The 72,089-nt window shown below is 32.4% G+C and overlaps 1 protein-coding gene across 1 annotated transcript; it reads right to left on the bottom strand.

Moving 5' to 3' along the window:
* Positions 1-39,467: 39,467 nt before the first annotated feature.
* Positions 39,468-43,350, bottom strand: LOC137931550 (glycosylphosphatidylinositol-anchored high density lipoprotein-binding protein 1-like). The gene is made up of 4 exons (XM_068774981.1): positions 43,234-43,350; positions 41,551-41,781; positions 40,933-41,068; positions 39,468-39,791 (listed from the first exon to the last, which is right to left on the bottom strand). Exons 1-4 carry the CDS (start codon positions 43,323-43,325, stop codon positions 39,639-39,641), a joined length of 612 nt encoding a protein of 203 aa, XP_068631082.1. The 5' UTR covers positions 43,326-43,350; the 3' UTR covers positions 39,468-39,638.
* Positions 43,351-72,089: the final 28,739 nt, after the last annotated feature.

Here is a 72,089-nt window from a genome sequence, read left to right as displayed (position 1 = left end):
TATTACTACGTAACACTATAAATTATTAATTAACTTGTTAAACAATAATTATCTAATGCTATCCGCTTTAAACAAGGGCAAGTCTCACACAAGACAACAATCAATTATCTAACGTAGAAAGACCTGCCTCTTCCTGAATAGAATAAAAACACACGGAGATCACAGAGCTAGTTGTCTGAGGAATGCAATTAATACACTTTTTGTTAGTAAATCAGGAAGCAATGGGTAACTGTAAAAGGCGAAATGTGGGAAAATTGATGGGAACAATAAGAGAGATGGTTGGGTTTTTTCGGTTGAAAGAGCGCACGTCGAACGCAATTACGCGCTCAACTCATATGCTATGAACTAAATGGTCCGGTTCTACCACGTATGGTTAAACTGTGTTTAATTACATAATAGTAAAGAATATTTTTAAAAATTATAACGAGCAGAAAAAGTGCTTATTATTGTAGGCATTTTATTTATTTTCAATATATTATAAACATATTATTTCTTACTACAAAACAGGCTATCTTAGTTAAGATGGACGATTACTGAGCCACTATCGAAGTCTATGGCCAACTATAACATATGTTATTATGTTTAGTATAACAAAACCTTTTTCATGCTCATGTTAAAGAATCTTCCAGTGTATTTCAATTGTTTAAAAATTAAAAGCCAAAACGTAGCCATTTTATTAAAATTTTCCTCCAAAAAAGTTTATTATGCAAAAGAGCTTAATTTTAAAAAAAAATATTATAACTAATCATATATTAATCGGCTTAAATGAAAACCGAGGTTTAAACTACAGTTAAAAAGTTGGTGTGACTGGGCGTCCTCATAAGTTTTTCACGAGGAAAAGCGCACACAATGCACCGTCGCAAACAAGATGAGAAAGCAACCACTCATTATCGTCGACTGGACAGTTATTGTAGGGTATAACGTTACATGCACTATTTCTACATTTATACTATCATCTTAAGCTAATTACTAAAACTGTTACCCATATAATAATAGTAGACAAACAGTTAAATGGTAAGAAATATGATTTTGGTGATATTAAAGAACTTTAAACAAATCTTAACTACATATACAGGGTGATTGGTTATTAGTAAAAGCTTTAAAAGGGTGAACATAACTCATTAGTCAGTAAAAAGTTTTAAATTTTTTTGAATATGTTTTCAATCACCCTATATAAAGTAATCGGTCTTAAATATATTTAATTAATTATTTTTTTTCTATTGTAATACTACAGGCCAACAATTTCAGTCGGAACAAAGTCTTCAGAGACAGATAATAAACAATAATTAATTTTATCATGTTGTAATTTGAATTTTGTACAGGCTTTCCTTACTATATTATTATTACGTAACATATCATTTCTAAAGCAATTGATTTTTTGTTTTGTTAGAAAGTGGCTGTACATTTACCATTTAACACCTATAAACTATCACCCTAAATAATAGATAACAGAGAAAGACAAAAAGGTACGTTTTATTTCGATCTTATTATTAATGTTATTTTAAGACATATAGTTTATAAATGAATAAAAAAAGAAGCGGAAAGGTATGAAGTAACAAATATATTGAATAAATAACAATTATAGCACGCCTTAGTTATTAAACCACATGTTCAATGTTTAACAGATATAAGCTGTTAAAATTAAAACATTATCGTGAAATATCTATGGATGCCATTAAAGGCTGAATTACTCTGCTAAACAAGACATAAATTTATTGAACAATATTATAAATTAAGCGATTACTTCGCCCGTAGCGTGTTAGCTTCTCACCTGCAACAAATCAATTGCGGGCAATAGATGTCCATTAAAAACAATTTGCCCAGCGATTCACTTCCCTGTTATATCCGTGAACGAAAGCTATAAATTTTTACACTAGTTTTCGTCGAGAATATAAATTTTATTTCATAAAGTTTTCTAAATTTCTTGTACGACAACTCTAAAATATATTTTGAAAGAAGAATCACCAATGAATCTAAACATACTAAAAATAACATTTAGATATGCGTATTTCGATTTAAAACGCTATTTGAGGCGCTGACAAATAGATTTACGCTGCAATTATAGTCGTGTTAGTTATTATTGCAAATACTCTCTCTCTCTCTCTCTCTCTCTCTCTTTCCCAAGCTTTTATTTTCTTTATTTTTAATATGATAATAACTGAAAACAACAACATAACTTTTGGGAATATTATTTAGATTAAATTGGCGATTTTTACATTTCTTACAAATTTGTACGCATACTCGTATATTTATCTAACCATACCCATTCTCTTTTCGTACGAAATTATTTAAGGAAAGTCAAAATTTAACAATTATAATATTAACTAAGAAAAAAATTATATTTATAAAATCAACAAATCTGAATGGGCTCGACAAATGCGATTTTAAAGTAACATTTAAAGTAAAATTTAAAATTACTAAAAGGAAAAAATATCATCTAAAGGATACACCTACGTCTCCAATATTATTTCAGTCACAGAACGTCCGCTACTGGAAATGAGGCCTCGCATTAATTTCTAATTGGCCTTCGGCCTTCGAAACGGCCTTGATGCAGCGTATTCCGAATACACGTATATAACAAGAATAATTTATAAAATATTTAAAAACAGGACCAGAAATTTAATTCTATATTTGTGTGGCAGTGCCCATTTGTAGAAGTCATTAGGTTATGCGATGTTCCATCTGATATTTCGTCTTCTTCTGTTGCACCATTCGCGGTTGACACGATCACTGCCTCGTGGCAAACTAAACCATGTTCAGTTAACAGATGATTATTAATACTAAAAAATAACCATTAAGTAAATTTTCAATCATCTTTTTTTGGTACCTTTAAATCTGTTAATGTTTCTCTTGATATTTTTACACAATATACCTTACCTTTGTAAATCAAGAAAATTTCTTGAACAAGTAATTTTATTTATTTAATCAGATTAGTTGATGGTTAATCATCCGTTTAATTCTGTTTAGCATAATATGGGAAAGCCTATTGAGATTATCGAGTATAACTTCTGATATACGACAAAAGTTATTACTGAAAAAAAACTAACTTTTTTTAACATGCTGATTTAATATTCGATTTAGAAAAATTGATGGTGGAACTGACTCGCAAGCCCTTCGCGGGCGGTTCGTGTGATCGTGCTCATAGCTAGATTAGACTATTGCACCTTAACGTTTCAGTCACCATGGTAACCGAAACCACAGGGTTACTACAACACAATTTCGCCATAGCCTTATCACTTTGTAAATAAGACACGTTATTGAATGACTTCCGATTCGGAAAATCATTCGTGAGTTTGTGTAACGAGCCGTTAAGCAAGCTGTACATTTAGAAGGACCTGTCGAATGTTCGCACGAATTTCTTCTGGCAAATGGTCACGCTAAATAAAGCGAGGACGATGAGATAGACACGTTTATTGATACGAGTGCATTTTGAAATAGATGTCAATTAAGGTAAAAGCACCTATAACCGCAGTGGGTAAAATAGACATTAATCGACGATGTGTCACATATTTAACGGCGTTCTAATGATTTTCAAAATAATTTCCATTACTATCTTCACTTCGTATTGTTTTTTTCATTTAATGTCATGGACCATGAAAATATATTTTTATACCTGAAACTACGTTTAAATCTGTTTTAGTTTAGTCCGGTATTTTTGGACGGAAAAATTATCAAAATAGTAACATAATTGATTATCACTATTTCATATAAGCTTCCATATCTGACTACCGAAACCTACATGCGTCTAATGAAAAATCAAACGTCGTTAAAACTAATCACCTACTACGCGGTAACTGAAATATAATGAACACTAATGGGTGTAGGGAAGTGTATAAAAATGTAAAAAAATAGTTGTAATCTTATTGTCAACAATTTTAATTTTTCTTATTCAATTTCTAATTTTATACAAATTTTTTCAATTTTTTTCTGGTTATATCAATTTACTCTGTAACTCAAAATTTCGTTTTTAACTTTAGCATAAAATGTAGCTATCAATATTCTATAACAATTATTTGAATTATATTCGTGCATATAAAAAATTTCATTATTATTTTATTACGCTATATTTGATAGGAAATGTATGTGCAGTAATTTTTATTTTATTATATACTAACGATGTTATTTTCATTAATTAAATTATATATGCGGTCTAATGAAATAATACAAACAAGGGATGTTTATAAATGAAGACGTTTAGATAATAATATGATATTTCAAATAGCATCATGGTTGCACAACTGTGAATAATCCCAAGCGCTCGTGACTGCAAATATGTGCAGCCGGCGCGGATCGAACTCCCTGCAGATAGCGATGGCTCTTGATTCATTGCCTCGGACCGCGTACACGTACGTCCTGTTGGTATCGACTCCTGCGTGCGGCGGAGAATCGAAACACCCTGTACCCGGTCCCATTCACACGGTCCCGCCTTTGTCTGGCCTTAATTAAAGCATTACGATTATGTCTTTACGGTTATTTATTTGACGCGAATGAAAACGATGAAAGATTTCCTAGCTAGCTCCATGCGATGATTGCCTATGTTTGAGTTTTACATAACATTCCTAGTTAAATTCATGATTTTATATCCTATTTCTTACGAAGAAATCATTAAATAATGTAAAATGTCTCTTGTTCAAAGATGTTAGTCGTTTATACGAAATGCTTATTGAAAAAATTAATTTAATCTAGTAATTTCCCATGACACAAGCGTTTAAATTTAAGCTTTTAAGATACAGCCAACCGATTAACAATACTTTACCTTATCTTATAGTAACCCAAAGTAAAACAGAATTAGAAGTGCCTACATTATCTCTTTCTATATCCAGGACGAAGGTATTTAAAAAAATCATAAGAACATTCTGTTTCCTTCTTTTGATTGCCTTTGTGAAAATATAAATATATATTATTTTAGACATATTCGGACAATTGGAGTACAAAAAAAAATTCTTGGTTTAAAAATATCAATTTACTGACCTTTTCTGTTAGGGATTTTGGTGGAACGTATTGTGGAACGGTTTGCAATTCATTAAAATAATTACCTTTTAAAAATCATTACTTCATGTTATATTAATTATAATAAAAATATTTGCATCACAATTTGATAAATTATACAAAATCTTTCCCAAAGTGTACGAAATTTACTTTATTTTAAATCCAGGAAACATAAATTAAAAGTACAGATTGGCTACGATGAAAGTAAAAGATTAGAATTTACAGGTAATCCTACATGATTACCTGTACATTGTAAAAGTGTGAGCGGTTTTTTAATTGTTGGTCGGTCTTCCTTTGTTTAGTTTTAAATCTAAAATTATATGTACATTATTAAATAAATGATATTAGAGCGCTCAAGAGTTTTTAATTGATCGAAATGTATAGAACTTGGTTTGTTGACTCTGTTGATTTACATTGTTGACATAGTTAGTTCACATTAAATATCGTTAGATTTTAGTTTTTGACCGGCTCTTCTTAGTAGATGAGCATTACGAGCCGATGATAATTTACTATTTATTATGTTAAAATAATTAAGGACTTAAAAGTGCACGTAAATGCCTATTAGAATAAAGGTATTTTGAATATGAATTTGAACGAAACCAAATGCCAATGTCACAAACACAATTACATGAAAGTCCACATGTTAGAGTGGATTAATATTTTGCATTAGCCTTGTAATCTGGACGATGTGAATACGAGAGTCGTGATCCGACGGCGCTGTGTAGAGTGGGATCACTCGGCCGCGAGATAGATTAGCTCGATACCGCCTGGACTTTGTCACGCAGATTGTCCTTAGTCGGTCTAATCGTAGAAAACCTTTGCGCTACTTGTGAATACATACTTCGATTTCTATACAAAGTATACATAGTTATTTTCTTAGTATTTTAAATTTTATAGATATTTTAGATATAATTAGACAACTTGTGACTTTGAATTAATAAAGATAACATTTATTAGTCATTTATTCTCATCATTATTAGTCATTTAAAGAGAACACTTGTGTACGTATTGAGAATAATTCCAGTAGAGCTCAATTTAAAAGAATCATATTGAACTGCTCTGTAAGGCATCCTTCAACTTAAAGCTACGAGGCTTCCACACATATTCTAATCTGAGATACCACACAATATCCCCAGATTATATTTTTTTGTTCACTTTTATAACATCCTAATACAGTAGTAGCAATGCATTCACAAGCTGTTTCACCTAAGAAATCTTTTACACTTCTTTAGGATTTTTTTAAGTTTTTGTTATTTGAACTTCTTAAGTTTACTGCAAGAAAAAATATAAACATTACTAGAAAGTGAAATGCAATATTGTGAACATTTGCCCACAGAATAATTTTAGGATACTTGTTTACCGTTTGTTTTTCTATCTAGTGTATATGCACGTTTAACTTTTTATCAATAGACAATTACAGAATAAAACACATTTTTCAATCAGATTGATAAAATACGGTTAAAATATTATTACGTTAAAAGCCAGATGTGCCATGCAATAATTGTACTCAACGTTATTAAAATAAACTGTACAATTTACACATACAACGTTAGCCCATCACGAAGTGTTATAAAGACTAAATTGGCATGATATTTTGATACATCCTCGTAAGAACAGGCGTGCGTCCACTCACGCGCCGCACAAGGCTCACGCGTGACCCCACAACCCGCGCGTCTCTCCGCCAATTTGTTAGTCGGGCACATCTAGAACTTTCTAAAGATTTTAGCCTCATTACTAGCTGCGCTGCAGTCGCACGCTCGTTGAGACATCTTTAAAAGCAATAATGCAATAATGTATGATCCTAATTTGTCATAAGTCGAGATAAGCAGTCATTAAAAGATTAAACTTTATGGGAATGAAAAGCATTAGTGTAAATTCTACTCCATAAATCGGACTATAAAATAAGCTTTTTTTTAAGACAATGGACTCGAACTTTAAATACATCTTGAATCTCGAAGATAACATTAAATACTTATTCATCTTCTACATTTTAAGTACGTATAATACAAATATGACATGAGCAAAACGTGAGTGATACATATAAATATTATGGAGAGCAGAGATGAAGTGAGTGTTGCCTATACCTGCTATTATCACCATTATCTTTTCTGCTGTAAGAAATCCACTGCTGAACATAGGATTGCCATAGTAGATGTAATAACAATAAATAAAAATTGGGACCCAAATGTAGTAAAATCAATAACATTTGGATTACATATTATAAATATACTGTATTCGAAATATGTCTCGTTATCCGAAACATATGGTAAAGAAATAACGAATATATTACAATAATACTGTATTTGAAAAAGAAGTAATTTTTTTACTTAAAAAAAATTATAAGTCATTTACATGCTCTTTTGAATCCAAACAATCAGTTAGAACATGCACTAATTTATTAAACAGTCATGTTTGATAAAAAAAAAAAACTTTACTATAGACCATTTCTGTTCCAATAATATGATTAACAAAAAGTAGAAACCATATCCGGTAACATTTATAAACAGTTTATTTTGCAACATACAACAGTCAACGGCGTTTACTCATGAACATTGAACAATATTCACTAAACTTAAAAATTTTCCTGTTGCATTCGCTGATAGCATCAGTTCCAGGGATAGTGACAATTTAACACGTGACTTGACTGAATCGCGAATTACGAAAGTTTCCAAAATAAATAAATAAAATGATGTCATAAAAATATGTTATAAAAAATTTAACGTTTATGAAAGAACTTTTGGAAATCAATGAAAAAAATGTTCATAATGGATATTTTAATTGTACATTTTTAAGGATTTTTTAAGAATTTAATTTCGCTTCATGAGTATTGTATTTCAAATCTTACACTTTTTTAGAAAATGCAATGTATTGGAATGTAATAGGATTTTACAAATTTTGGTTTCATAAGGTTTTAGCATTTTATTGTCGTCGTATCAGGCCATAGACACCCACTGCAAAGCATAGGCCTTCTCTAACTATAACTGGGGGGGAGGGGAATTTACCATATATACGGTATTATGGTACGTACGTTACGTACATTATATGCTGCTCATCCTCTAGAAACTTGTTTGTAAGCAGTGGCAATCCTTTATAATGAATGCACAAAGTGTGTATAATAATTGATGGTATCCCGGGAATCTAACCCTCGACCTGTTATCGCAAGTCTCAATACCACTACCGCTGGGCCACCACTGATCGTTTATTGCATGATAATACAAAGACAAAAGATTACACAGTTACAAACAATGAAATTATTAATTTTATAGACTAGAAAGAGGTAACAAGCTTGTTATAATTATAATGTTTTTAATGATAATCGTTTAATTCACATAAAATAAAACTCTTCGTTTAAAGTTTCCTAGGCAACGTTTCACTTACACTGTTGAATCAAACTAGCTAACAAATAAACATGCAATACTGGATATAAAAGTGAAAAAGTGTTTCATTCTGCCAAAATAGTACGTTAGGATAAACATCTTTTATTTCATGATATACATTAAGAACCACCAACCAACCGCAAACCGCACCAACAGATGAATTCTTTTTTTTTGTCTCCACTGCCACGAAAGGCTTATGTCGGAGTACAATTTCACAATCTTCTCCGACCCCTTTCGTTAAAAACATAGAAAGGCATTAGTACACTACCATAGTTTAAACAGCGTTGGCCTACAGCTTCAACCTCTAAAGATAAAAGCTTACTCCACATAATATATTACCATACAGACACGAGCAGTTACTTTTTGTGTTAGTAGTTTAGTTATTCAATGGATCAAAATTAACAAGTTAAATCTTAAAAAGAAATCCCCTTTTACCACTTAAAACAACAAAAGACAGGAAGGCTTGGAATTTGCGATGCCTTCATGGCGTTTCAAAACAGTCACTACCCTCAGTAAAGAATCTGCTGTGTCACGGTTTAAGAAAGTTCGGCAAGATGGAGGCCAGTGATAGAAGAGCATAAGCGCTTCCGCTACTAGCGAAGGTTGACTGATGGAACAGCATGGCCAATATTCTCCCCGTGTCGCAATGGTTTTGATAAAAAAAAAATTAACAAAATATATCCCGTAGGTAAACAGCAATAATTTCTGTAATATTTCTGTAAACGTGTGACTACTTATTTTTATTCTGATTCGAACATTGAAACTCATGAAATTTTATGTTAAATAGTCTTGGTTAGGTTTCTTATCGGGACTCTCAGTCATTCACTTCAAAGAACATATAAATACGTAGTGTATATTTACAATGACAAGCCTAGCATACTAATGCGCAAAAATAAAAAATGTACCGGCCTGAAGGTCTTACGGGAGGCCTTATAGCCTATTTACAGTAATGAGGTCTAGGTTATGCAACTTCAGCGCTTTGCCACCTCTGCAAATCAGAATTTTAAAATGAAAAGGATAGTTAATGAAAAGAGAGAAAATGTGATTAAAAGATGTAGCCAAATATGCAATACTACCACAATAGTCCAGAGCACAACTCATTCGCATCCACCCGCCCACATGCCCGAATCCATTAGCCGGTGATTAACTTGTAAGCGTGGGCCGAACTGGTACCCGTCAATAATCGCCATTGTTCCACGGACGTGTTAGTTTAATTTTCATGTAGCGGAAGTCCATTCATAAATAGTCCATTTTGATTGTAAGCACTTATCAATGCACGTGAGTATTGATCAAGAGGAACATTCAAACATGAGAAATACAAAATTTTAAATGATCCAGTCTTTAAAGATATTTGAAAGGAAAATTTTGGAAAATTAAGTACATTTTTCCATTTTAACAAAGTCTATTCAATGGTTGTCTGCAAGAAATCGAGTTTTGCAATAACACCACCCTTTGTTCTTCACTTTTTTTGGCTTATTAAACGAGTTTCTATATATTTATTGATTGATATATGTAAGATTAAATAAATAAACAAAATAAATAAATAAAATTAGGTTCGCTTTTGATTTCACTATATTGAATAAGACTAATATTACAAAATAATAGGTGTTTTTCGCCTATTCCGCGAACTTAATGACCGCCCTCTTAATCCCTTTTATGGGCAAAATAAATTAAATCTGTTGTTACCTGAACTCTACTTAGCGTAAAGAATATCCCTGCCAAACGTCAGATCTCTAAGCTTTAATGTTCCAGAGGTACCGTGACGTGTTAACACATTAGTGAAAATCTTTTGTATATATAAGAGATTATATTTAAAGAAAATGTACAAGAAGCCTTTAAGATTAACATTTTCTTTTAATAAAGGCGACGCACTGCTCTTTTCTTAGAAAATAGGATTAGTTTTGGAACTGAAACTTTTCACTTATAAAGTATATTTCTGGATTATTTTCCCTGTTATTTTCTAACATTTTGTGACAGGCGCAAAAATAGTCACTTGAGCTTCACTGGCAACGGTTGACGACCTCTGTCTTGGCACAATAGGTACGTTCTGCAAAATATCAATTTTGATCATCGATTTAAACGAGGTCTGGTTCATAAGATTGAAATATCGTTTGGTTTTACTTCGATAGTAATTCCTTTACTTTTTATCATTTAGGTGTTTTACTTTTATAATTTACTATTTTAGGTCTTTGAAAAAATTTTGCACATTTTTAGAAAAAATTATACAGATATTTCATTAACTTAAATAAAATAACTTTAAAAATAGTAAATTAATTAAAAATGATCATTTTTTGGATTTATATATTATATCAACGATAGTAAACGATTGACTTCCTACGCACTGTCGATAACATTTGCAACAAAAGCCAGTTATGAATTAATAATAACATATCAAAGAAGCAGCAACTATTCGTTATAATTGACATTTTGTGTTCATTCGACGAATATTTCATCATTTGCTTAACATGACTACAATAATATTTCTATTGAGAAATAAAATTTATTGTTTTGATGGAATAAGTAAAGGTTATACATATTTGTAAAGATGACTTTCATGCTGAAGCTTTTTCTTACATTAAAATACATGTCTATTAACAGTTAAAAACATAAACTTTCCTATAATCTCAATAGACCTTTACTTGTCACCAACAAAGGACATATCCACTTCATTTTCGTACCGTCGTATCAAGATATAAATGCCCTCTTGAAGGCATAGGCCTCCCCCAAAAATGTGTATGGGGGGATATACTATAATCGCCACACTTGGCAGGCGGGTTGAGGATCAAAGTGTGATATTACGGTACGCAGAGGACGATGCTGCCCTTCCTCTGGAAACTTGTTTGTGAATAGTGACACTCCTATACAATTAATGCATAAAGTGTGAATTATGTGTGATTTTTTTACCGGGAGTCTAACACGCGACCTCGTCTCAGATATCTACCGCTGAGCTACTACTACTCTATTTTCTGTACAGCCTAGAATTTATTAAAATTCAGAAAATTCTTTTTTTTACAAATATAAAAGTAAAAATTTTAAAAAACTCGATGAAAATCGAATGAGCCATTAATTATTTGAATAGTGTACAAAATAGAAAGATTTTTTTACATTCAAAGTTTGTTACATTTTATTATTATTGTATGTAAGTACTCGTTTTAAAAAAGTACAAAAATATAAAATTTTGTTGTAATTTTAAATCAATCTTTACCAAGGTTGTTTTGACATAAATTATTATGTCATAAAATATTTTGACATAAATGATTTCGTTGGCACTTTCTCGTTATAAATATTATTGAACAATAATTAATTTTTTATACTAATGACTATTATATTGAAGAGAAATAGTAGAATTATTAACGTAAGCTTCTGATTCTGATAAACAAATGTATCAGTAACTGGCTTAAAAACATATAAAACTGGTACATTCGAGTTTTTTTACGACAACAAAATTTATTTGTTTTGAATTAGTAGGAAGTTTAACTACATTTCACATCAACGCAATAAAACTCTATTTCAAAAATGTAAAAATAAAACTTTTAAAACCAATAAATAATGTATATTCATAGGTACTATCCATCGTATATATGGAATGTTTGGTGTTGATGACTCACAAGCACAATCAAGAATTGCTTGCAAATAAATCAATTCATAGTTTAATTGGTTATTCTATTTATGATGAGCTGCATTGTCTCTCCCACAACATCGTAGCGATTTAAAGACTATTGTATCATAAAGTCTTATCCTATAAGGACATCATTTTCTTCTTTCTCAACATAAACTCACAAATATATGTACTTTTAAAGTAATAATAGTAAAAGTAAATAGTATGCTGTAAAGTAATAAATGTGATCTAATTTACCATAAATTTAAGAGAAGTTATAATCCTATTTTTTATTTGATTTATCCAATTGTTTTGTTGCTATTGTAAATAAAAATCTGCTCGTTATTAATTTATCTAGGCTCCTTATTTTTAGTAATACTTAGAATTAACTCCCTCTGTAATGGCTTCAAAATATCAAGTAATAAAATTAAAATGATTATTAAAAAAAATGTAAATAAATCCTTTTCCAGTAAATAAGTATTTTTTGGGGAATGAATTCCTCTAGCAACTGAGTTAAGGATATTTGCAAAAATGATCACAAAGAAAATTCTGTCTTTACTGTAGATTCTTTACAGGTCACGGCTCGTTGGAAACTCTCGTAATATTTGAAGCTGAAGAAAGTCACTTTCTACAGTATTCGTCTCATGATCTATATAAAAGATCAAAAATATATAAAATGGATAATGATATTAATAAGTGAAATATATTACACTTGTAATTTTCCAAATATTTAAATATATCTTCACTCAGAGGGTGAAGAGTGACCTTGTACGTGACTTCAATATGTTGTATGAATTGATAAAACGCATCTTAGGTTCATTGGTGGTAGGGTGTGTTCAAAAAGCCTAGTGGCAATGTTGGCAAGGTGCTTACATCTCCCGCATAACACTAGTATGACAATATTTTAAGGCGCCTTAGTGAAATTACTAATCTATCGTAGCAAATATGATCGCGCTGTATTTAGAATTATAAACACCTTAAGGAAACGACAATTATATGCTAACCGTATTAACGGTCAAATGAGCACAACTTTTAGTGAGAAAGTATATTTATTAGCACAGAAAAAATATGTATTAGAAAATTTTTCCACTATGTCATCCTTTACTATTTAAAGTAAATGTACGCTTGCGCTTCCCGGAGATCCAACCGCAATAGACAACCGTAAGCAACAAGCACAACACAGTTCTTTGATATCTTTGCATAGTTCACTAAAATATACTTTACATTATTCTAGTCTAAATAAAACCAAAATAAAATGTCCACACGATAATATTAAATTATAACTCAAAATAGTTTCTTCTGACGCATTAGCTATCCGATTAAAACATTCACTAACGCCATGTAACATATAAAAGCAATTACATATATTTATTTATTTTTAATTTTTATTTGACTGTAGTTACTTATGGTATATAACTGTATAATATTATATATAATAATATAACGAGTGAAATAAATTTAAAACATCCTTATATATTTGTAAATAAGTAATCTATAAACATTGTTTAAGATTGAAAACTTTTATATTATTTACATGTATGCCAATATTTATACTCATTACTTGTATCCATTATTACTTATTACAATCTATTAAAAATAACTACTAAATTTATAACAATATTTGTTGATGCCCGTTAGAAATAAATAAGCAAAATATTATTTTAAATTTTAAACCCACTTTCCAAACTGTTTGTTTATTAACGTATTCTTTTCCATTATACTACAGAACATGTGACCCTGTAAACAGGGAAAATTCTTAGGAATAATATTTATCGACGTTTTCGTGCACGAGCGTACAGTCACTGCGACAGAGATGACCATCAACGGGACCATCAGTGACCCCACGACGGTCATTTATAAACACGACCATGGGAACTCGCTGATAGCGCATCGCACGTACTTTATGATTAAAATAAGAACGTTTTTGCTCACAATTAAGATACAAACGCCACCGTCCGCTCCATTCACAATATAAAAAGGAACTTGGCGAAAAAAAAAACTGAAAATGTAAAACTAAACAGAACTACTACTTTCAATTATAATACAATAAGAAAAGATAGTTATCGTTATCATTTCAGCTATAGCATGTCTACTACTACTTTATACTGCATAGGTCTACCCATAAATTTCCAGTAGGACCGACTAGTAGCCGCCTGTATCCAGCGTCTTTCGACGACCTTCGCACACTACCTTGGTGTGTCCACCCAGATCTCTACTCCAGAAGATTAAGCTCCCGATGGCCATTCATTCTGACCACGGCCTGCCCATATCAATATTATTTTATAGTAATTATTTTTGTCACCAAATTTTAAAATAGCTTGAGTGAATTACTAGAAAGCTTTTGGAGATTACTTACTGCAAAGAGATCTAGGCTAACCGTTTCGGCCACATCAAATAAAATAAAATTATAAATGACAATAAGCAAACATCATTTGTCAATGACTTAAAAGAAAAGAGTATTAACGTTTTTATTCTCTTAGTATTTTCTTATTGGTCTTAGCAATCTTGTGACCACGTGTACCGCACGCTTTGCTATCGTGGAGATCGCGAGGACGTGCGCGAGTGAGACGCCGATAGCATCGGTTCTCATGGTCGGCGTGGCGGGCGGGCGACGGGGGACGTGCACTTCCGAACGCAGTCTTCCCGCGCAAACTGACAATGCTGCCGACATCTTGATTATTTTTTTTTAAATTTACTTACATTTACTTTGGCCCAGCCATTGATTGCCACAGATTCACTGGGTTATATTAAAGCCTGTACAGTAACTAAGCTCGTGGTCTTCCCTGGAATTCTTGGCTTTCTTCAGTCTCTGTCCACTGTCGCAATGGTTCAACCATTGCGACAGTGGACTGGAGAAAAAATGGCACGAGTGAAGGTTCTAGACCGTAAAGTAACTTCGTCGCAGGTAACATCAGCCTGTTTGATCTCTTTTAATAAGGTTATTGTGTTGGTAATCTACCTGTATCGACAAGTGTTCTTTTCCAGTTTTTGCCTAAAAGAACATAATTCTGACATTGTTTTACTTCACCCTTTCTAAACAGTGGCAATTTGATATAATTCATACAAGGCAGCAAAGTTAGAGTAGCAGTAACCTAAATGGCGTTTGTCCTGGCTTCGCGAATACGAGCGGACTAATTTTGTGCATTTTTAAGATAATGAGGCTGTAACTCTACAAAAAGCAACCATAGTTTAAACTACAGCACTGTGCGAAAGCGTTTCTGTAGTTTTAATAAAAGACGTCAAAGGAGACTGTTGGGCCATAGCTAGTAAAAGTGATGGTTATCCTTTCGGTGTCCCCACACTGGAAAAGTATACAAGGTAGGATTACCCCACAACACAAAAAAGCGTCTACTAACAAGGGTCTTAAGTTAAGATAGGTCTTGAGTTCAATCCACAAGATACATTTATATATTAATATATGTTTATATACTCTTGCACCATAGACTTAGTCTGGCTTCAAAATAACAGTCGGTTCCACTGTCAGAAAATTACCGTTAACCACAAATATTGAACATTTATGTTAAAATAATATACCTCTCTTAAAAATATTTAAGATGTCATTTGTAAAAAAGTAAAATTTTCCCGTTCCTTCAGGTATTATAATCTTTATTATGCTTTAAATTAAGGTAAATTTAATTACAGATTGCAGGCAAAGAAAACATTACGGATAACCTCAATGAAATAATTTGAAAAATTGCAATCAACGATTTGTCTGGCAGTGCACCGTCATTAAATTGTTACGTCTACGTCGCAATGACAGGCAAACAATCGACTTTCTAGTTGTCAACCCACGTCTTGCTAACGTGACACCGCCTTTGGTTGATAGTTTCGCCTCAGACTTATAAAAGGCCTTTCATGTGCCAAGTGACAACGATCATAAAGAGAATATGTTACTTTACCTTGTATGCTTCTTTACAATATTGTCTCCCATATGGAAATCCGCTTAGAGGTCAACAAAAGGATTATGCCGGACTCATACGTTCTACCTCCGGCTAAAATACCAAGGTTTTCTTTTAATGTCTATTAACTACTAGTATAACCGTAGTTTAAAGCTCCTTGTGCCTTATTAACCGATGGTGCCCCTAAAAATTGACCCTTCATAATAAATACCCAAGTAGATATAACTCGAACCACAACGGGATCTTGCCAAACATGCGAAAGATCACCTTGAACTCGTCGCCGAGCCCCTGTGATAGACTTTTTAGGAGAGCGTAGTTATTTTTTTCAAGTCAATCCAAGTTTCCTGCAGAGGATAAGAAGCTCTTTCGTTCTGCCTCTCTAAAAACATTTGTGAGTAACAATTTAAACCTTTTATACCCAATATTTAGTCCTTGGGAAAGATAAACTCAGAAATAAATTTCTCATTACTTTTTCATTTTGTTTAGATTGTAGATAGAAAAATGCGAGCTCTGTCTTAACTTATTATTTAGTAGTCTAATTCGCTGCCTTCACCTGGAAACTTTACAGACGTCATGGCAATAGACAATTCTACGCATTGAAGAATAAACGACTCGAGAAAAATGCTCTAGTAAAATTCTAGACCATAAAAATTCTCCAGCGTGGATCGTAATCCTCCTTTGATTTTGCTTCATAACAGAAACTTGTCTAGTTTATCTGAAAACATATTAGATTTATTAAAATACATACGTTTATATGTCTTAACTTTTTCTTCAATACCAATGAAGAGAAGTAGAAGCGGGAGATATAACAGCAAAAAATCTATATAGCCTGTAAATTATTTTCAGGTTATTAAGAACGAACATCACCTCATTTCTGAAATAAGTCTTCAACGCAGCATTAGTAGAGATATTTCAAATTTGTTTAGGTCGAAAGAGGAGCTTGTTTGTTGAAATTGCAAGTTAATGCATTGCAAGTAGGTAGAAGACCTGCTTGCAAAAACCTGCTACGCGATTCGTCAGAGTACCCGGCCCCAATTCTTACAACGCGACAGACCCGGCTTATTGGATCCATGGAATGTCGAAACCTTAACTCCCAAGCTACCTCTCAAAACTCTCCAACTCTTATATAATATCACTTAAATGCCTTTACGCATATAATAAGCCAATCCTGAATACAGTTTCATAGTCTACTTGCAGTACACATAGATCCCTAACAAAAATATCTTGTTCTAAAAATACTGGTAAATTTCCCAGTTTGTACCAGTTTTTCCTCAAAAAGAACATACGGGATCTTTATCCATTAGGTGAGTATAATCGATGCTGATTAGTAAATGAGCATATCTTTTGTATTATTGGTTCCTTAATGTGTATTTTTTTTCATCGCCGAAATCGTAGTCATAATTTATGATACGTGACCCATAACTGAGGCAAAATCTATATCCACTAGGCTAAGATTGCTTTTCAAATTTAAGTTTAATAGATAATTTTCTTTCTTCAAATTTTCACCTCATATTTCATTATGCCTGTATATATTATTTATATATTATATAACTTTATACTATAATTCCTTAAGGCTAACGTAGAATATTCGAGCAGAAAAATTTGCATAGATAAGTTCCTCGTGTTATTTGCAATAATTGAAGTCAGACGTACAAGGCCAGTCGACGCACGTTGACAAAAAACTTCAACGCTCAGCATGCCAGTGTACACAACAATGTAGCATTGACCCAGACCGGGACTGGCCTCTCACCTTAACCTGACCGATTGGGTTCCGGACGTGAGGATTGACTTTAAACATTGTCTCGATGAAGCATTGTTATACTGATAAAATTTCAAGGACACACTATGAACGTATTTTACTATATGAACGCATGAACAATACATTCTATTTGTCTGAAGAATTATTTATCTCACTTGGCATTTACCCCTTGCATTTGCATGTCTTGATATTGTATAACTGTCATATGTCTCATTAATTTTTTTACATGACAACTAAAATAAGTATTTTAAAGCATGATATTCTATTGAATAAATGCAATCGTACATTAGGTTAAGTATTTCTCGGTTAGTAAAAAGTGAAATTAATAGGATTACAAAACTTAACGTTCTTGCACAATATATCTCTTACAATCAGATGAAAACTACCATTTGTTTATATATTCATTTAGTAATTGATACACTATGCTTAATGGCGGACTTAATGAGTGAAAATACAAAAATGAAAATGAAAATGAAATTTTTTTATTGAAATTAAAGAATATTAATAAGGATTATTAGCGGATTAGGCAAAGCCTGACTTAAGAAGCTATCACACATTTGTGATTGTAAGGTTAATGAACTCCGTTATATTTTCGGTCTGCTAGCAGTCTAGACTATGAAATACATTACTGATTTTCGTTTTTGCTGCCCTTACTGTACAATCTTGGGTTAGGCATTCTCTACCAGACAATTATCTTACAGTAAAATTAGGTTTCTTAATCATTATTTTATTTTCATTAAATAATTGACTGTAACAAAATGTCTTTATACAAACTGTGGTCTGCGTAAATCCGCGGGGAAAAACGCACTTCTGTCAGCCGCAAACCACGCGACGCAATAAGTCTAGTCTCTACAATTCCTCAATCTACTTCCTTATTCCGTCCCATCACATCGCACGACAATAACAATGTCATAATAAACATATATATTTAGTACTTTCGTAAAACAAATATGCCGGTTTTCCACAACAGTAAATCTAAAAATACTCTATGTGCAGAATTTCTATTTTTTTCATGAGACACATTTTACTTTATAGTCAAAAAGTTTTATTATAAAGCATGAAATACGCATTAACACCATTTCAATAAATCTAGATAAAATAAAATCTTTTTCTTTACCTTTACTTATTAAAAGGATTTTAATTTTAATATCGCACCCTCACAGGGCCTTTACAAAGCATATAAATATATTTTTAAAAGCAAAATAACTGTTAAATGTAGAAACGGCCATAAAACCATTTATTCAGGTTTTTATATGTGTTAATAGATTACCGCAAAGCTTCAGCTTAGATACATTCCTCGATGTTATGGTGAACATCTTTCACCACTCCACATTTTGTGCAATTCGATATAGGTGCTTTACCTACTGATAAATTACCATAAAAGTACCTAGTAAAAACAAAGACATATGTATAATCCTTGCCATGAAATAAAATCAGAACCATTTACCTACTAAAACGTGTATAATATTTTTAACCGTTATTTATTCAAAGCCATTCAATATTATTTCATTTTAGGAAAGTGAACAAACTGGCAAATACGTGTCCAAATAAATGATATAAAGTTATTTCGCTTGTAATTAGATCCTTTTCCGATTGATATACTGTATTATTACTGTAATTCTTATTGTTACATTAGCTGTCCAGACGATCTTCGTACAGGCTAACAGTCAATAAATGAATAGATTTCGGATTTTGTTATTTACACCAAAATTGTAAAATTTAATTTTTACACGGCAAGATATTTAAAGATATTTTTAATAGATCTCATTTTAATACATACTGTTCTATTCCGGACGAAGACATATTCAAACACACAAATGTCAGAAAATTCCTCCAGACGTTCTATACTTATAAATAATGTAACTAATATGTCTTTATAAATATACACATATATATATATATATATATATATGGATTTTTTTAATCCAAACCAAAGTGGTCATATCAATTTAATTTCAAAGTCAAGAAATCAAATCACAGAATTAAAATAATCTTAAGTAAATTCTGCGGCGGCCACCTGTTCAAAAGGACCGATTTATTACTTACGCTGTGTTAAATCAGAATTACCATTTTATACGTTTATAGTAATAAGCTAAATAATAATTAACTTCAAAGAAGCTAAACCAGAACTGATGGAAAATTAAACGGACATGGCACGTAGAGAGGTCCGCTGACATTTGGAGTTGAAGCTGATATTAACGATTCTATACAATAACTTAATGGCTTAAATTCGCGATCGGCTAACAATCTACTTCAATTTAAAAGTCGACTCACGAAGCGCTTGCCCTTTAAAATATTCCCACCAAAAACGGAATACCTTATGAATAATATGCTTAGAGTAGGAGAATCTGAATTTGTAAACATTGGAGGGACAATGGTAAATAATGACCATTAAAATTCAATAAGCGCATTGAAGCAATAAATCTTCATAGAAGGCTATCTTAGCAGGAACCATCTAATCCAGAATACGCGACCAGAGGCTATTGTGCGGGCAGTGGCGGCCCGCGGCATATTCAAATGCGTTACCGTAACGGGACCGCAATTTGTGTATTATTTTGACACCTTATACATACGCATTACTTTCTTAACATCATTTTTATAGAGAAATAATGCACTTCAAAACTTTTTAAATCTATCTATCGAACTTGGGCTTTAGAAAATACATAATAATATAGGCTATTATCGTTATTATTTATTATCTAGAAAGATAATAATAAAACATTATACATGGCTAATGATTTTATATGTAAAAACTTTAAAAGGAGTGAACGTATAGCTCTTTTTTCAGCAGAAAACTTTAAATCTTTTGCACCTATTTCAAATCATCCTGTATATATGTATATGCAGGTACACAAAAAAATTTATTAGTCTACATTCTAATATGTCTTATACGTTGATATTTGTATGGCAAAATAAAAGCGTTGCTTCATCACATCCAACACACTTAAATTTTACAAGAACCCGCCTAATTAATGAAAATATCAGAAAAATTTGCCAAATCAGCTTTGTTCCAAAGGTTTCTGTTGACAGCAAAAATTTGATGTTTGTACAATAACAGAGCGATTAACTTACATGCTGTGAACATGACTCGCTTTAAAGTAATTTATTAAATGTATAGCTTTATATCTCTCTTATAACAAAAAGTAATAAAAGATATGTATATAATAACAATGCTTATTTTAGTAACGTTAGTGATTTAAAAAATGTAAAAATATCCTTAAAAACGCTGAAGATATAGTCTTGGTCTTCAAGGTAATATGGATTTAAATTTTGATTTTCATTTATTATAACTTATACAATTTAAGAAAATAACTGTTTTAACTAACATTTTTTTTAAGTTTTTGTCAACATATCACGTAATCTAAACATCATTTTTTTTATAATTTTCATCTTCATCATTACTTCAGCTGCGGGAAGTCAACTACTACTTACACCCCCCGCATAGATATCCAATAACACCGGTTGCAAGCGGCCTGACTTCAGAGTTTCCGACGGGCTTAACAAAGTCATCTTTCTACCTTTTTCGTCTATTTTAGGAAATACAAAGACAAGTGCAGTTTAGAAGCTGCACTGCTCCGTGGTCCTAACTCCAAAACGTTAAGACCACAGCGGCAATCTCTTGTACGCACTGACTGTCAATTCTACTAGCGAATCTGCTGGACTATGACAGTTACTTTCTTTTTTAAACTAATGCAATTAAATAAGTTAATACAGATACAACGATTATCTAAATATAACCTCATTTTTAACGCATGCTATGTTTAACGCACTTAAGACTAATTAATAACAAAGCTTACGCAATAAAATAGATTTAAATAGACATAAAGATTAACTAAACAATATATAGGATCTCGAAAGTATCGAGCATGAATGAAAAGGAACAAGCACAAACGCGTTATCTCCGGTGTATCGTGCGGTCTTGGGAAGAAGTGCAAAGGTATAGGTCAAGCGGCCGGCGCGCCTCGCGAAATGTCACCGTCCCGGACACCGACCCGTTATACATGAGGCGGCGACCACTAAAATGATACACTACAAAAATATAGACAGAAACAAATAGTGATTTGTAAAAATTAAAATACATATATAATAAAAATCATGAGTTAAGTGAGAAGGACAATGTAAAGTATTTTTTTAAACATGATAAACTTTAAATAATGTAAACTATATACACATATTTATGAATGGATACGCTGCTATATCTTTTTATAAAATCGCTGCACACGAAACTTGTTAATATTTCTCCATCATCACCATTTCAGCATTAAGACTTCTAGCCAAACTAGGCCTCTCCTATAGGTTTCCTATATAACCAGTTGGAAGACCTCTGCATCTAGCGTCTTCTGACGACTTTAAAGTCGTCTATCCACTTTGTGGGACGTCATACGTTACGCCTATCAGTCCGATGTTTCCACTCCAGTACCTTACGCTTAACTTTAAGATTAATGGTTCAAAACCCATATTCGTTTGTATATAATATATTATATGGAGAATGAACTCTAAATAATGTGAAAAATATAGTGAACAATAAACAGTATTGTCAAAATAAGATTAAATAAAATGGTATTAAATATAAATATAAATAAAATTTATATTATATTAATTATACTTTTAAAAAATTATTCTACTTGAAATTTAATAAAAGTCAATCATCTAAATATATTGGTAACGTAAATGGATAGTGAATTTAAAAAAAAAGTACATTAAAAACTAGGCGTAAAACTAAGACTTGTCGATTTATTCAGAGAAGCGTCGTTGCGGTCTCGAATCGTGAAGCGAGGCATCTTCGCAAAGGTCGCCGGCTGACCGATAACGACGTCGGCCTTCTGCGGCCCTAATCTGCCCGGCCGTTGCACCATGGGGTTACTATGGGATCGTGATGTATCAACGCCACAATGCACATCGATTAGATGCAATAATATAGATATGCACAAATTGAAAGGATTCCCATATAATGATTTTAACGCGCTATTTTTAAATTTATTTTTAATATTAATTAAATATTTGAAATAAATAGCTATTTCATTAAACACATTTAGACAAAAATCTGATTAAATACTAAACTCTAACGTCTACTTTTTAATTTACGGAAGTAATTTTCGTAAACAGAAATTATGGAATGAATTGTACGTTGAATTGAAAAGTATGCCTTGAAGTGGTTGTGAACTAGATTTTCTAATTAAGAACGATGTGATTGGTTAGCTAGGCTCGTCATAGCTTAGTTAAAGTACAATGACGTTACAGTGCATTCGTAACAAGAACAATCTGTATAGCGTATTCGAATTAAGAAAACTGTACTTCATCGTTGTTACCCAGCTCAGCCACGCCCCTTGACCAACTAGAACAAAGTAAATTAGAAAGACGCATTCACACATCTCAAAGGAATTTCTCGTTTGAATTTAGCTGAAAAAAAAACTCAGGTAGCATTGAATCGAAATAAATATTTTAATTTTGCCTTTTAGCTTTCGAGAGATATTTTAATTTAATTAATATTTCGCCGGTATACTTAATATTCATGATATTAACGTCATTGTGATGGTATAACGTCGGTTCAAGAGTGTGTGGGACATGTCCCAAGTCCTGCGGGACAATCACACGTGGGCGAGAGCTATCCGTGCTGACGATTATGCACGCCCGCTGCGAATGATACAGCTTGAAGGTTACTCTACTGTGATTTTATTGATAAGAATCCACTAACTAAGTTATTTATTTTATTTTGATTAATCTCGGTTCGAGAAAGAGAAAAATATTGATTTAATTTTATAAAATACCAATTGCAGAGGAAATTTAATCTTGGGTTCGGATTTAGTTTTTGGCGAAACTTTTACTAGGATTTTTTATGTCTATCTTCTGTGACAATACGTTCCACAGTTACCTGTTTATCGTGGTGCAGCTGATACACTATATGTTCATTAATTGTAGGTTAACCAGCTTATAAACAACCAAATTCAATCTACGCGCAAAACAAATCGTAGACATGTTGAAATAAAATATTGTATAGATCATTACAGTCGCGTCGTACGATCCATAACAAAAAATATCGTTTATAATACTTTGAAAACACCTGATTATTAAAAAATATTTATTGAAAACGATTATCATTGGTATTTTGTCAAAATTATGAAGATCACATAAGAAGTGTATTGTAATCACCTAAATTATGTAAGTGATCTGCGTAAGTAGTTTTAATTTAATATTACAAAAACGTAATTTAAAATCCAACAAAAATAAAAATTGCTTATGAAAAAATATTTTATATTGTTACAAATTACTAAAATAATACTTTAGTAATTGTGAACAGTACAGTGAAAAATACAGCAATGAGAAATTGAAAAAGTAGTATATCAATAAAATCTACATTTAAAGTAGAGCAACACACCTCTCCATTGTACAGTTTAACCTCTTGCCATAGTCCGCGCCATAATTGATACAGGCCGAAGCTAAAAACCAATAGCAAACTCTCGAATGATTTACGAGCGGCTAATGCGCATGTGCGGTGACTTTATTAACATTTATTATGGTAATGACCGTCTTCAATAATGTTTTAATGTACGCGAGAAGCATTTCAGCGTACAAGCTGACCTCACCTGCGACGACCAGGTCATTGCAGTAATAAGATATACTGCTTACACCAAATATGACCAATATATAATCATCGCTATTTTAGCCGCAGGACATCGGGCCACCTTTATAATTTTCCAATAGTACCGGTTGTAAAAGGCCTGCATCTAGCATTTGCCGACGATCTTAACAAAATCGTCTGTTTACCTTGTGTTGAATGTACCGTTTGCAGCGTTTACCAGTTTGTAGTCTCCACTCGAAAGCCTTAAAGTAACAGAGGCCATCTGTTCTGCTCACTGTGTGGCCCGCCCACTGTCACTTTAAGACAGATCTACTCATTCTTGACTCGATCTCGAAGAAAAATCTCAAATATCGTAAGTTGTAATTGATAATACACATTTACTCGTAGAGCTTAATCGTCACATTTTGCGAACAATTTTTCATAATTGTGATATCCGCTATTGAAAAGTTTCTCATAAAGACAATAAATGATCACATAGAAAATTTTATATTGGTTAGTAGCAGAATAAGTTCAAAAATTAATAAAAAGATTACTAAATAAAAAATGAAATCCATGTAAGCTTCATTGTAATAGTGGTTCATTGATTAATGTTAAACGTACCTTGCAACCTTTAGCGCTGATGAAGATAATTATATTGCTCAATGCCACTAAGAACAAGCCGGGACCAAGCCCTTTCTTAACTGGCAGTAATTTTTTTATAAAACGGAAGTCATTTTAACATTTCGTTTGTACTTTAATATTAAGAGATTACAATTTGTGAGACTCTAATTTACATGCATCAGCCAGTTTCCAACGGCCGTTGGTGCCGAAAGGTTCTGTAGCAGCGATCACGAGGCAGTAGACGCGCATGACTGTCCCCACTTGGTGGATCGATGATATAGTCAAGGTCGCTGGAAGTCGTTGGATGCAAGGAGTTCAAGATCGGCTATGGTGGCGATCTTTGAAGGAGGCCGATGCTCACCTGTGGGCGTATTTGGGTTACATGCTGTGGTCTCTTGTAATTTAGTAACACGTTGTAGTATCACTTGTAAAACTGTTGCTATACAACTGATGAGTACATTGTTGTAAGTCGAGAAATACCTTGTCGGAGGTTCTTAATAAAATTAAAATAACGATAAATAAATATTTATATAACTCATAAAATAATTTAGCATGTTCTGTCTTCAAAGTAGTCATCTAAACTAGAATAAGATTTACATGTACGCTATATAAGTGTTCAAGTTCATAAATTTCACGACTAAATTAAGTGCATGTTTATTTATGCAATCCGGTCCCCTGTGGCTTATAACCCTGCAATTAGCGTATTGTTGTTCAAATAACTCTTGTTACAAATTATACACATATATTCTGTTTAGTATACATCTAATAATTAAAAATACTTTATTAGCTTGTGGTATTTTCTATATAAATAAATGCCGAAGCACACAGACACACATACAAGTTCCAACTAAAGTTATATAAGTAACATAAATTTATCACACAAGCAATTGTGGTTCAGCTGCTGAAGACTTAGACTAGCGATCGTAGCTTGCGCGTTCGATTCCCGGGTACTTACGTAATTCACACTTTGTGCAATAATTATATAGGATTACAGCTCCTCAAAAACAAGTTCCAGGCGTCCTCTGCGTACCATATTAACACACTGCGATCGCCAACCCGTCTCCCTAGCATGGCGATATCGATCTATTAATGTCTTTAGGAGAGGCTTATGCCTTGTAGAGGGCGTCTATAGGATGAAACGACGATAACGATAATTATCACTTAGTTTGCCGACGTAATAAACTCCGCATAACACGTTGGGAAGTTAGAAGAGGTTGAAAATCAACGCTGCGCTTAACTACCATCTCTACCATTATAAGAAGAATCGTCTTTTTGTCTCTATTTTACTCATAATCTAAATATAATTAAAGCCGCAGAGGGCAGGAGTTAGACTGCCGCTGCCGTCTCAGAGTTCTGGACTACAGATTACTGGCGCAAGCGCAGCGCAGGACATTCACCCTCAAGGTAAAGTCGTCGGAAGAGGCCTCTTACCGGTCTTATTATAAATCTACAGGTGCTTACGGCTTAATTGATGATGTTGGCAATAAATGCAACGAACTGATTTTAATACAGGTGAACACCTAGGAGGTTTTACAGTGAAGTCATCACGTTAGGGACAGAGGGAATTTCACATATCACACAAAACATGTGGCTTCTGAAGAGGGAAGCTACAGAGTGGCAAGCGTAGGAATACGATATACCGCTAGTATTATTTATATATACAAAAATAAATTGCTGAAACTTTGTATATAAAACACGTTTCTGTTTAAAAAAGTTATTGAGTTTTTGTTAATGTACGATAAGAAAGTTCATTTACATATTAAAGAAAACTATATAACAAAGACATACAAAAATTTAATTTATCAATAATTCCCAAACGCAAAAGATTACAAATTACTTCCAAACAAAGGGCAAAGTAAAGAAAGGGCCCATAAGTTAGAGACGTGGACTTGTCAAAAGAGGAGTGTAACTCGAAGCGGTTGAAAAGTTTAAAGTTCGTCGGAAACTTTTCAATCAAGCCCCCGGCCCGTATGTCAGTGTGAGTTAAATTGAATGGACTTCTGAAACTGCCCTCCGCGAACTCTAGTTGGCATGATGTGGGAAAGACTTATAACGTAAAGTTTTACGTAACGTTTCGTTATGATTGTCTCCACAATTGAAGAAAATATATATTATACTTAACTTACATGAACAAACATAAGACAGAATACCTGGCGAATGGTTGTAGGTGTTAAATTTTCAATTACCCTATTTGTGTATTCAACATTAAATAATTTTTTTATTAAAAAAGAAACTAACATACTTTTATTTACGCAACTTGATATAATCACCACTCATCGAGCCAGTTCTATAAAAAGCTTCATTAGGTAAAAACAGAAGTTAAGTAATCTTTCAAAGTTTTAAATAATATGAACCTTACAGCGTTTAACAATCAGGAATATAATAAAGTTATTTCTATCCATACTAAACTAACTCCGTGAAATGAAGTGGGGTCGTCGAAAAACTTGCTCCCAGAGACCGAGAGATGGGCTGCGAACTGATAAGTGAATTTACTATCGCAATATCCGCGAGCATCGGCGATGCCCTCTTTGTACTCCTTAGCTTCTATAGGTTCGGTACTGACGATACCCGCATTTCCGACTGAGATAGGTACAGTTCACGACTTTCAATGAGCACTAAATGCTGTGGCCTACTGGTCAGACTTATCTGTTGATATTTTCAACGTTAATCGGCCCGTTATGTTGTCTTTCCATGTTACTTATCGGCTGAATAGATACGAAAGGCACTCCAAGGTCATCACAAATAAGATTAATGGTGTAGCAAATAAGAACTTTGATAAATATTCATATTCTCTGGTCCTTGGAGCCGGATAAGAAAGTCGTCTCGTATGTTTTGTAGAAGTCATTTATGAAACATTGACAGCATAAAAAATTAAATAAAAAAAAATCTATAGCACTCAGTTTTAATAAAAGTATTAAACGATAGAATATAAATGCGCATTTTATATTTTAAAGAATATTTCATAATATTATTTTACGCGGAGTTGCACACACTGTTCAAAACGGGGCCTTGTGTTTTCCGTCACACGATGCAGTAAACTTGGTTCAATTGATCTGATTTCTCGACAAATATTCTCTTTTAAATTTACAAGAGTTCGGGGATTGCTATTGTAAACTCACTTTTTCAGGTGGCCCCATAAAAAATCTGATGGAGTTAAGTCGAGTTACCTTAGTAGTCACAGAACATCCTCAAAGTGACTAATCAGAGATTTACAGGCCAACATTAGTTTCTGGCCTCTCCTCCCAGCAATCAGCAGTTTGAGCCGATAGCTTCCTACTTATAAAGTTATAATAATTTACGATTCGAAAGTGCATGTAATATTTGTAATACTTAAATAAAGGTAATTTGCATTTGAATTTGGAATTTTAAATCTGAACAATAAAAAATTAAACGAGATTATCGGAAAGAAAGATTTTTAAACAAAGTAATTAAATACACAAACTAAGTTTTTTTACTTTATATAAACTGCACAGACAATATAGTTGTAGCCTCTCACAGCTGAGTTTTACAATAGATACAAAATACAGTGTTATGTTATTATTACTATTATTAGCACGCGGATTTCGGATCCGCGAACCCTGAGTCCGGAGAAGCTGTAAAAGCCAAAATGGCTAACAGCGTGCAGCAGCAATCGAATAAAGCCCATTGTTATGCGTGATGATTAAAATTGGATATCGACAGTACGTCTAATAATTTTGTTTAATGAAGGTGAGATCTGAAGAAGCTAACACCACCGTATACAAATAAAATATATGCATATAAGACAAATTAATAATCTTAAACACAATAAAATACCAAATAACTGAATTTCAGAGTTTCAACAGGTAGTAATTTAAATAAAAATAAACTGGTCAATTCGACGAACAAAGACCAGAGTTATGGGCAAATGTTTAAACACGGCCGACAGCCAAATTCCGTATATTAATGGTACCACCCAAAATAAAATATCGGACGAGTAATGCACTTTATTTGCGCGGTCAACGTATTTACAGCAAGCGCGCATAAAGAAGCCGGCGAGAGAGTTTTCCTGTTTAATAACGGTTTGTTTGCTATGTTATCGCTTCCTTAAAACATTGTTTGGTTTGAATCTTGAACTCTTGCTACCTACAGACATACAAAGGTAAATACTTTCATGCTCGTAATTACTCGTATGTCCGCTTTAAGAAAATATTTATTTTTACAAGTAAAGATCTTTTATAACATAAATGATAAATCTTATAAAGCGTTCAGCTGATACATCAGCCAATGAAGAATCATTAGAGAATTATCGGATCTATAAGTTTCTCTCTCGGATATGTATTTTTACTCCTTTTCGAATAGTGTTTATTATTACTTATAATTGTACCTACTGACATATAAGTGTTTATTTAGTCATATTCTAATTTTTGTGAAGATTTTGTCTTGAGTTTTTACTTTCGTTTTTTTGTAATTATGTTTTAGGTGTGTGTGTCATTTTAGTACGAAATAAATGTTTGTTTTATTTTATTAGGCATAGCAGTATTACATAATTCAAGATTCTTTTAACGATTACACACCTGCCTAGTAGTTATATCTGCACAGCCTTGGGTTGACTGGTAGGTGATGCGTAAAGGCATTAGGTCCGCCATTACACAAATTGTAAAAAGAAGTGACTAAGTAAAGGAGTAACAGAGGTTTGGAACAGAAACGCGTTTGAACTCGCCAGCACAGAATAAAAAAAGTTTAGTTATATTAGCTGAGAATTACGGCTACAATGATTTTATAACGGGGACAAGACAATGCTTACGCTATCTACAACTGAAACCGTCTTTGCAGTGTTGTGCATTCGGTCTATTACAAAAGTAATTTATTTCCAGTATTGTGCGTATATGTGTACTAGCCATAACCATTTATGGGAAGTAAAAGATATTGTTTGTTTATTACACATATATACAATATCTTTTACCTAGCATTATTAGCTTCTTTTTTATGTGTAATATTAATTATCGTCCGTACACAAATATAAATTGTTAATTAATATATTGGAATAACTCTTAAAAAATCGGCAGCGATGATAAGGACATATTAGAAGAAGATCTTGACGTGTCCCACAAAGGCAGAGGTACACAAAAATTGCCTTGAGTGTCGTAAAGAACGACATGGAATGGTGGTCAATCTCAGACGAAAAAATTCAAGATAGAGTAGAGTAAGAAAAGGGACATTGACATCTGTAGAACGCTAAAAAGTTCAATAAAAATATGCTTATATAGGTAGGTTGATCTCCTCATTATCATCACCATCCTCATCATTTCAGCCCCAAGGAAATCTCACCGGTCCGGTTGACTCTGTTCCAGTACCTTAAGGCCCTAGCAACCATCTACTCCACTCTATGCGCTATGAAATATATATTGATGTTCTATTTCTATTGTCCCTTTCGTTCACTTCCCCTTTCCTTATGTCGTTGTAAGACGTCGCGTGCAGGCCGTTAGGAGCTATTTCTGTTGGAAATTTATAGCGGCTTAGCAATCGACATCTTATGGGTGATACGACGATGATGATGATGATAAGCTCTTATTTTGGAACTGCCGAAAGTCATGGCCGAGTGGCGCTGCTTCAGTCTTCTTACGTATACTTTTCAACGTAATATGAACTGTAAAATTTTGTGTTTTATGCTAAGCTTTCAGACCTTAACGGCATCGCATAAATTATAAAACATATTTTTCAAATAAAAGTCATTTAACCTACTCCTCTTAAATTTCGAACATGATTAATATTACTGTTCTCTATATTGTAGACGAAAATAAACATGTTTTACAATACTAATTCTTTTACGTGCGTTATTCAAGCAAGCGTGAAGAGCTAAACATTTCGACGGCAAATAAAACGTCGCGATCCCAAAGTGGACGGCCACTGGCGCCGCGCCAAGCCAGTCATCTGTCCATCCGTTCGTCCGGCGGTCATCGGTCGACGCGTTACTCACGGCTCCCTTATGCAAATAGACAAACATTCTTTGTCTGCCGCCCTGTTGCTCGGCGACAAGGACATTTGTCTTGTTTTATAGCGCTCCGAATACGTCTGCTAATCCCAACGCTCGTAAATAGCCTTTAAAATTATTTACTTTCAAAATATTTCTTCCTATTTTTGACACGAAAATTTCTTTAGCCGTTTTGGTAGGAAAAATCATATAGCATTACAGTAAAAATAAAGGAAATCATATTATAGTCTCGACATTATTTTTGTAAATATTCATTGATAATTATTAATGTTCATTTTATTATACTAAGCGTCAGATAAATAATTTTTGACAGAGTGTAAGCTATACAGGCTGTTAAAACAGTTTTAGAGAAATTTCAATCACACTTAAATATTTCCTACTAAAACTTCTAGAATCTTATTTGTAACGGATAGAAAAAATTAAATGTAAAAAGAACCTATGAATTGTTAAAAATATAATTTGAACTGAAGAATAAACTCAATTTGAAAAATAAATTGAAGAATAATGTAATCACGATGCGAAACATCATATAGTAGATATAAGTGACATCTTGTATTTCACAATAGATCCTTCCAGCACCACCCAACACGTCTATAAAAACATAGCCGTGTCTAATGAAAATGAAATTAAAACAACCAAAAACACGATAACAATAATTCTAAAATTTAAACTAACGAATTATCAAAGTTCGCTTTGTTTATTTTTCACCTATAAATTCAGAAAATAATAAGATTATTAATCAGACACATATTTAACACATTTATTATTTATGTCATAATTTAAAAATTTATGTGGAAAATAGTGACAGCCACGGGATTAATAAAAGAAATAAAAATAAACTCATAACGCATACATTTCGTCTTCACAAATTACCAAATTCTTCATGGATATGCATACATAATAAAGTTCCTCGAGATATCTTGGACCTTCTGTTTCTAAGTTTTAAATCTAAGGTTAAAAGTATATTATTAAATAAATCTTATTATAACGTTCAAGAGTTTTTAGTTTATCGAAATGTGTGGAACTTGTTTTATTAACACACTTACACGTTTGATATTATAATATACACATGAAAAAAAAATGTTAAATTTCATTTAAAAGAGCAACTGTTCAGCAAATCAGCATTCCGAGCTGGTGATATCTTACTACATTATAGTGTTAAAATAATTGTCATCATCAGATTCAAAACTGCATGTATATGCCTACTTAAATAAAGATATTTTGAATTAAGAATTCTCACACACTTAACATATACACGCCGAACACACTTTCATTGTACTATATTTTCTGTTTCGTTTTTGATTTACTTTTATAATTTAATTTTTATTAATAATAATGTGCACTCTCCTATTGGCGTACTGTAATTACTAATCTTTATGTTCTGTTATAAGTAAATTGTGAGCAGTGAAGGACCTCAGAATAAATAAATAAACAAAATGAACAAATCTTGTACTAGCGATAATATTCATATTCATAATTACTTATTCAAGTTATTCAAGATCATGACCTAACAAGTATATAATTATTGCTTAACGTCAATAGTTTCAGAAATCTTAAGTTAACAATTGTAATTAAAAAATGTAAATGTTGATTTTTACTATAATATACTTAATAATTAAAACATTATATTCCATAGTTTTTTTTTTGTAACAAAAATAATTAATCATATTATTCCAATAGCAAACCATTTCATTCCAGGTACAGGTCGTTTCGTGATTTCTTTATTGGATCACCGCCCTCCTACAATATTAGGAATGAATGACGTTGTCTTGATATAGGCTAAACGATTTCATTTATTGTTTTTCGTAAAACATTACTAATGTAATAATTATTTTAATTTCATTAAAATGTGCCTTTTTTTACTCGATCTTTTAAATTTTCTTTAGAAATCTTATACTTTCAATACTTGTATCAGCTATCTAAACGAATATTTAGAAGCAAAAATATAAAAAAACGCAAAATTAATATGATACTCCTAATTTCTAAGTCAATAATTATATACTTAACAGTAATCTTAATATCTATATGGGTTAAAATAAAACATATATAGCAGACATAACAAGAATAACGAGCACTGGTAGCCCAGCAATACCGTCTGAGACTTGTGATCATAGGTCGCGTGTTTGATTTCCGGGATAATCTTTATTAATTAAGAAACTTTGTGCATTCATTTTATGGGATTGCCACTGCTCTCAAACAAGTTACTATAGGAAGCACAGCAGCGTCCTCTGAGTACCATAACACCACACTGCGATCGCCAACCCGCCTTCCAAATGTGGCGATTATGGTATATCCCGCCATAGATATCTTCGAAGGAGGTCTATGCCTTGCAGTAAACGTCTATGGGATTAAACGACGACTAACTAATTAACGATATTCCTAACACAACTCTTAATTTTAGATATAAAAACACATATGTTTCAGACACAGCAAGTAGGTATGTGATATTAGAAGCTATGAAATAATTTTATAAAGAACATATAATAGTGTTATAATACACTACAAAAGCCACAAGGAAGAATTTAAGACATAATTATAATGTTCACCAATTTGAAGTCATTGCACGAAAAAAAGCTTTCATAAATAAAGTGTAAATTTTATTTTTGTACATTATGAAATCTGAGGAAGTTATTTTTAACAAGACAAACAATAGGAAACTAATTTTAATTTATCTCACAGATTAAATTATAAATATTTTTTTTCATGCTGTGGTTACTTTCACTCGATAACCGTTATTATGATGACGCTGCAAGATTCTACCGAAAAATCGATCCATACAGCTATTATCAATTTGAGCACAATGTATGCAATGCCAGGGAGAATAAAGTAAAACGGTCAATACAGAAGCGAATGACAATGCAGACGATGATTTTGCATAATTTTATTGATCTAAATACCCGTGGATCATTGATCATTGGGTCAATAATGCGTATTAAACTTGTCACTGTTCAGTAGTGTTGTATTTATACTTTCGATAAAACGATAATAAATTCTTTTAGCCAGAGTGCGATAAATTATTTTTTAAAGAAACTATAATAATAAATTATTTTTCTTACTCTTACGATCGTGTAAAAAATATTGTTAAAAAAACCTAATAAGTTTTCTTAATATTTGTTTTTTATACTAGATATCATAGGTATCAATCATAATTAATTATCACCGTCCACTGCAAGGCCTAGGCCTCTTAAAAGATCGCCACAATGACAGGTCTTGCTGTACCGACATCTCTGCGCAACCTTGACCGTGTCGCCTATCTACCTAGTTATTAATAGTATTCACAAACGCTATTATATTTTAATATTTCTGTGATGTTTAATCAATGTATTATTAAAAAATAAATTATAGTTTTTAATTTGCTAACATCAATAAGCGATCATCTTTACGTCTTACATCACTATATCGACTTTGTGCAAATCTTGGTTGACCGATGGTGCGTGCCAAATGACATGATCGATCATTGCGCACGAAGTCTTTGTGATCTGCGGAGCACCAGGTGTGGCAGACGCTTCATGTCCCTTCTTTTTAATTTAAAAAGCTGTACGAATAACGTCTGATTTAGTTTTTTAATAATTCTTAAGATGCGTTTTATTTCACTGGGTTAAGACATGTTGTTCTATATTTATTACGATGAAAATAACTTTGAACAAAAAATGTTAGGAATAATTATTTACTAAACTTTTTTCAAAAAATAAATTAAATAAACGAATCACCAGACCGAATTACAAGACAAAAGGTTATAAGGTATTTAATACAGTATAACACGAAAACACTGTCGTTTGCCTGGAACAAGACCGTGGCAATTTTCCATTCATATTAAATCATTTAAGTACTTTCATTTCGACCTGAAGTTTTTTTGTGAAATTTTTTCACTGATAAACATGTACAATTATTGAGATAACTTATTACAGAATTACCTCAATAATCTCATAGTTAGACTTTAGTTTATTGAAATAATCTTACTATGTAGAACGATTAAAAGTTACGAGTATATCAACCTTGACAGTTCATCACTATAATTATGATCATTTTTGACATAAAATTTCCACTGCTGGACATATATAGTTCTCTAATAAAAAACGCCGGCTGGCCTCTACAATTATCCAAAACAGCTAGCTGGATATGGTCTGTATCCATTGTCATCTGACGAGCTTCAGTTCTTCAATGTTGTCTAACTCGAAGATAGACGTTCTCCGCAACGCTTGCCAATCTGTAGTGTGCTCTCCAAAACCGTAAGACCTCAGAGGCCATCTGTTCTACGCACGTGTGGGCTACCTTCGCCACGAACAACTTAAGAAACGGTTTTACGACTTAAGCCCCCGTGTAAATTATGTGTACCGTTTTACAATAAACATTGCGATATAAATATTTAAACACACAACAACAGTCCGAAGTAAAAGTTCGACAAGAATTTTTTTAACTCGCAGAGCTCATGTTTCGCTAGCGTAACGCTAGGCTCAATATCGATGAAGCTGTACAAAACCTAAACCTGCTAATAGCGTAACGTCAACCACAAGAATTATAAATTGTGGCAATAAAAATGCGTAGCACTATTAATGTTAAAAAGACTGTTACTGTTCGATTGTCGTTATTGTCCCAAAAATTTAATTTTCATCACCAAGCGCAGATTAGGGCATACTAAATACCTACCAGGTAGACGTAGACGATATGTTTAGCACCAAACGTTCTACAGCTGAATTGATAACGAATTTTTATATATGTAGATTCATACAGATATATGCATTAATCTTTGTTAAAAATGTGAGTAACAAATAACAAAATGCATTCGAAATAGTAAAAAGTCAAGAATTAAGGTTAGTAAAGTACGTAACGAACACAGATTCCCCAATAACGAGAAGATGAAAGTTATTCAACGCTCGCGCCTTTCAAATCAAACACGTAAACCGGCGGCCAATATTTGCACCCTCACACATTGTTTGACCAAACTTCTCGCGTGTCCCAAATCTCGGTTAACACGGTAGAACCCTTGTTGCCCAATAAAAATCAACACAAAGTCCGGTGCGGATATCGGAACTTTCCCGCGTTCAAAAATTTACCAAAACTACATCGCAAAAACGAGACAAGCCAAATTATACTTAAATGCCTTGACTATAAAGAAGAAAATGAACGTATTTATAAAATTGCAGTCAGTAATTCTCCCTTTCAGACGATTTGCCCCATATGTTGGAAACAAGTGAACTGGCTTCTTAACACGCTGGACACCCCAAATTGAGTGAACTCGAGGGTAGGAAATTGGTTGAAGTTTATTGGAATTTCCTGTGGGTGAATATCACACGTGATTTAGGGTGTGAATTGACTTTAATGGATTCTGATAGACAAAGATCTTCAGAAAAAAATGACATAAAATATTTCTGCAGGTATGTAGTTTATATAAAGGATTCACTTGAGTTTAATTATTCAAAAATCTTTAAAGTCGATAATAAAATTTTAGATCAATCACTTGTTTTAAATAACTCATAAAATATACAGACGAATAACTTTGAACGTTTAAAAGGCTTGTAAACCTTCATTTTTTGACACTGTGTCAGAATTATATTTTTCTTTTTCCTTGTATGTAATATTTTCATTTTTTTATGTATTATAATATTTTATCATTATCTCTTCAGCCGTAGGGCGAAAATTGTTGAATACATGCCTTGTCTTTAGATTTCCAACTGGACCGATTGAACACAATGCTTCCAGCGTCTTCCGACAAATTTAAAATGGTCATCTGTTCACCTTGTGGATTGACAAAACTGAACCCTTACTCTTATCCTTCTCTGCCTACATTAAGATCACTCCAAGCTAGCCCATCCGTTTTGCTCTCTATGTGGCCTGCTCATTGCCAATCCGCCAAACTACATCAATTACGTGTATTAATAATACTTGGTCTTTAATTACAAAATTCATCGTTTTTCGTATCAGTCGACTTCTAATAAAACACAAATATTATTTGATTCATCTAAAGTTTGCCTGTAAGAAATCGCGGAATACAATTAGACTGCCAATTGCATTTCTGTCCTATTATTGTAATGTTTCTATATTATGTTTATAAGATGTACATACAATAAAGGAATAATTAAATATAATAAAATATAATAAATTCTTGGAGTATGTGCATTTTTACCTATAATTGATATCAAATATTGAAAATATAAGTGAAAGCCTTTATATCTGAATTTAGTTTAACTTTACTACATTATTTATATAAATATTTCTGGGAAACCTTGAATGAGAGACCCCTGATTTATTCATGATATTCACACATTGGTACTCGGCCTAACCGGAAGCCGATTCAATTGGGCGGAAAGGCGGCTTGACCGGCGGGGTCGAGTGACCCTTCTGCTCGCCCTTCCGCCCTACTAAGCCTTTTTAATAAATGCCTTAAAAGGATTTCTTTGAGAGATCACTTACGTTTTATTGCCCGTAGCATCATTTTGGCAGACACATTTTAGAAAGTGTTTTATAAATATTTTTGTACGTTTTGTAAATAATTTCATTCTTAACGAATTGGGACGTATTAATACGTCAAACGTAAACGATATATTCATGAGTATGTCCTTGAAATATATCATTTATATATATGTAGAGGCTTGGAACGAGTACGACATATAGTTTCGTACAACATGCTCTGACGTGTATTTAATTAAAGATATGATCGCTCTTGTATACTTGAAAAAGGAATTCGACGACTAACAGATGATTGGACAATAAACGGTAACTTATGAATTTTTTTTAGTTTATAAGGCCATATAGATTAGTCATAGACCTTCGTTTTAGAAGATGTTCCGGAGCTTCCCGAACACGGCCCATTCGAGTTAGATTCGGCGTATAGTTCGCTTTCTCTTTTTCTTTTGTAATGAAAATTCCAGTCAATAAAGTAAATAATGACCTTCATAATTTGATGTAGTTTAACTTAAAAATATCTATTTCTTTACTATAACCTATTAGTTTACACTTTATTAAAGAAACTCTCGTCGGAGCATTAAAACACATTGAAGTCCACTCTTTATAAATGAACTATCCAAGAATATTAAACTGATATTTATGCGTAGAATTAAATGTTTTTAATGTTCACTCATGAAGCTAATTATTGTCAAACACACTTCATAAAACTATATTTGTAAAGAGCAACTGTTGAGTTCTTGCCGGATCTTCTCAGCAGAACTGCCTTCGATCCGATGGTAGTTTCCTGGCGGGACAACAATGCCGACATTTTATGTAGATTAACTATTCGAAAATGCTTATAATAGCCTATTCGAATTAAAAATATTTCGATTTAGATTCTTGATTTAAAGCTTACCTTAAATCATTTGCTGTGTCATGGAAAAAAATTCTAAAGAAATCTCTTCGCAAGTGATTGACGTCTTAAACAAAAGAGCTGGCACCTTCATCATTAAAAATTTAGTCTAAAGATCCAGTGAATCTATGCACGCGACCCTCTGGGCGCTAAACACACTCTGCTGAATGCCCGTAGAGATGTATTTTACACGTATTTCCAACGAAACGTAACAGATGAGTTTTAGAAATATGTTTAAAAGTAGTCTAATAACTGATTATTTATTAATAATTATTAAATTTACTTGAGATTTAATTATGTGTAACCTTAAAATATTTTTTTAAATCGCTTATATCTGTTTACACCATATTTAAATAGAAAATCAGAACATCTCTGCAAGAAGGGAATTATAATACATATGAATAGTACAAGCTGATTTAAAAGAAAAATCCAGAATACATATTCTAAAGGCTCTCCTGGGTAAAATATAGAACATACGTGTACGTATGTACGTGTGGCATACAAGTTCCAATTAAATCTAGCAGGCCAACACTATATGGTAAATTTTCCACGACAAGCCTTGTATTGTTAAGAGAGCCTAAAAGTTAGCCCGGGTCAATAGTCCTAGCCAATACAAGCTGAGTCGCCTTCTTTTAACTTTGTGGCCTTAATATAAGATCCTGTTATTATTAATACTACGAAATATATTGATTTTCATTTACTTACTTTATGCGTCCAAAGAGGCCCTGTATTAATCCAGTAGTAATATATACGCACTAATTATTGAGGGCTAATATTAATGGACTACCTCTACCGAAGTAGATTTTTCACAATGTTCAAAATTCTAGTTAATATTAAGAACAGAACTGTAGTGAAATGTAATCTTACAATTCGAGCTTCATTGGCAGGCTCACAGTCGGTCCAGGATATCATAGAAAGGATTATGGCTAGGAATTTGTCTATGACATCAAAACAGGAACAAAGGGATCCGTAAATGGACAAAAGTGATCGACTTAGGCCAGCAGATTAGCTTGTTGGTGGTAGAGGGTACAACAGATGGCCGCTAGTAGCTTACGGTACAAAGCGGCAAATGGGAAACGTCCATCCGCAAGATGGAGAGAGGCCTATGTCCAGCGGTGGACATCTTGCGACTAAAATGAAAATCATGACACAAACTAAGCATTCAATAAACCGCACAGAAATAGAAAACATCTGTGTTAATAATAAAATTCTAGTGTAAAACATACATATCAAACATAAATAAAACAAATATTAACAACCAACCACTTTAATACAAAAACTACATCGAAACATTGCAAACAGAACTTTTCGGGAATAATCCACCAGACATCACTAACTTACATTTACATACCTCTCCACAAAAGTTGAACTTTTATTTCCTTTGGTATAACAAGATAAGCTGTGCAAAGATATGATATACAGATTGTGTAGAATTGATATTATGAGATATTATTTTCAAGCTGATTATTAGTTAAGAAAGGCGTATTAAACTATTCAGTTGGCTGTCATTTAAACGTCGGAGATAAATCTAACTGGATTTAATACTTAATTGGGGTTGAAATTTTAAACGGGATTTAAATCGTGGATCAAACAAAAGCAACTTTACCCACTGTTTGAACTAATAACAGGACAGTGACGAAGAAGAACACAGTGGGTGGGATGGATTTGGATGATTTGTCTTTTAAACCATGTGGCGATATCACTGGCAATGCAAGTGCTTGATTGTTGCAACGGTTTAACTGTGGAGTAAAAAATAATAAATTATAGTCTGTGTTAAAAAGATTCTTGAGCATCAATTACTGGTAGTCTTGTGTATTTAATGGATTCAGGCGTTACATTGCGGAAGTCCATCCTAAATAAGAAAGGACCAATATGTAGCCACCTCCGCACATGCAGTGGTTGTCGTGCATGGTAGTCTTGTGGTTCGTGTGTAAGGTTTATAATATTTTAAAAAATTGTTTTAGTATGTACAACTGCTTAGTTGCTCAGAGTCACATTACAGTCTATTTCTAAGATCTTATAGTCCGATTATTTGTCACATTAGTTATAACGTATTTTTAAAATCGCGAATAAAGCAGATATTGTTTTAAGCACGATTTAAAACGGTTATTATTATTTGTTAATACTGCGTATATTCACTTTATCGATACAATGCAGTCATACAGATAAATTCTAAACGGGTTTTGATCTAATAGATATATAATATAAGTGTCCTCAACAACAAGTCTTAACCAAATAGTATGAAAGTTTTACTGTGTCCTGAACAACAAGTTGTGATCAAACAATAATATGTTAGTATTGTTGTAGTCTGATGTTGTAATCAAACAGAATTTTGATAGTATTGGTGTGTTTTAAACAGCAAATTCTAAACACTTATGAAAATAACACTCTGTTCTTAACAACTAATCGTGACCAAACTTCAAAGTTATTATGTGTTCTGAGCAACAGGTTGTGATCAAACAACAATATAAAAAAATTAACTTAAATATATCACTGTATTCCGAAGAAGAAGTCTTGACCAAACAGTAACATTAAATTATCAAGGTGTTCTTAACGGTCCTTTTTGGACTTGTTCTTACCAAATAATAACGTGAAACTGTCAATGTATTCTCAACAACAAATCGTGACTAAACAGCATCAGGATATTCTGTTTCGAACCGTGCCATTTTCCATTAAAATTGCAGACCTAACAAAATGAACCGCCTTATTCTCAAGATGGCAAACAAAATTAGTGTCCTAAAAACCTATCCATTGCTACATTACAATGAATATGTATATCAGATTAGCTTAAGACTAAGGTATTTCTTATTGTACGGTATGTAATCAATTTATTTCAAGTAAAACATTTTTGTAGTCTAAATTAGGACGGGTATGTTATACCTCACAGCATGTAGTCTCTGGTGATCCGAGACATCCGGATCGACATCCACGTATCACGGCCTCGTAAATATTGCCTTTAGAGATCACAGAGGTGAAACATTTGTCGTCCACGCTGTGACATGTTATTGTGTGCACTCTGAAATAATTACAGAAAATATACGGTTAAATTAACACAACATTTGAAGTTGGAAGACTTGTTATAACTTTATTGCCTCTTGTTTCACTGTACACTGTTTTTTGTTTTACATTATTTTAATATTGTACACAATGTAAATTGTTTACTATCCTACTACATACTTAATTTTTTACTAATTTTGAAGGCAGGACGTTGAATGAAGTATATGGGTGTAATTTTACACATACATTTCAAATAGTATTACACAATTAAAAGATTCATAATTTGTATTTAATGTTATTTTTCCGCAATGCGAATACATATGGCAATAAAATTGTTACTATATATTTTAGGCAATGGGCAGGGACCGTTGTCATTGAGTTCTGAGAGGTCTATGTATTGCAATAGTCGTCCATCGGCTGACATGATGTTGATAACGCTGCTTTAGCGTTCTGCCCCCAAAAAAGTAAATAGCAAATTAAACATATGTTCGTTCATCTTACCTATACTTGGTGGGATCTAAACATGCCTTTAACGGTGTTTCGGATTTGTAAGTACAAACATAACATTCGAGGGCACGTTTTGGCGTCGTGCGCGAGACGGGCACGGTCTTCGGCGTAGGCAGTATCGCAGGCGCCCGCCTCCCTGGCCCCATGTCCGACTTCTCCGCTTGTTCTACGTCCTCTTCTTCTTCATCTTCTCCTTCTTCATCTTCATCGTCTTCCTCATTGCGCCTTTTAAAAGTAATTTCTACTTTTTAGTTAAAATTATTATTACCTGACTTTTCTTTTAGGTGTCTATAAAGTCATATGTTGGTTAAATAAACCTTAGCAGCAGAGGCCTTAAGGTTCTGGAGCAGAGGACGTTCTACAAGATATACAGATAACCTTACTAAGGTCGTCGCAGTATGCAGCATTAATACTTTAAATTTGTCTCTTTAATTTACTCAGTAAAGAAAGGTTTTCTTATTTGTCAAAAATAAAAGTGTAAAGAGTTTTTCTTCTTCTTTTATCTGTTCGAGAATAGAAACATATATGTTATTAGTAATCGATTTTTGTTAACTTCGCTGAATAAGATCAAAGTCCTTCAGTGGACCTCTTGGATATCTGCAGCTGATTCAAATAAATATAAATCCATCAACGAAATAGGAAATTTAGTAAATCCAAAGAATTCTCAATAAACTAATATATTTATTTCAAATCGCTTAAAACAATTTCATTATTATTATGTTAATGTAATCATCTTAAACATTTTTACATACATAGTTTTAACTTACTACTTATTGTTGTATTGTTTCTATAAAAGAAATCTATATCTAAATGAATTTTTTACCTTCTTTAGTAAAATCTACTTTTATATTGAGAAAGTGTCAATCACAGTAGTACAGTAGCAATTTCATGTTAAGTAACTACTGTCGCATACATTTGAAACCGTTAAATTGTTCCCCCTTGTACTAAATCTAAATTTTCCAATTAAGAAAACAAAATATTTACAATAGTCTTAAGCATTAACACGTTATTGTAGGTGCCAGAGAAAAATCTCGTACAGATTGCAAAAAAAATGATTCGATATTGTAATTATTTATTGACGTAACTTTATAATTTTGATTTATTAAAAAAATGCTACTAAATCAAATGTACATAAATAATTAATAAAATTTACTTCATGATTAATGTAATAACAGTGAAATTCTCATACTACGCAAGACGTGAAAGCCGTACAAAACGGTAAATATCTAACATAAAGTATAAATAAAGATAAAGAATCGACTTCATCGAGTCAGCAAACCTTTCTAGGGCAATGTGTATAATAATATGGGTACGCGCTTTTATAACAGGAAATATTCAGAAAGTTTCCCTTTGTATCCTAACGGTTACACTGTAAATTACTTCATAGAAGATATCACAGTTTTACCTATGATATATTTGCTTCCAAGGTATAACAATGTTTATTAAATTATTTAATCATGTAATATTAAAAAAATACAAAGTCCCGAGTTTTATTTCACTTGTTCTTCTCAGTTCTGAGGCATTTCATCAGAATAGGTTCTAGACGCAACTCCCAGTCAACATGTACTCCAAGGTAGGTTGTATAAAGATTTTTTTTTAAATTCGAATTTGAATTTAAAAGTTTCCATATTACCTCATTACTCAAATTGTTTCATACAGTAAAAGTTAAAGACTCACTCCTCTTCGTCGTCGTCATCCATCTTGGAGCGACTCCTGGCCGGCAGGAGAAGCAGCATTGCCAGCAACAAACACAACTGCCACCTCACCATCGCACGAACTATTCCGTAATCCTGTACTTGTATTACCCACACGGTTGATTTGTCATTTTAATACCAAAATTGTTTCACTGTAAATATTTGGACGGAATCAAAAATTTTTGTTATTGACAGCAAGTCATTTTTAGAATAAAATTCTTTCTTTTTTCATCGTCTACTCCGACCTCTTTTAAGATAATGTCATATGCATAAATTATTCGTCAATAACCGGTCATATTGTAAATATAATAGTGAGGTCTGTGTCCAGAAGTGTTCCTTAAATCCTATGGCTGAAATGAAGATGATGAAAGTGAATCACATATCAACAATATTTACTAAAATTCGATAGGTACGTCTCCTAGAATAAAGCAACCAAAAACTTCTTATTGCAACCGAAAGTCGATTTGTAAGTTTACTTTATTATTCAGGGTATTACTTGAAACAGATATTATCAAATATATTTTTCTGTATGTTATTCTGTGTGTAGTTTAAAGTCTCACATTATACTAACATGTTTTAAGGTAAAGTTTACGGAAAAATAAAGTACAAAATAACAAAAATCAATTTCATTAAAAGTATCTTAAATTAAATTAATTACACTAAAGAACAAAAAAGTTCCTATAATAATTTGAAACACATAAAGTTAGACAAAAACATTCATAAATAACAATATGCAGTTACTACTAGCGACATCTACATTTTTATAAAAACTAGCTACTCACTTGTAGATGTCGCTATTTTTAAACTTTTCAAAGTACGTAGTAGTTAAGAACTATCTAAATTTAAACTGTTATTGCACGTAAAATGTCTTTAGAAAATCTTTAAGCATTAAGTGTGAGGGATAACCATCTTACAAATTTTGTCTATTTTTCTAGATCTGTTGTATTTTATTATCATTCAGTTCATAATCTTATTTTAAAAATACTAATTTTTAATTAATTTTTCTTATAAACACAATAGAAAACTGAGTAGTTTTTATTGTTTATTGTCTTATTGTTTAAGTGATGTAATAAGTATTTTAACATGTTATTATAAAAGATCTATTAACACAAACAGATGGAAAAAAAATTGTCGATATAAATGTCGATTGAAATGATCCATAAAAAAGTGCATACGAACACCATCGCTGATAACTTTCCATCGGAGGCATGCTATTAATAAACGAAGAGCAACTAAACGTAACTCTTTCACGAACGCACACAGGCGTGCCGCCTACCTCGCCGCTCTCTTTGCGTTGCTTACGCCTAACTGGGGCTCATGACGGTTATCGCCCGCACAAAGCGTGGGGCGGCCTATCCAGCCGCAGAGGCCCGAATACACGACCTCATTAAAAAATGAAACCGCACAAACATCCCTCCACAAAACCTCCAAGACTCGTCAAAGCGAAAAGCGCTACCTAGCGGAGAGTAGCGGAACTACACCACTCGCAAAACCAACCTCTGTACTTTTTTAATTAGCCTCATACAGTGAGTGAATGAGTGAAATACGTAAGAATTTTCCTCTCTCGTATGCGGTTAGTTTGGTAGCTTTGAGTGGAGTATGTTAATTCACAAGTAGCCTCACTCTGGTGCTTTTTGAACTGTTCGGTTGGGGTTCTCCCGGGCGGGGAATACGGCTTGTGTGCAACTTTAAGCGCTCGTAGAGAAGTTAATTAGCAGCGAATTTGTTATAAATAAACGGAACGACGCCGGCGCGTCGTATTGACGACTTAAATTATCGGATAATTATATAATCGCAGAGTTCATTCGACGCTTCTATTTCACTTGTACTATCCATCTACATCTTCGTCCTTGAAAATATATACTCAACTTAATTTTATTATTTCACTAATTCTTCATTGTAATGTGTTATATTAGTACATTTTCAATAACAATTTTTTTCTATACAATACGTAAGATAAAGGTAACTATCGCGTGACTAACAGGGCTAAGCAGCTAGAAGATCGCTCGGCGCGGAGCGAGTTGGCCGCGTGCCTCGTCTTAAACTTCTTTTATCTCAGTCTTCGTTCAAAAACTGCAAACTCTGTACAAAGTTCACTTTCGCCTTGTGAACTAATTTTTCGCTCGGTGTCAAGTTCATGGCTGACGGGGAGCACGGGAAGGGGCGGGGCGCCGGGTGCGGGGGGAGACCGCTATGATAAAATAAAATATTCATTATGATTGCTCCAAGCGGCAATGTTCGCGGGCGCTGAGTTATACTCGCGAAACATCTTGGCCGTTGAGAACATTTCCCTGTACCTCAATGTTGGCGAAAAAATTCGCGAAATCTTTCCATTATGCGTAACATAAAATATAACAGACATCGCTATGTATAGAATTCCAAATCAATTTACGCAAATTTATTTAAAAATTTGTGCAAAGAAAATATGATTAATCATAATTTCTATATTATTAAATATTTCATGTATTCCAAATTAAGAAATTATTTCAAAGTTCTATAGTATGTTTATTCCAACGTCATTTCAGACGTAATATTTATACTTCTGGACATAGGCTTCACCCGTAGCTTATACAATAGGACCTTTATAAGGTCATCTGTCGACCTTATAGATGGACCTCCGCTACACTTGTCGATCCGTGATCTCAAGCCCAGAACCTTAAAGCCTCTGAACTGAAATTTCTGTGCTGCGATGTGTGGAATACTTTAGTTCGTCTACGGATCTCATTCCTTAACCGATCCCATAGACAAACCATGAGCATAGCTTTCCAATGTTTGTTGAGTGACTGCAATTTCCTATTTAAATAGTTGTATTAGCAAATATTATTTCTGTCTAAAGTATCAATATAACCAATCCACCTATACCGAACAAGACTGAAAACTGACGTAAAAATCTTCCCGGACCTGCCTCAAACAGTGGAAAGTGAATCGCGGCCGTCTACCCGGTTTCAACGCTTTCTTTTTCCTCTTTCTGCTTAATTAGGCCATTAATCCGCGAATGATTGCCCTCTCTCAACACCCCCAGTGCCGTTCGACACCAAATGTCTGGGATTTTTAAAACCAACTTCATTACCGTACTTGTTGATTGTTAAAACTTAACACTTATTATAGAAAGATATGTAGACATAAAAAGTTTTTCTTTGTAAATATGATAATTACAAACAGCTTTATCTTTTCTTAACCAACCAACGGTTGTTTGGAAGAAATCGCTTTTCGAGAGAAGACCGCCTTTTGTACTGCATTTTTTTGACTTTTACATGTTCTTCTTATTATTTCCTGTTGATATATAAAGATTAAATAAATAATCAATTAACTATAACTGTATATCAACGTATTAAATTATTTAAGTTGTTTTAGTTTACTTTATCAAAAGTTTAGTTTTTCAAAATATTGTACATCGATGCCTCCTGTAAAACTATTGGTTCTCTATGACTTTTTCGAACGCAGCCACAGTTTCTTCGACATCTTAAAAGCGTATTCTACGAAGTTGTTTTTTTCTTTTTTATAAATAAATAAAAACACTTGGTACAATGTCGGAACTGTGAAGATCTTGACTCAACAATTCCATATCTGTCCTAGTCAAATACACGGTTATTATTTTGACTGGGTACGCTCACGTTTTGTCCTGATGAAAGAAAACTCTGCGTGGTCGTTGTTAATGAACTTCTTCCAAAACAACAGACAAACAAACAAAAATGTACTACTCTACACGTTTTCTTATTTCCGAGAATAATTGTTATAGCCTGTCCAAATAAAGAACTAGAACCTAGTAGTTAACTTTTTCCTTACGCTTCTTCCTCAATAATTTTTTGTACGCAATTGTTCTAAAGGTAACATCCACTGTGAAGATTGTCTCATGGTTTCAAGATCATAATGATATATAGCACTTGAGGTACTGCAGTCAATTCCGGTCTCATTTCACGGCACCGAGTAATGCGACGGACCCATTTAAAATACGAGGTATCCATCTTAAAAAGCTTTCGTGCGCCTAAATTATAGGACATTGAATAGATTGTAATTTATACTAATGCCTAAGCTTGCTTAAATATGCTGATAGCTTACTCTCTTTGCAAACTTTATTAAGAATCGCACAGCTTCCACGTTAATTTCAGTATTCGCTTGAAGTAGGTGTACTTACGATCACACGATCACGAGATGGAGCTTCATAACCAAATATTAACCGAAGTCATCGTATATCTGTTGCTGACTGGAACCGTAATGAAAATCGTAAAACATCATACAACGGAAGTTTTCACATGTTTAACACATGAAAACGTTTATGCGTAATTTTTAAGTTACTACCAATTAGTCACAACAAATGACGGAATGATGCCATTACATGAAAATATTAGTAAAGAGTTCTATTTTCGAATTTTAAAACATCTTTGAATACTGTTTTTGAATCTGCAAGTTCTTAAATCCTCCGGCGACTCCAACTTATATTACACGTAGTATTTCCCGGCGATATGGGCGATCATAAAAACAAAAAACAAATATATTGTCACAGTTATGTGTATGCAATACCAAATTCTTATTTAATTAATTCTTATTTAATCTATTTTAATTCTAAATAATTCATTTTTATGGGATTTCACAATTACTTTTAAAATTAAATAGAGATATTGTATGAAAATTACTTTTCCATTTTATATAAAGGATGGTTGGCAATTATAAAAAATATAAAACACTTTCCGACAAATCCTCTACAATCACACCGATTCTAATAAGAAATGTAATCAGTGACAGACAAAATGGTGCTCTTTTTTCTATTCAATAATCACGTCGGTTTTCACTTTAAAGACTACCACATAACTAAAGCACCTCAAAAATAATCTAATGATTTTAAAAAGAATGACGGGATTGGCCAATTATCGAAATTTCGAGAAATTTGGAATGCAATAAATTATTATTTCACTTTCACAGCATTTTTCTCTCAAAAGCACAAATAATTGATATGAAAATCTGTTAGAAAACAAACGACGGGCATTTTTTTTTAAAATTACTGAATGTTCATGCATTATTAATAATCATTCATAAATGAAGAAATAATAATGGCGTTGCAGAGCACATGAGCATTTATATCTACGGTCCGACGACAATCCAACTATTTTGCCTAGTATGAACATTAAAAGACCAATGCCTAGTGCGATAATATACAAATTGGATAAGAGTTACACCTGATTAATAAAAAGTATTTATTAAGGATGTACAAATATTTGTAAATCCTTGTCGATGGATATAAATAACGAATGACCCATATGTCGTTTATTTAAGTCTGAAAAAGGAAATTCACCAAAATAATGTGAAATCTAACAAGAATTCTCCTAAGCAACGAGGTCAATCGTTGTCTTCATAAAGCTAATATGATTTCTAATAAGAATAAATGTGTTAGAACTATATTTTTTTAAAACAGCGATAAACTTTTCTCTAAATAGAATGCGTTCAATAAACTCATGAGGATTATACAACATATGAGTTTTCCAATTAGTCCAGATTTAGTTTATTTACACATAATTAATATGAATGTAGAATATATATACAACGGGCATCCATAAGCATATGATTTCAGTGAACATTATTTAATGGAGCTATACAGGACAGGATTAATATATAGGAGAGCTATTTTAGAGATAGTTGTGCGGAAAAAGAGGTTATTGAAAAGAGATTCAACGATTATTATCTTAGTATGTAATTATTACTATTTATTTATTACGTTAAATAATTTACTTAGAAAAGCTTGCAAAACTTTGTGAATAAAAATTCTTCTGACATATGGTATGCTTGAGTTCATGTACCACAACTTTTAAAAATCGCGTGTGATGAAAAATTACACATAATTTCCCATAATACCGTGCCAAAAATAATGATTAAATTCGTGTTAGAGAAGTATTTATAAAATATAAACAATAAATTTTTATCACAAAAAACTTAGAATCAGTGTACAGTCACAATTAAATACATTACTAATTTAAAAAAAAACATACCAAAATTCTAATTTAAATTAAGAACAAAAATCAATTTTACAACTAATTACCACTACTTGATAATAAGCGTGCATGTTTATTAAAGACTGTACCAAAAATACTATCAGTTGATACGTGAGGCATGCAGGTGTCGAGTGCAATTTTAGGGTTTGAAGAACTTCGTAATCCCCCTTTCGTATATTGTTGTTGTTGTAAAGATAAGTTAAGGCAAGCACTACCAAAATTTAAAATAAAAAAAAGTTGCATAGATTCGTGCTAGAACAAGAAAACCGTGTAAAAATGAGCGTGTAAAAAATGTTGAGTGTATTTAAATAATAGGTATCTATCATGTGTAAATAGCACATAGTATTTTTTTTTTTTTGTTTTGTGTTATATTTCTAAGACATTCACACACCTGCCAATTTGTTATCTGCATCACTCTGAATTGACTGGTCGAAAATGCATACAAGGCATTTAGTAAGTCGTTGCGCCAAGTGTAAAAAGAGTAAATATATAAAATACAGAGCAATATGGCGCTTATTTAGTCAATGGGTGTGAAGTCAAGTGCTGGCTTCAAACCTTGCACAGCAACTATGACAAAAATCATACTTAACATTTATTCTGTAGCATTCCTAATCGTTCAAAGAAGTTAAATTAACACGAGAAAGATATCATTTTTATTTTCAACGAGATAGACATATTTAGGTTAGTTTTGCAATCTCTGTGCGGTCTGTGTTGATATCAATTTAATTTTAAAATATTAATTCTTATAATTCACAGATCTTAGCTATGATAAGCAGCAAAACAGCGCTTCTGAGAAAGAGTCTACCGATTGCAGCTAGCAATTTTAATTAACGGATTCTAACTATTAAGGACGTGATAAATATTAACTTATTTAAAAGTAAAGTTAATGATTATGTAATCGATTAAAGCATTTATTAAAATAATAATTTCTTTGTTATAAATATTTGTGAATGCAATGCAAAGAATATAACGTAATTAAAATGTATCGTAGCCAAAGTAAACAGTTAATATATTAGAATTATCTGTCATTTAAATGTCTGTCATTTAAAATTATTCTAATTGTAAACATTGTATTAGAATTATGATTTTTACGCACATTGCAAGCACAATGACGTTCCAATATTTCGAATATTTTCCATATTTATGTCACCTGTACTGTATCCAATAAATAAATGATTTAATTTAATTTAATGAACAGGAAAAATCTTAAGCGATTTTTTGCGTTAATTTTGATTTAGTCTATATAATATGGACAAATAATATTATTAGTATCGTCGGTAAACGCTGGACGCAAACCGTTTTCAACCCGTCTCATTAGAAATTCTAGTAGAAAGCCCTTATTAGTGCTAAGGCTGAAATGATGATGAGGTCTAACGTATAACACGTAGTACGAAAAAGGTTTACAGACTACACCGCTGGTACAGGCACCTGGGTATGATGCCTACTGACATTACAAATAACCAAGATTAAACACAATAAAGCACTAAAAGTTCCAGATAGAATATTGCAATCAATTTAAATTTGCTACCTTACAAACTTTTCTAGTTGTAGTTTTGTGGATAATAATGTTATTCGTTTATTGATATCATTATCCACATAGGGTCACTGTAACCACAAGTATATGTCAAGAGAAGAATGCCACAAGAGGCCAATTGAAAAAAATTGGAATCAAATGGAGCTTCTCTACAATTGCATCATTCAACTTAAAGCTAGATGGCCCAGTACTCTAAATGGAGCCTACTTTTCGGGTTTTATGTTGATCCTTTTCCTTTTACACGTTTTTGTTTTGCTAACTTCTTAAGTCCATTACATTATAGCTCAAAGATAGTGCTTACAAAAGAATTACTAGTTATATGAAGCTTAGAGAGAGATAAAACTAACTTATCTTCATTACTGGTGTTATCCTTGTGTACATCGGTATTTTATTATATTTAAAAAGGGAGAAAAGCAGAATTTAAAAAGAAGACATAGAGAACGGAAGACACAAGATTTATTTATGTTGGAGATCTAGACTCAACATCTATCATGTAGTGGAAATTACAAATTTCCTTTTAAGGTGCAATAACATATCTCTGAGTCGTTTTATAGCGTACAGTGATGTAACTGAACAGTGCGGCTGTTTGTCAATATTCCAAAAAATAAACCATTAAAATTTTGTTCGGGCATATGTTTAAGCGAAGAATAATTTGGCTTTTATTATTCTATTTAGCTTAGTTCACAGTCGCTGAAAGAGTCGTAGAAACGGGTATGCTTAAGATATCTGATAATGAAAGATGAATGAATGGAAAATGAAATCCGTAAAAGGAATGAAATCCGTAGATGAACCAAAGTTACCGACATAGCCCAGCGGATTGGCGAGTTGAAGTGACTGTAAACAGGTCCCATAGCGTGCAGAACAATTGGCCACTGGGGTCTCTAAGTTCTGGAATGGAGACCACGGAGTGGTAAGCGCATTGTAGGACTTCTACTCACCAAGGGAACAGGTTTTGTTATGGTGGTCGGAAGAAGGCAGATGCGGGCCGCTTCAGAATGGTTCTTTTGTAAATCTATGGGAAAACCTATGTCTAGTAGTGCAGGTCCTACTATTATAATATAACTTAACGGAGTTTGAGATGATAAAGCGCTGAAGGCTTTAGATTTTGTAGAACTAAGCATAAGTGCTCAGCTTCAGCCAGAGCTAATCCATTACATTGCGCGGGTTAGAGAGGCCACCAAGTTCTTAGCGTATTCATGGGAACACACCATGTCGTGAATCGCAATGGCTTTGCAGGACTGTCACTTGTGGCGCTGTTAGAATTCCTATTTGTCGAATATTTCTATAACATCCAATATTACAACTTCGAGAAGAGTTTGTGTTCGAAAAAGAAATGTCGAAGCTTGTATAAGTTCCAATAACGTTTCTAGCAAAATAAAAGGGGGGAAAAACTGTCTGGTACGAAACGTCGCCATCAGTTTCGTCAATTTTTTTTTTATTTGTAGTAAGAACAGAAGACAGAAGGTCTTCCGTTGTTGTGGTTTACTGTTGTCTTATTGGTATTTATAAAATCCGTTAACTTAAAGACAGGGCTAACAGGGCTAAGATACATTGCACAAGAGCTTGGGTATTATACAAAGTTATTAACGTATAGGTGGCATGTACACTAAGGAGTCCAATTAAACGCTGGTTCATATTGATTAAAGAAAACTATGAAGGTAATGCCTTTGAACATTAGTCATCATTAGTGATTCTTTTGGAAATCACAGAAATTTCTTCAAGTGCTTTTACATCAATGGAGGAACTTCGGTTTAACAATAACAGTACCTTTCACAAAACTTCCCGGAATGTATTTTCTGGTAACGTGTCCGTGGTTTGCTAACAACACCCGCAGTACATAGCAAACATCAACTGCGTCACATTAGTGTTAAAAACTTTATCCATCTGAGTACTTTCGCCTAATTACAATTCTAAGTAAGAACATCTAGATTTCTCTGCGTTTCAGCAACTAACTAAACATTCCCTAATTTCATACACCAAGAGACTATGAAATAACTTCTAGTGCAAAACGAAACTCAGGCGACGACGTTGAACCAATTCAACAAGATCCGTCATTTTCCCCCTTCATGCTCTCCATCGTTCATTATTACGATAGGACGTAAAGGGGTGGATGGGTCTTGCAGAGCTGGTGTTGTCAAATACATACGAACACGATGCTGACAGAGTTAACATCCAACTTATTAGACGTTTCGGAAATTTGGTTTCGCCTCGCCAGCAACACGGAGTACGTGCTCTAGTGATGTACTCACCAATATATTCAAATACCGACAAAATAATAATCATTTTTCTAATAAAACATCATTTGCGGAAAAGAAAGACCATAAAAATATTGAAAACACTAACAAAATAACAATATTCCCGAACAGTTTTATTAATTCTTATAATTTAACATGTATGTATGCGATGTACTTAGTAATGCCATTAATAATGCTACAGTTATTAAATTAAAAAAAATTACTACATCGCTAAATAAAAAAAATATTAAATATTACAAATTTTACGGAGTCATTGGTTAAAGATGAATTGTTTATTTATTTGTCAATGGTTAAAGTACCTATTTATATTATACAATACCCAAAATAAAGTAATGATAACACATATTAAGAAAAGCGTTTTAAAAATTCGGATTGCATGTTATGTTTAATTATTGTTTAATATATGTTCTGCAGATAATACATCCAGAAGCTACAGGCTCGTTGCATTCCGATATAAAAATAGGTATTTTGAAGTGATTATATAGGTAATTGAAAAACCAATAAGAGCTTCTTTGCTAAAAATGAGCTGTACATTCACCTATTTAAAAATTGACATCTATTTATTATAGTTTACGTAAGGAAGTTTGTGTTATTTTACTATAACACATATTAAATAAATCGTTTTTTTTGTCTTAAACACTATTATAGATTGAGCGTAAAAGGCATTAAGACAAAAATTTGATTATCGACAACGACAGTGGCATCACTAATCGATATCCAGTCGGTAATGTAAACGTTTGTACTGAGCTGGCCCGGGATCCGCTCGAGGCAAACGCCCGGGGTAAATAAACCCTCATCGCCAACTATGTATGTACGTACATGCGCCGTAGACTCACCACGTACGGTTCGCGAGAGCCACTCGTGCACGTCACGGATTAAACTAAACGAAACGAGATCTCACTAAGTAGATTTATTTTTAAATTTATTTTTATTTCTTTTTTTTTTTTTTTCAACTGTCACGCTACTCCGCCAGACGCAATTTCTGCCTGACTTTTTTGAACAATTTTTCTTTCGTTATTTTTTCTTTGCGCGTAATCGTTTAAAAGCTTAAACCATTTGAGTTGATTTATAAAAAATGTAGTTCGGAACTATATGAAGAGCGTTCAACTACTTAAAAGTCTCACAAACGATCATAAAAAAATAATTCGGTTTATGAAAAGTAAATACGTCCACAAAATTTTTTACTCGTTTATCGTCTTTAAAACTTCTGCCGGTTTTATAAAATTTTTTAGATTTTTAAAAAAATATCAGAAAAAGTTTGGGTGCTAAGAGTTATTACACTGTAAATGACTTCTTAGGTGTGAGAAACCTCAGGAATGATGTGTGGCAACCACATCATTCCCAATTTTTACAATCCAGGCTATTTCCATGTTTATTGAATATGACTATTTCAATCTTTATTAATATGATCAAAACGTTAGTTATTAAAAGTTATTTACGATTCATGTATCCATTGATTTTTCAATAGGCTGTACCACACATTAATTGACAGCAAATTAAGTATAGGGAGACCCCTTTAAAGCTTTTGAATCAATTTACAATCATTCCGTGAACAAATTAAAAAGTATATCAATAGTATTCACAAGGTGACATCGACTTCACCAATATGCAAAGTAAACACAACGCTCATAACAAAAAGATCGAAATCCTAGTAACGTCTCATTCCAAGGACGTACTTCAATATATCTACGTTTGCACATATTGTGGCGAAGTACACAGTTACGAGAGATTTAGGAACGTATAGCTGCAGCATAAGCGTAAGATCACAAGGTTCAATTTGATACGTCGCTTACAAAGCCTCCAGTGGACGGAACGCGAAACGCCTCGGCTGTTTGTTTGTGGGTGGATGGTTCTAGCGAAATTTCTCCTTTGTTGCTCTACTCCGCCCGCTTATACTGTGGTACAAAATGAAAAGCGCTAGCGTTTCTAGAAATCTACCAAAAAGTAAGTCTTTTTCTCAAAGAATACCTATTGGAATAATAACACAAACGATCAGTCATACATTAATGCATGTACACACATTATATTACAATGAATTCAAACGACTTCTATTCGTCGTAATTTAAACTACATGTAGTCTCTGAATGTCGGTCAATCGCAGTTGTTGTACTTACTTTTTTGGTGAGCGACCTTTAAATCTTTAGCCTTCTATGTGGATCCGTTTAAAAGTGGAATTCAGTCAGATCTACAATCTTTACAGTTGAAAGTATGGATGAAGAGCTACCTCTATAAAAATATTTATATACAAAACTATTATAACCTTTTTTTAAAAAAAATGATAGTTTTATTTAGATAACATAACATGACAATTACAATAAAACTTAAATTAAATTACGCACAGCTTATCTCGTATATTTCGATGAAGTAATATTTTGGAAAAGTATGCAGTATTGACACTATAATCACGCTAATCAGAACCATTTTCTAGAATATTGTGGAAATAGTGTGTCGAGGTCACCGCTTATAAATTAGCCCGCCGCCCGACTTAGATTTTGGTGGGCATTATGTAGCAGCTTTGTTTCCCTTACATTATGTATTCCGTCGTGGACTTCTCTGTATATGGCTCTATATACCGCCCCACGTCAGGCCGCGCTTACATTAGTGATTTATAACTCGGCTAACACAATATGTTACTATGTGACATGCGGAGTCACGAAAATATAATAAAAATACGATACTAAAATAACTTTGTAACACGTTACAACTTGGTAAAGTTTTCTAATATAAACTATTTTATAAATAAACTATATTCTTCATTTATTATTACAGCGTTGCAACACATCAATGTTTTTAATGAAGCTGTTGCCAGAACAATTATTACACCAATGTAATTTTGGACACTTTCTTTTTTGACCTAGCTTACTCAAGTGGCTTTTACAAACTCCACCGTTGCGAAGGATACTTTACGAGAAATTTTTTGCGTTGACGATTCGACAGCGTTTCATTTTTAATACTTCGAAAACAACGTAGATCGTAACGAGATATTTTTTAATAATTCCTGATGGAACAGTTATTGCAAGACGATAATATAACGTTATTGGAAACGTCATACATAAAAATGCAAATAGTGTAAAAAAAATTTGCTGACTGACTCCCAAAAAAATATTATGATAACACTGCAACTCTTTACGCACTTAAACACAAACATAATCACACACATTAAATTATAAATAGATATTAATTGCATATGTCATAACACAACTTTTAATTTGAGTTTATTTTTTTGTTCTTAATGGCGTACGCATGTAACATTAAATTATTTCGCTATATAAAGAGAACGACGCTGACGGTTGTAGCATAATTTATAAATAAGCAGCAAAAAATATACAGAATTAAATATCCTGTAGTTTTAACTAAATAAACCTAAATAAAATTGCGAAAAATGTTAAACAACTTGCCCAAGGTCTTGTACGTTATTACGTTATTCCGCTTTACTTATTTCATAATTAAAGAGACGATAGTTATTACAAATAGCATTATTATTAAGCATATAATATAGCTAAGGCTATTAGCAAGTTATTTTATGTACCATATAGCATAGATTTTTTATAATCTGTTAGCATCTGCATTTAACTCTTTCTAACAGCAATGTACTAATAACTTAAAAGATATATTAAATATATAATTTGAAATCCAATTCGGTCTTCACTGGCGCTATATGAACATGAAGTATGAATAATTTAATAAATTATCTTGCGTGAGTATGAAATAATTCTTGAATCTATTTTTACGTTGAGAGATATAATTACCACCAATACAATTCAAAATTCGAAAAGAGTATTTCGTAAAAAGAATGTAATAAATTATTTAATATGATATTTAACTAATGCTCATTGGGATGATAAAACGTGGTTGTTAGGAGTTTAACAAAAAAAACATCCATTTTATATGTCTGTACTTAAACATAGTATATTTTTATTAGATATACGTAAGCTATTTATGCTATGCCACATAAAGTTCTAAATAATAACCGCTTTATTCATACAATATAAATTTGAAATACAATATAATTTTGAAAATTCTGATGTACTCACCTATTTTTAGGGACTATGGTGAACTGTGTAATACTTATAATAACAGTAGTAGTTATTGAATTAGTACATGATTTCTACAAATATTCTCTTTAAAAAATAAGGTTCTAAAACCGTTAATTTATCGCAGTGCAGTGATTCTAAATGTCTCCGAGGCATTCAAAATATGCGTGCGCGTCAAACTTGAGAACAAGTGACGACAAAACTTGTTCCAGAACTTTCCTACAATTTTACATTCTGAAGCCGTTGTTGAAAATCGCGGCTACTTATATAACACATCGTTTGATGAAATAAAAAGATATTTTATATAATAACTACATATTTAAATTAACAAATTAGAAACACTCATACATTATATACATAGACATACTTTTCTACTATGTCAAGTTCGTATAATTGTTAATTCACGAGGTTAAAAAGCCAAAGTAAGTTTAACATAATTTGCACATAATAACACATTATCGCTTGAAACATAAAATGAGCATTATAATAAAACCCATAATTGTAGCAAGAAAAACCTGATATTCATTAAATATACATTATAGAACACTTAATTTTTTTATTATTGTAAAAATATACATTAGGATATATTCTTACAGTCAAACAATATAATAGAGGGCTAATTCTAATTACCTACTTTTCAACGGGTTACAAATTATATGAAAAGAAGCTTATACAATAATTTCGAATTGAATTGTGTGAAGGTATAGTGGACAAACGCAGATTTTGTATATCAATAAAATCTAGGATAGCTCTGCGACATTTGACAAGTGATTCGTTCTTATTTATTTACTTAAGGATATGTTAAAAATGAAAAATAATAAACAATATGAATTACCTTTGAAAATATGTTTTGATGAAATATATTTTTATGATGAGGAAGATATACGCTATTTCTCATAGCTGACGGTTACTGATCACTACTACATTGCTATAACACTAAAACGCTTTATCATGAATTATTCTACAATTTTGTATTAATTTCAGATCACTCACATTTCTAATATATTACTTTTTTCTAAAATCAGTATAATTCTTAATATTCACACTCAACTTATCTCTGCGACAATAAAAAAATATTTCTTCATACAATGAATTTAACAATTTGTGCGTATTAATTAAACACACATGTGAGGATTTTATCAAAGCAAATTTTAAACCGAATTAGTGGTCATGTAGTTCTGCAATCTTGCGTTAATGAATGTATGTCAATGGTATTTTAAATAATAATTATTATTATAAAAATGTTTATTTTTATAAATAATAATACCATAAATTTTGAAGTCTATGTTCCTGGCCTAAACATAGATTTGAAGTAGAGACAATTAAATTATGCAATGTATCATATATTCTAATAAGAATACAGAAAAATACGAAAAATGTTCTTACGTTTGGTTGTGTGAAAAAACCAATGTGCTCTGCAAACTTGTTTATAAGCAGTGGTAATCTTATATAATTAATACACAAATTGTGAATTATATATAAGAAAATATATAAAGCTATAGAGTGTATAGACAAGAAAATATAGTCAGTTATACAACAATAACCTACATTCCTTATATTTTCGAAACTAGAGATTCCGTTATGCTTTTAGGAATCTAATGTCATTAATTAATTTACATAACTTCGTTGTAAGACGTAAATTAATTTGGAATGACAATCTAATACATAACATTTAAAACTTTGTAAATGATTACGATGAGAGGCATAAAAAATGAATAAGTTACATTAATTTTGTCTTGATTTTTATTTTTAACCTATTTAATGCATACTTAAATATATATTAAGAGTAATAAAAGGTTTGTCTGTATGTTTTGGGAGTAAGTATGTAAGTAAAACAGCATTTTGCAGTAGTTAATGCGGAAATCTTTTAGTAGAAAGTATTTTAGGTTAATAATAATATAGTAAAAGGTTGCGAAACCATCCTAAGTCATCAGTATGAAGTCGTAGTACATAAAATCTATTTACTATACAGAGCTATACTAGGTACAACTAATTTGAGCTCACGTATGGGGGAGGAGGTTGTTGGGAACTTGCTTAGATAATGTGCATACATTAAACTAAGACCGAACTAACGCTCTCGTATCTTGATGAAGGAACTTCGGGCTACGCCTGCGGTCTAATTACAGGGGAGGGGAGAACGAGGAGGAACGAGGGGGGGAAGCCTTTGAAGTGGTTACGTGAATGTTTATCTTAATAGGAAAAACTTCAGTGGGGCACACGACGCGTGCCTTATTCAAATAATAACAGTTTAATTTTTGACTGCGTTTAAACGTGATATTAACAATTATAAAATATAATAATTGAACGTGTATTTCAGCAAAAACTTGTACTTTCTTTAAAAAAAAAGACAAATAAAATTCGTAATATATTAATGCAACAACAAACATTATATATTCATACTAAACAAAATTCCTTTACATTACAGTCATAATAATAATTTTTTTAAAAGATTTTTATAATATTGTATCATTTTAAATATGTTTGCCTGTTGCAAGCTTACACTGCCTTCGTCATAATGATAAATGAATAACTAAATTTTCATTTTTACTATCTCTTTAAGTTTGGATTAAATGTAACTAATTTAATATAAAGAAACCAGTTTGTTCAGGTTCAGGTTCTTATTTATTTACCATAGGCTGTGTGCGCCTGCAATAGATAAACATATTTAAAATGATGAAATATTATATAAAAATTATGGTAAGCGGAATATAAAACATTTGATCACATCTATAAATATAGTTGGATACATGATTAATGCATGTCTATACATTAATAATATACATTAATAATTGTGTACCTAAAAAAACTGTTCCTTTGTAAGAGTTCGCTTAAAAAAGTTTTCAACAAGAATAAAAAAAAATGAAAATCGTTAAATTTTTATTCAGGTATTAAAATGATATTGACAGTCATTCACCATGATCACGCATATAGATACGAGTATTGATTCTTTAAATAAAATTTTAAATATATTTTATTAAAATGATGAGTTGTATTTTTAGTTTTAAGGCGTACGTACATTCCAGTTACAATGTTGAAGTAATGTCCTAGTCAAATATATTTTGCACTTTTTTTTTTAATTTTATTGGCTACGCAATATGTCAACGTCTTTCTAAAACCACTAAAATACTTTAATGCACGATAAACGTATGATTTCAGCCAAGTCATAATTTAAAATGTACATTGCGTTACGGGATCTAAAAGACCCCATGACTTTTGTTTTAAACGACGAACAAAATCCAAATAGCAATCTCGTAATTTTTAGGATATTTTGACGCAACGAATGTGTTAAATGTTTTCTTTTAAAAAGTGAAAAAAACGTATTTCTTTGATTGTTTTTCGTAAGCGCTTATAATTACATTTCCTTTCTTAAGAGAATTTTAATTGTAATTATTGTAACGATTATTTCCTTTATTATTAACCGATTAGAAGAAAAAAGAGATTACTATCAATTTATCGATAAAAAATTCAGTATCAAGTATGTAGCTTTATATTCTTTTCGTTTAATAATAAATGAAGAGACCGGTTATCGTGGCAATCTTTGAGAGAAGGCTATGCCTTATGCACATCTATTGGCTGACACGAAGATGATATTATTTCCGTTTTCTATTACCTATATTGCAGACTTTTTCTCTATCATATAATAAAAATTAATAGTTTTTTGATTCACACTGAACAAGTAATTTTGAGTTCAAACATTGCTCTTATGTCTATTTCTATATATTACATTTGGTTGTGTACTTTCTTTTGTCTGTTTTATTAATTATCACTACCATAAACTGTTTAAAATTTCTTAGTACATAACATTTATTTTTGTGAGTATTTGCCCATAGATATTATTATATGTGGAAGCTTGTTACCAACAAATTGTGGCTCTCCAAAAATTATGAAATAAGTACTTAAGTTTCATTAGAGCTATCAGAGCTTTTGTCCGGGCCAGTTTAAGTTTAAGTTTTTTTTTCACATAGGCAGTTTTATTTATAACTAGCTGACGCGCAAACTTCATTCCACCTAATAAAATATGAATGTGCAGATTACGAATTTTCAAATTTATATGACATATATAAATTTGATTTATATGAAGCGGTGCTTTTTAATTCATTTTTTTAATTGTGAATGTCAAAATAATTTTCCTATTGTGGACAAAGACAAATCAAAAAACACAATTTTTTTATAAACATTTATGCTCATTTACATATGAACTGTATATCTACAGTTATACTACAGTATATCTACAGTTGAAATGTAAAGACTATGAAAATATTTATATAATATGATCTTTCTTTTCCATTTCAAAAATATTTGAATACTGAAAAGATTTTTGTTCGGATAGCGACATCAATATATGAGCGAACCGACTTACGCCGGTATAATCCGGATCAGCGCGGGCAAATACGACGGTTACCTAGGACGGATATCTTGTTGAGATAGAACCGGGTGCCGGGATAGATGCAGGTGGGATTTTCCCGTAGTTTGCATGGATGAGATATTACGCTACCCGATTCAAAACATAATTGGCTAATAACAATGTATACATCGTTCGTAATTGCTTTGACAAACTAAAGCGTTATTATAAATAAAATCCAGGTAGTATTTTAATTAATAAACACTATATTTTTAGATAAAATAATTTATAATCTTAGAGTTTATTATATATTATCTATAAAAAATTACTACTGCTACTACTGGCTTACTACAACAACTATTGCAAGCTTATGAAGTAAGTCAATTTCAGTAGTGGACGTCCTTGGGTTGAAGTAACATAATGATAATTAAAAAACTACTAGACTTTGTTTCCCGATAGCAATCGCACTCTAGACACTAGGTTCATTGCGATATCATTTTGATTATTTATAAATAACTGTTCTAAAAATTTACACGTCTTTTACAAATTGATTGTAGTCATCGTAGAGTCCATTTTCGCTGCTAAATACCAATCACAAACATTTAACACGGGTCTCAAACGCAGGGTACTTAGTCGAGTTATTAAATTATTAAAACAAACTGATCTGATTAGCAAGCGAAGAATTTTATATTTCAACAATAAGTAACACCACTCTGGTTATAGTAAGTTTATTGCACTTACTATCTAGAACGCAATGCAATAAAGCGTAGTATAACATTTTAATTTCATTTGTTTTCAGCCGATCGACGCTCACTGCAAGGCCTAAGCCTCCTCCAAAGATGGCTACGATGACCGATCTTGCATTGCCCGCATGTAGCGACTTCCCGAGACCCTAACCATGTCGTTAGTTCACCTAATGGAAGCCTGCCCACAGCGAGTCTACCGCCTCCTGATCGTCACTTGAGAACCTTTCAGCCCCAAAGGTCATCGGTTGCACGAGCGATGAGCCCCGCCCACTGCCACTTCAGACAAGCCATTCTTCGAGCATTGATAACATACTTTTTACGATTACATACTTAACTTGTATTTGTCTATCATTCTCTCATTTGCTATATAGGATGTTTCATAAATAAAAGTTAAGACGAAATCCGTTGATTAGCACGTAGATAATGACAATTAAAAAGAAAGCGTCACGTATTATTATTTCTGTCATTCAAAACTGTAAATAGATTCTTAATATCCTGTTATTCTTATTAAAAACGTAAACTTTTCTATATTTTTTCACTTTCGTATTACCGTAAGCAAAAATAGAATACCGAAATGAATGTATAATCTAAGCATATCCTATGCTAGCCACTACTTGCTCTATTATCTGATTATAGTTTGACTTTTATTTATGGGACATCATGTGGCGGTATTCTCAATGAGTATCAAGGGCAGCATACGCTATCACTAATATTTTATATTTTCTTGCACTAAAAACTATGGCACCTAAATTTTTAGGTCATCTGACGTCATCTTATTATAGAATATTAAATCCAAAAATGTAAAATTTATATTATATAAATATTGAAATGAAATATGGAGGCTAAATTTTTGGATTGCTACAATAACTAAATAGGATCCTAAAAACTATGGACTATTATCATATGCACACAATGAAATTCTTTTCATTAGTTACTCTAGTTCATTAGTTATTAGTTACTCTAAGTAAGATATTAAGTGAAATACCATTATAATCTACTTCTAAACTTCATAGTAAGCTTTGGCCGCGACTTAGACAATTTAATATATCAGAACCCATGCCATCTTGTACCGAAGCGAGCTCGCTAGTCGCAATAAACAATTCTAAACGCAAATAAAGCAAACATGTCGCGGCAAGCGATCGCGCACGTCGCCGCAAGACAAATAGTCTCGCAGTTACACACTCCATGATACTTTCGAGTTTTTCGGGACATTGCTTTTTTAAAAACCAATGATATTGGTTAATTCCGTTTGTCTACGGATTACTACATTTAATCTTCAATCTCGTACAGAAATCCATTCTAGAACTATCCACAGCCAGTTGAGTGACTGGTTGCGAATAGGGTCCGAAATGAGAGACCACGTTCAACTGCCATAAGTCATACATGATAAATCTATCAATTCTATACGAAACTACGAATCAAAATAAGGTCAGTGCTTTAAACGAAGGTCTACTACCAATTTTGGTGCCGATGATGACTCAGGAGAGAGACCACGTTGGTTTTCGCTTTGGACTCAAATTGCCATGCTTATAGTCACTCCATGCGTCGCTTCATATTTGAAGTCTATGGGAAAGTCCTGTGTTTAACAGCGGATATCCCGAGCATAGACGAGAAGATTCATTAAGCAGCTGTTAGCTTGTATTGGGACTATGTGTGCAATGGATTCCGAAAACGACTACTGGGTGCAATGGACTACGAAAAGAGATCCTGGTTTGGACTAACTACTGTTCGGATTTTCTAAATTACAATACGGAAAATCGAACCACTGGTCATTTAATACTTCTTCTTTTTATTTTCAACCTATAAGTGCGCACTATGAGGCGTGGGCATCCCCTAAAGGTCGCCACGTTGACCGATGTTGCACTCCTCACATCCAACGACTTCCCACGACTTTAACTAGGTCAATCAATTACTAACATAGAATTATAATGCAGGACTAAAAGAAACATGGTTACACTATCGAAGAGACTACCAATCGAACGACGCGGGTATACGACAGATGTATTCACCTGCCGAGAAATTGAGATCTAGAGTATTTGTACTGTGTAAATTCTAATGAAAAGCGAGCGCATTGTGTTTTACATGAGATCTAAAATAGTTATCAAAGAGATAACGATGTGTTAGAGAAAATTATATCGTATGAACCTTGTAACACGTTTGTTATAAAAAAAATAGCTTATATAGCATAAGAAGCTACATACAAAATCAACAAGCTATTCTTATAAGAAACGCTTAACATGATTAGAAATTATTGTTAATAGTTGGTGCAAAATACATTTACAAAAAAACAAAGTTACATTTTAAAGGACAGGCTTCACTAAGAAAATTTATGATTAACCTAACTTCGTGTAGTCTTTAAATTTTGTTTTTCAATATGTAGAGCACAACCTGTATTGTTATTGATTTTCGATTTATTCTTTTATTTATCTAATAAGAATAAAAACAAGCAGATTTAAAGATATTTTATGATGCACTCATTAGTTTACATTATCTATTTCGTTCAAACAGTCATTTATTAAATCTTATGTAAATAATAAAAAATTCTTAACATGGAAGTAAAAAACTAAAATCTTATTCAAAAATTTAAAAAAAATGTTTACAGTCAATCTTATAAACAAAATTTTAACAATCTAGCTTTTCTGCGTATTTATCGAAAAAAGTAACTTCAAAAAAAAATATATGTATATACTCGTAATAGATATGCAATTGGAATCTACTATCTAATTGGAAGATTATAACCCTACCAAATAAAAAATGTAATAACATAACTAGCGACATCTGTATTTAATTACTTTAAAAAGAGTGGAATCTATAGTTTTTTACTCCTTGAACAACAGATGGTAGCACCACGATTAAATTGGTTCGGTGTTGCTGCCAGCCAGTTTACACAGAGAGAATAGACTGAAAATCGTTTTTCGCTTTAATAATTTAATCTTTACCTATCGATAAATTGTGTAAATATTTTTTATCATTGTGAAACAAACAAGTTCGTCCGTACTTAACTTTTTCACTATAACAATTGATAAAATAGTTTGGAGACAATCTTTTTTTTTTCGAATGTTATATGTAAATTTGAAAGATTTTTGTTTAAAGCTTATTGACATTTTCTTATAGTACTTTATTATGCTATTTTGATTAATTTTCATCATTTTGTAAGTAATGACATGATGGCGTTTCTGTACAAATTTTGAGACACTCTAATTTTTGTTAGATGTCGGCGCCGTTAGTCTAGTGGTTATAGTTTTGTTCACAGAGCTCGCAGACTGGAGATCTACGACCTAATAATTAAATTTCTTCAACTTCTAATTTTGCCTGTGCGCCACTTGGGTATTGTAGCTAGTCTGTGACTTCGGTACACAGTTTCTTCGTCCTTCTGCGTGATGTTGGGAGGAGCAGCCCTGGTTCCATACCTGTTACCATCTTTTTCGTGCTTATGTAGCTATCGCTGGTCAAGTTTCTTTCTTTGTTAGGTTTCATCTCTTTGGCAGCCCTCTTGCATGGGCATGTCAAGTTCGTGTGGTGATTCATTTTGGTGGTCTCCCTGCTTTAGGGAAGCAGTACTCGGGCCTTCTGTTAAATAAAAAGCGACGAGCAGTTTTGGAAGTCCTATCTAGAAGTTAACATGAAAATAAAAATAATAAAATCATTAATTTTTTTAGTAATTAATTAATCTATACAAATAAATAAAATTCGAGTGCCTGTTTGTAATATTAACTAACCGTATTTTACTGCATGCGTATGAATTTATACATACGTACACCAAAATCACTTTTTTTATTCTTATGTATCTGTCTGTATGTTTATTCCAGCTAATCTCTGAAATTGCTTCAGCCGTGACGGGATTTACACTGGCAGGTGGAATCTTATGCAAAAAGGAATGAATTTTTTTGTTAAATTCCACGCGGAAGAATTCGCGGTCACAGCTAGTGAATAATATAATAGACAGCTTTATATTTAAATCATTTTAACAATTATTAATTACAAAACAGACTAACTTATCGTCAAAGGAATTAATAATCTTCGATCTTGAGGATAGTAATCAAATTTTTCAAAGAGAATATCTCAAATCTCCGTTACCATCTTTACGTACACAAAAGTACAGAAAATTAAAGTCATCAATCGAATTTTCGTCTATGTCTCGCATTCAAGATTTTACACAAGAAAATACCATACTCAAGTAATGCTTTGATCGTGTTTCAAAGCAAACAGATCAGCAATGCCACATTGGTTAATAATACAAACTTAAATTTATTATAGATATATAATTTTTATATCTAAATATATCTACGAATACAACCGTAAATGTATAGGCCTAAAAGCATAAAACGGGTACATATAGTTCATTAACTGTCTATCAATTTATGTTGCTCCCTGTCAAAAAATAAATTATTTCAGAAATAATAAATAACATCATAATATATATGAATAGCAAGCAAAAGAATTTTAAATATTTAAATTACTAATTATTAGAATTAATCATTTTTCGGTCCTTTTCTCTGTCCCTGCATACTTTATGCCAGAAGTTATTGGCCGCTCGCATTTCAATAGAGTAATCACCATATATAGAGTGATATGGAAAAGTTTAAAAAAAGCTTTAAAGTCTTGCTCAAGCTTTTACACCTATAACCAATCACCCTGTATTTCATTTTGTTTGTCAACAGTGAAGAATGCATCGGAACACTTTAAATGATAAATAACAGAAGCTTTTCCGGTAAACTGATGATGTATTATTCGATATATAAGAATAATAAATTATCGATACATAAACTGTCAAAAAGAAAACGTTTTAGCGTTTTATATATTCATGTTTTATATATTTTTCAACTTTAGTTTTTTATAAAATATTTTTAAACGTAATGGCGAATCTAAAAATGGGAATAATTACTAGATAATTTGGTATAACAAGTATTTTATTTAAGCCGCTAAGACGATAGAGCATATAAGGCTTTCATTAAACTTTGAAGAAGTTTTTAAAAAAGATTTATTTGTTTTTTTTTAAGTTTTAAAAAAAAAAGTCATTTTTACCAAAATAAAAAAGAAATACTTTCATAGAAAAAACTACACTTCGACTATATGCACTATCTTGTGTATCGAAGTGGTGGGTGAGGTAATTCATTGAATTTATTCCATAAACTTGGCCATATATAATTGCCTCCTACGTAATTGTAATTGTGTTCTGGACCCGCTCGACATAATAGAACCTTACAAATGATTACGTATATCAAAATTAAAGCCTTCATTCGAGAAATAAATGCATTTGTAAACATTAGAATTGGAAATAATTTTTCGTTAGTTGGTACGAACGAAAGAAGATCCTATTTGTTGATTACAGTTTAGAATTATCTTTTAATTAATTGCTTTTTTAGTTATAATAATGGTGTTGTTTTATTAAATTTAGTTGAGTCTATTTTTTCTAATTAAATGTTAAATATTTAAGGACACAATAATAGTATTATGATCATATTTAATTAGAAAGAACACATATATAGGATGATTGGTAAAACTAAAAAAGGTTGAATGTAATACTACAGGCCAGTAACTTTTATCGATTCAGAGCCTGCAGGGACGTATGATAAGCAATAATTAATTTTGTTACGTAGTAATTCGAAATTTGAAAACGAGTCTTTCTTACTAATATCGTCATTATATGAAATATTATTTCTTAAAACTAATGATTTTTGATAGGATGTACTATACATTAATTTATAACAAATTAGCTATACACCTATATCCAATCACCATGTATATAAGAATGGCATACACAAAGAAATGCTATCACGAAAGCTCCGTGCGTAACATGAAATTCTATTTTCGCGTAACGGTCCATAAAACTTATCTTCGTACGAAAACATTTGCCGAACTTAACCGAAGCTCTGACAAAAGCTTACGGCCACATATTGAACACAACGAAACGTGCAACTCTTTAGAGCTTACCTACTAACATTATTGATGACTAAAATAACCCCTCACCCACCTCCGTACGCCCGCGCGGACCCGAAATACGAAGTGGGGTCAAATGTTAGCTTCTTCCTCGAATAAATTTAAATCAACTACTCACATATTGCAAGACAAAATACTTTTTATTACATACAAATAAAGTTTGATTTACCGTGAGTTATCTTGTGACTTAGGACGTGAAGTTCCAAAGCTTGTGGGTGGGTGAGCGTTAACTCCCCAGGTGGTTAAGCCGTTTTACCACGTTAGCCGGGGACGGTCGCTTGTAATTTTGGAGCCTAATGCGACTATTCCTATTTGAAGTTACCCAAGAGGCTTAAGACGTGCCTGACGGTGTAGATAAGGCGATACAGGTCCCTATAGACAATAGATATCGTATGTACAGATATATACACCTTCACATAAAAGGATATGCTTTCCCGCCCTGTGCCTTTCTACAATCTTTGTTCGATATAGTAAAAAAATTGCTTAAGTTAAACGGACTCATTTTATTAATATTAACGATTATCATTTATACAGACTGATTGCTTGTAAAACCTAAATAAAAATAATAATAAAAGCTAATAGAAAAATATTATCACAAATCGAATAACTACATACTCGAATTAAAATTAATTATTGGTTGAAGTTTCTGAATTTATTGGCTTGTCGCATTGTAACAGATAATGAGTTAATGTAACTTATTTTTATCATTAAAAGGCGAAGCATTTGACCTCCGATACGCCTGATGTCAAGCAATGACGAGGTCTACGATGGTACATACTTGGCTAGAAGAATCCTATTCAGTCTTGTCTTGAAAATTCCTAAGTTATAGTTATAGGTTATTCAACTCCTTGACTGTTCGCATTATAAAAATAGTAGCGAAGTGCTTAGTGTAGGTGGAATTTATTTCTAACTTTCAGAGTAATCACTTACATGATAATTGAAAATGGGGCTAATTTTGATAAATGAGCCACACATTAACCCTTATAAAACTTTTACAACAAAATCAAATTAACTTGTATAATAAAGTTAAAAGTTTATCAAAGCTTTGATTTACATAAATGGGCCATGTTTATGAAAAACAGACTCTGAATGTTAACGATGTAAAATTTACATACAATAGTTGGTCGATAGTAATTACACATATAATAAACCAATACATATGTGGAGATAAGAGTTGTTTTAGTTTACTTTGTTTATGTTTACGTTGTTTTAGATACGCTGTTAAGTTTGTTTTGTTCATACTGATATATTAACTAATTATTAATTGTGTAAAAATGTCAAAATATCTAAACACTTGCTTATGGTTTGATATTCAAGTTCTGGTAACATAAACTTTTAAGTTTTAATTATTTAGCCAATAATAAAATAACTTCAAAAACTTCATCAAAGTTTACATTGCCATAGAAATAATTTATTGCGATTTTTTTTACAAAATTGACTTTAATTAGACACTCCAATAGCGAAACATAATATACGTATACATAAGTTCGTATAACATTGTACAAACATAAATATATTTGCCTATTGAAGGCGTACACAGCTCTGGCCATAAATATGTTAACCTATGACTGAATAAAACAATGAAGAAGCTCTATAAATAATAATTAAATAAGCTAAAAGTGATCGATGCTAAATGAACTAAAAATAAGATCATATAAGGTAATAGAGCATTTTACAGTTCCATAAAATTAATGGTTTTAATTTAATTGTTCTTTACTATGAAGTTCTAGATAATTACTTTCTGCAAAAGCTCTAACCATTAAATTAATTTTATCACTACACAAAGCTCTGAAACAACCGAAAATAAACAGGCTACTAAAACAAAGTTCCCAGATAAAGGTTGGTACACAAATGCGCAGAGAACCGATAGACCGAGAGTCGAGAGACCGTGAGCCGCTCGGAATATAAATGGGTGCAGTAAAAGTTTGCGTGGCTTAATTAATTGCTTTCGGATTACGTCACGTCTAACATTCAGTTCGTGTTCGTCCGGTGTGTACCTACCTTTAATACTCAAACGATATTCATCCGACGATGTCTTAATTGTAAGTTGACTACGTACGTATCGTTGTTTTTATTCTCAAGCTGTAAGCGTACATATTCCAAAATTCAACTCTTCATGAACGTATGCAATATGAAGGTCTATCTATCTAAAGTTAAAATAAAGTAATGATCCCTAGTGTTAGAGAAAATGAAACACAAATGTATTGTATAAAGTCGAGAAAGTTTTTTGTTTAAATTGCAAGATGTGTCTAGTCAGTTGTGTTATTGAAAAGTTAAGTTTTGATATAAATATAAATATTATTGACATAAACGAAATAAATATTGCATAAAAATAATTTATAAAATATTGATATAAAAATATATGTATAAAGCAGGTAGCATATGTAAGTCTATCCCAATGCCTTTTTTATTACGATCGACGATCTACATTCGGAAATTCTTGAATAATGTGTTTTTTTTTTTAATTTAGAAATTACCGAATGGTATATAGGCTGAGCTGTGTATTATAGCTGTTCACTTCTGAAAATATTATTAAAAAAGGCTTGACGTACCTTGCCGATTTAAACAAAGGAAGGAATGTATGTTATTTATTGAAATTTGAATGAAATTTGAATATTTATTGAAAAATTGTTTGAAAATGAAATCGTCGAAGTTGATTTCAGATCTTTGAGAACAATCTTTCAAACAACACTGAGCGTTTCCAAAATCAGGCATTTGAGTTTAAAATAATTGCATAGCTGCTTTTTCTTCTCGAATATTTAATTCATCGGATACTTTGGTAGAGTTAAAGGGGACTCTGTTCTTGAGATGTCAGCATAAACAATGTCATGCTAGGGAACAATGTATGAGCCCCGAAGTTATGTGTGCAGTGTACAATATTTTGGCTTGGAATACATCGTAGCTAGTGCTCTGAAATGATGGATTAAATGAACCTCTGGATAGTACTGAATATTTGTGCTAGGTATTCGATGTTATTCCAAAATATAAAATATAATAAAATGGGCATTACTATAGGTGTATGATTCACACGATTAAATTAATAAAATATGCGGACATGATTAAGATGTCGTTATCTTCATATCTTGAGACACTAAAAATTAAAATGGTATAACTCTCTTAAATAGCTATCTAAAGTGTGGTTGACTCATTCTAATGCCATGAATTGCCCAGTTTTTCCAGAATCGCCCTAACTTGGTTTTGTGAAAGCGGTACGAGTAATATGCGCAGTCACGCATTTACTGGTACCGAGAAAAGAGAAAATATTTTCCAAGAATCACACGGCAGAAATCATAGACCTGAATACAAGAATCACTCACCTGAAACCATACACAAAAACCAAAAATTAAACAACGTTCTTTGTTGGCGAAAACGCTAAATTGAGGAAATTTTCATCCATTCTCCATCCAGCCGTCATCCGCGCCTAAAGCCCGCTTCAATTTCAATAGCGCCCCCTACACACTCCCTACACCCTTTAGGACGCACCCCGAACTTTCCATCCCTTTCCATCGGCCGCTTATCTCTGGGGTGGAAGCGGGTGGGGTTACCAACAGGGCCGGTCCGAAACTTAGACATATATTATTGTATTATACGATCGTAGGTGGCTCGGGGGAAGATTGATGCCACGGGCACAAAGCGGGGGTAGTTTTTGGCAGCCCGGCGTCTACGTAACGAAATTCCCCGTGACGTGGCCGTGTACGTTACACCTCATATTTCACGTGGAGGAAATTAGGCTTCGGAATTAATTTCCAAGTTTTCTATAAAGACGTGGATTTTTTTTGATGTTGCCCGTATGGGTGTAGGTGAGGCTTCCTCTCAAATTAAAGGTTAGTAGGGTTTCAAAGCAATTCCTGTGCTCTCGCTATCTCGTCAAATTAGTTTTGCGGAATCCTGCTTCCTTGTTCTCATCTTTGATCAGAGAGATAAGCCTATTTCGTACAAGAACCTCCCGTGATCTAACACGTTGTACATATAATATTAATTTTCTTTTTTTCATGTGATTAGGA

The sequence above is a fragment of the Battus philenor genome, unplaced genomic scaffold (assembly GCF_028537555.1).
Source record: "Battus philenor isolate CCGP_79_NKW_IND1 unplaced genomic scaffold, ilBatPhil1.0.hap1 SCAF_11, whole genome shotgun sequence".
Taxonomy (NCBI): domain Eukaryota; kingdom Metazoa; phylum Arthropoda; class Insecta; order Lepidoptera; family Papilionidae; genus Battus; species Battus philenor.
Note: the sequence above shows the minus strand (reverse complement) of the source record. Positions and strands in the feature narration are given on the sequence as shown.

Bases quoted from the DNA above. Each gene is read 5' to 3' on its own strand.
- LOC137931550 (XM_068774981.1), bottom strand. From the start codon at position 43,325: ATGGTGAGGTGGCAGTTGTGTTTGTTGCTGGCAATGCTGCTTCTCCTG. The intron at 41,782-43,233 runs GTGAGTCTTTAA...TACTTTTAAAAG, and splicing joins GATGACGACGACGAAGAGGA to GCGCAATGAGGAAGACGATG. The intron at 41,069-41,550 runs GTAAGATGAACG...TAATTATTTCAG, and splicing joins TTAGATCCCACCAAGTATAG to AGTGCACACAATAACATGTC.